The following is a 72089-nucleotide window of genomic DNA, read 5'->3' on the forward strand; positions in this document are numbered from 1 at the left end:
TGCCATATCCATCTCTGTATTCTCAATACTTACTACAGTGGCTGAAGGGTTCCTGGAGGTCTCAAATGCTTTGTCTGTGGTTAAAAGGTTAACTACCCATGGAGGTGTTACCAGTTCCCAGTTCCCCTAACTCCTGGTCTGGGACCATTTCAATTCTTTCTTTTATTTCAGGTTTCAGCTTAGACAATATTAATTTCTACAGATCCACTTCCCTAACCTTACAAAGAGTGGCAAGTTATGTGTTTCTTAGCATCATCTACTATTATCATACCATTTATATTCTTATCTTTATCTGATTCTTTGTCTTCCTACCACCAGTACTGTGATTTCCATAAAGAAAGAGGCCATCAAAAATTCCTCTCCATATCCTCATCATCTAGCACCTTACTTAACATTTGTTTGAACAAATGCTAGCAGAATTCAGTTTAATTAAATTAAGTCAACCTTTGAAATTAACTTATTTGAGTGACTTGTGACTATAATATAATATAATCAGATGTTTTGCTCTTATTGATCAAAGTTGCTGGACAGACATTAGAAACCTCCAACAGAAGGTTTTGACTTAAAAAGACAGTGAAATTCAAACAGATGGTCAGCAATAATTCCAAGCTCAATCTTAGTTTGAGACTTTTGATAATTATTATGATGAGCTTTGACATGGAAGTAGTTTGGCAGCCAAAATAATCATCATTCATGATATTTATATTTCTGAGACCCAAGAAATCAATGAATGCAATTTCAGTTTGTTTACACATAGAGTTTTATTTAGAGTGAAAATTGATTTGGTTGGAGAATTTTTAAATTATTAATTTTTCTAAGTCCTGAATTTTTTTTAGGAAGTTTATGATTTATTAGTTAAAATAAAATTTATTCTGTTTCTCCCTGAATACCATATGACACAGAAAGATTTTGGTTCAGGAGATCTGGCTATAAAAACCAGAAATAATCTTATGCTTGTTACTGAAAGGATTTCTCAATTATCTTTCAAGTGATTATACATAGTGTGTTCTTTGACCTGATTTTGTGCTTAAGGAAATATTAAGGAATGTTATAGAAAAAAATCGAAATATTAACAGTGTAATGCAATGGTTCTCAACCTTGGCTACTTGTTAGAGTTACCTGGGGAGCTTTTACAACTAAAATGCTCAGACTCCTCTCACAGGACTATTAAATCAGAGACCCTGGGGATAGATCAGAAAATAAATTTGCTATACTAACAATGGAGGCGAACAAACTCCACTATCATTTCAGCATTTTTTATTCTACTCTGTATTTTTTTTTAATTTTAAGTTTAAAGTTTTCCTAGTAGTTTCAAGATACCAGGTGTTTAATAAATTTCTCTTTCTTAAAGTTATTTTTAAAAACTTGTAGTTTAGGGTCATTCTATTTGATACATCTTCAGAGATCTTGTAGATTCCTACTGGCACTTGTCATTTTAGGTGCTCCTAACCTGAAAATTGTTTAGAACAAAGCAGTGGAAAGACTGTTGATAAGATGAAAACAGAGTCAAGCATTCCATTTTGTTATTGAATAGAGTTAGCTTTATTATTATAATAGAGTACATTGTGACATAAAATTAAGAGTTTTGCTAAACTCTGTAAAGCAATACATGCATCCGCCATAAACAACCTTGACTGATGTTAGTTTTTATTGCCACTTCACTGCACTAAGGTGCAATAAACATTCAGTGTCATCTTTAAATTAATTTTCCTGGGAGTAAAAAGGTGCTCTCCTTTACAAGAGTGTATCTTTATTTTCAAGGAAGACTTAACTAGTATTACATGGTTTAGCAAAGCACTGTAGAAAAGCTACATAGAATAATTTGTCTTTGATAAACTATGCAATCAATTTATATAATAGACTACTATCCACATGTACTAACAAATGAAGAGATGATGGAAATGCAGTCATTGCATAGCAGAAAGCAGACTAATAAGAAATAGTCACATCTAATGTGTAAAATACAGACCAAAAATTAGCCAAATTAGGAGCCTGGAGGATCAAATGTCCTCAATAAACACATTAGGTTAATGCCAAAAAATAACAAGATTAAGAGCAACACAGAAGTTAGAGCCATATTTTGTTTTATTTTCTATACATAGTATCTACACATGATACCAAAGGATGAAACAGCCTTTGTTCCGCCTTAATTAGCCTAGCTCATCAAATTTAGGCAGGACCAAATCAAACAATAAAGCACATATAAAAAGAAAACTAGAGTTTGTTTAAGAAAACACAAATGGTGCATTTTCCTACATCATTGAATAGCAGCTTTTTGAGGAAAAAAACAGTGCTCAAACCTTAGGTACGGATCCAACTGTCTCATTTGGCAATTATGTTAAGAGGTTTATGTCATAGTATACTAAACATGTTTTTACACCATGACGTGTGGATTCTTGATGCTAAATGTAAATATCTATGAAACTCTATCAGATGAAAGGAGACTTCAAAAATATCCTCTGCGTAAATATTTATCTCTAAAACTCCTGGGCATTAATGAAACAGACTAGAATTTTTCATAGGGAATATTAATGGACCTCTTGTATTTAAAGCCCTTACATAGTATGCCTACAAATATATTGCTACAGTATAAATGAATTGTAGTATTACTCAATAAAAGCTATTTCCTGTACATTCTTTCATGTGTTTTTTTATTTAATGCTACATATTATACAATACTTATTGAAACAGTTGGTATCAGCAAGTATAGCGGTAATATACAGTTGATTTTCTAGCTCCAACTAATGCTTTTCCATTTTCTTTCTATATTACAATAACCTAAAATAGAGAAACACAGAATGACTTGAGCAGAGAGCAACTGATCTACTATATTCTGGACAACAGTTGGAAATTACATTTTCTCTACCTAAATGGGCCTCATACCAATATATTTAAACTTCCATCTGATTCTTGTGGGCTGTTCTGTTCTTAAATGCAGGCTCTAAATGCATTGCCACAGCATTTACCAACATTCTAACAGCTAAGAACAGTGAGTCCTACACAATATTTTAAGAACACAACTTAAAAAAAGTAAAAAATGTACAATCTCATGCTGTATATTTACATACATAATTCATATATTCTTGTTTTGTTTTCTAGTCATAAATTTCAATCTAAAGCTTTTAAAGTAGTTATATAAAAGAATACATTCAACAATTCTAGAGCTTGCAAAATATTTCACCTCTCTGAAAACATCTTCAAAATGAGACTCAAGAAATTTTTGGACCCATGTGCTATCTGAAAACAGACAGGGTGGAAAAGGAATATATTTTTAAATTTTTATTTAGGTTTTTCTAAGTCTCTGTTTAGTGTACTTTTCTGTTAAAATGATTCCTCATCAAATCTAGTGGTAAAAGCTCAGATGACAGTGAAATAGCCTATTGAGAACATATTTCTCCATTTGAGTAAATGTGCTCTACAGTGATGAATTGCAGCTTTGCATATGAAGTTCCCATGAATTTTAAAATAGCATTTAGCAATAAAATAATGGCATTAGCCATTTTTAAAAAGTGGGGACTTTTACTTTGGGAATAAAACATTAAAGCTACATCATTTAAAACAACAAAACCAAAATGTAGGCACACCATAGTTTGTGCCATAAAGACATAGATATTTCTCTTTTTCTTCATTAAACACATATAATGTATTCTGTTCAACACCTTCACATAAAAATACTTTTGACATATACAGTATCTTTTTTAGAATATTTGGAAATATATATCTACAAATGAGCTGAGGGTGTGAGTAAGTTTTATCTTTCCTCTACTTTTCCTCATTTCCTTGGACCCTCTTTCCTCTCCTTTCCTCTTTCTTTCATCTGTCTCCTTCTGACGTGGTGCTGTTCTCTTGTTCCCTCTCCCAGAATCCTCTCTTCCAGCTGTATATCCTGCTCTGCTCTGGACTGCCAGAAAGGGGACTCTTGATCTTGCGTGAATTATGGGAATAAGGAAACCTTCAATTCTTTAAGATAGAGGCAATAAAGCAGATGGGAATTGCTGAGTTGAAAACAGAAAGCAATTCCCAATGCAGAGGACTGAACAACGGAATGTGGCTGCAAGGATCTATTGATGTGGTGTCGGAGCTTTTAGCTGAGGCTCTCTGTTTAAATATGTAGCCCAGTAGACTAAGTTAAAGATTCCAAATAGCAGCGGGAAGGCTATTCTTGAAAGTCGATCTATTTTGCTGACACTGTTAAAGGTTTTCTTGGGTTCTGGTGGTTTTGTTTCAGGCTTGACTTCTTTTGGTTCTATGGTTGCACTTTTAGCAATGGTGGCTAAGCCGGGGTCACCCCTGGCCAAATTAGGGGTGTAGCTGGTTGCTGTTGGAGCGTAAGTGTTGTTTTTCTTAATGAGAGGATCCTTTACTTTCTTTGGCTGTAGAAGGAAACGGTAAAACATTTTGTTTAATAATCTCTGAGAAGCAAGGTTGTAAGTTGCCGAGCACAGTGACTCGTAATTTGGAATTAAAATCTGTGCTTTATTCTAATTCCAAGAAATGCAACTTAAGGCTGTCATATGGGGTAAATTGAAAACACAGGCACCGTTTTTACAGTTCCTCCCATTCTTTGAATCTAGTCTGAATTGGGAACTTTGTCAGAGTAATGCTTTTCGAATTCAAGATCCTAATCCAAAAAGCTGTTATATCCTCAGCATCTACACTTCTGGAACATGTGAAGGAACCTGAAACAGAATCTGATTACCAGAAACCACGTGCAAGGAGAAGTCGCCCCCTGACAGCCAACATCACGCCCTAGGCATGTGAGATAGGCCATTTTGGACTCTCCACTTATTACAGCCTCTATGTGACTGCAGCCTACGAGCCAGGTCAGACTAACCAAAGCACAGCCAGGCTGTTCCCAGACCAAGATTCAGAACCACGAGCAAGTAATTGATTGTTTTAGGTCACTAAGTTTTAGGTGGTTTGTTTTGCATCAATAAACTGCTAAAACAATTATTATTGGTTTCTTCTCACCAGGTTTCAAGTGAACAAATAATAGAGTTATTCAGAGTATTCAGTCTTGTGGCTCAATATCTCAAAAGACTAGTATTCTGTGGAATAGAATTTGGGAAAGACTGCTGGAAAGTTATTCCTCCCCGATTACTTCTAGAAATCTTGAAATCTCAGTGTCTCTGATTTTGTCCCTCTGACCACCATCCCAATGCTCACTTGAATTTTAATGTTTTTCCTTCAATCCAAGAAATAGAAATATACTCCTGAAATGTGACTTAACATCCATCCTGTAAAATAGGTTCTAATGGAGGAAAGCAACACTATTCAGGACTTGATCATTTTCTGTCATGAGGTATTTCTCTGTGATTTCCGTGTGTTGTGATCCCTGAAGCCAATCTCTATTTCGAAAAGAGAAAATGTCAGTTTCCTTCTCTTGACTTCACTGAAAATTGAAGGGAGTGCATTTTACAAACACAATTCAATTGAGTTATTTCAGTAACAATATTTATAACCAAAGCAATTAGGCTCAGAGAACAACCAAAAGATTATGGTTTTCAAGTTATAAAAAATATAATGGATTTGGTAAATAATGGATGTGGTAAGCTTATTTGCTCCTCGTTTGTGAAAAACCCTCAAGTCAATGGAGACCACAGGAAAGCATGTTGGAGTAGAAAAATTTCCCCTAGTATCTCTCCCTTATCATCCTTTCTCTACTCTGCACATCTATTCACTCAAACAACCTCTCCTTTTAGCAGGAAGAAAATAATCATACTGCCCAGTCATTTATGACCTAAGAAGAAAAGAATCGTTATCAACCCCTCCTGCAGGCTTCCTGCAATCCTCTGGGCCCCAGGTATAAACAGACATGATGCTAATACAACACAGAGCCACTAAAGCATTTACCTTTTCTGGAACCACACTTTTGCCATCCCATGCATAGCCTCTCTTGGTGAAGTAGTTAACCGTGGCAAACTCGATCAGAGCTGAGAACACAAAGGCATAGCACACTGCAATGAACCAATCCATGGCCGTGGCATAAGCCACCTTAGGAAGGGAATTTCTGGCACTGATACTCAAAGTTGTCATGGTGAGCACAGTTGTTACTCCTGTAAGGAAAGAAATTGAGTGAGTACGTAGTTTTCATACTACAAAATTTCATGCTGGAGGTTGGCCTATTTGCCAAAAGGGAAACTGACAGTACAGAATACAGAATGTGGTTTCTATTTGATCCCATTTGGTTTGGATTGGATGAGTCTTAATTTAACCCAGTGTTACTGCTGGGTGACTCAGGAGCTATTAATAAGACAGTAGACCCCCTTTAAATGGGATGTTGAATGTGGTATCCTGGGTAGGAAAGGAAATAATATTCCTCACTGTCCCCAAATCTTTGAAATAGAAATTATAGGTATTCTCAGCCATGTATGCACAAGCAATTCCTATATCCTCAGGTCTGTTTAATATTCTATACCAGAATTGAATTATCTTAGGATAATAACTTGTCACTTTTTAACTTTTCTTCTACTATTTTTTCCCTGACTCTAAAATAACTACTCTTTTAAAGAAATTCTTGAAAAATACTACACACACATACACACACACACACACACACACACACAAAATACATATAATGAACATTAGTTTTGTGTAACTTGCTTGAGGCCACACCACTCAGAAGGGATAAAACCAAAATTTGAACACAAGTTTGTCAGATTCAAAATTTCATGACCTTTCCTTTTCTGCTTATCTTCCTTACTGTGCACGCCATTCGGTAATGATTAAAATTAGCTGTATTCAAAGCAGTTTTTCAAATCAGAGTTGCTTAGTTTAGATAATTACGAGTTGGTATGTGAATGATGATAACCATTAATGTGTTCGTTTAACCTACCATGTATAATTCACTGAACTAGATACAGAAATACAAGGCTGCAGGATTCCTTTTAAGCCATTTGAAAATGTATGAACAGTAATTCACAGCAGTAACCCATCAGCGGTGGATCAGGCTGCACAGTGTGGAAAGTGTCTCGACCTCTTCAAGTGACAAGTCCCAGCCTCGCCACTTATAAACTGTGAGGCTGTGGGTAAGTCAGTTGACTCCTGGGAAAACTCCGTCTCCGAATCTGTAAAAGGGATGCTTTGGACTTGGTTTTCTCTACTATCTAATACCATTGTTGAAATTCTAGGAAAGGGAAATTTCTGCCGAGTCATTCACAGGATTGTTGTTAGGATTAAATGATATAATATGTGAAAGCACTTTAAAAATGATAAAGAAATTATTTCCATGGAGTGTATTGCCATCCCATGTGTCTAAAACTCACAGCTATGGTTCCCTTGTTGATTCATATTAGAAAATCACTGGGAATCTATATGCAAGGAGCCAATGTCTCTAAACTTATTTAAATCCAGATTTCCACAGATTTTGAAGAAGACAGTCTTTGCAATTTCATTAGACAGTGATAGGATTAAGAGGACAAGGTGTGAGATTTTTATTAAATCAGATTTTGGAGACACGGTAACAGTTGTAGGAATGGACTCATTTTGAGCTTTTGGGATGTTACAGCAAGATCTGGGGCATATATTGCAAATCCTATAAATTATTTAAGGAATGCTGCCTGGACAACCAATGCCTCTCAAATTTGCATATCGATATTAACTTGAGCAAATAGCAAGATAGTTAAAAACGGGCATTTGGAGGACAGAGAAACCCAGCTTCAAACCCCAGTTCTACAGGATAAGTGCCCTTGGGAAAGTTGCCTCACAATCCCAAGCTTCTATTCCCTTTTTTTATTTTAATTCTTTCTTTTTAAAATAATTTTAATAAGTCTAACTCAGAGGCTACTGTAAAGGTTAAGTAAGATAATGGGAATTGTTTAGCACTTAGCCTGATATTTAGTAAGGGCACAATTAATGACTGTTATTATTGGCAACTTCAGTCCTTCTTTATAAACTCCTACTAAAGTGAATTCTATTGTTTGAACTTGGGTTTATGTAGGCAGCTGTTAGAAGTAATTTGCAAATAGGTATTCTTAACCCAAAGCTATCCACACATTAAGAGAAGTTAAGAAGAGCATAAAGAGGCCTGTGTGTGTGTGTGTATGTGTATGTATGTGTGCGTGTCTCTGTGCATGTTTTGCCTTACAATTTCTGCTATAGGGAAAGGGAAAGGCACAAACATTTGCTGAGCAGCTATTATGTTCCAAGCACTTCACTCTCACTGTACTCTCATTTTACACCCAACTGAAGCTCAAGATGAAGTAGGTTGGTCCAAACCATATGGCTAGTAGGTGGCAAGACTGAACCTAAAATCTCCATCTTTGTGGCTCCAAGTTGCACAAGCACATTGCCTCCAAATAACAGAGAGCATAGAAGATCCAGGATAAGATGTTTTTAGACTTTAAAACAGACATCAGTTTTGTTGCATTCTGGATATCTTTTAAACTCCTGTGATGTATAGCTTTAGGTGTTTTTATTTATTTATCTTTTAGTGTTTTTTTTTAAATGCCTGTGACCTTCCCAGGCATGTCTCACAGCTCAGAGGAATGTGCTGAGTTCAGGCTAGAAATAATGGAAACATGTGATAAATAAATGATAAAGGCTAAAGGTCTAAGAAAATGGTATTTGTGATTTCGTTGAACTCAAAATATTAAAAACACTTATCTTGATACATGGAAAAACTTGCCACAGCTGAGTTTACAGAAAAGTAGTTATGTTAACCAAAAGGGCATGAGTTGCCTGAGCTATAAGATCGTTGAGAATGTTAAGAGATTAAGAACAAGGTTTTTGACTTGTAGAACATTCTGTAAAGCTTCACACAATTTCAAAAAAGAAAGGGTAGGACTGTTTGGAGGAGGAAAGGAAAGTTAGCACTTAAAAATGGGCTCATTCTATAAAAATTAAACATAAAATAAAACCATAAAGTAAATACGTTCTGTGCTAATTTGTTTTTAATTCCTAGTGATCAAAGGGCTCAAACTGCATATGTATATATACAGAAGTGGGAGTCTTGAAAAGAGTTCAATCTTCAGTTCTAATAAGTGGCTTTAACATTAGTTAATGTTGACAAATGGTAATAAGGGGGGGCAGTTTGAAATGAAATGCTCTTTTACTTTGTAGCTGGAATCATTCAGTTTAGTTGTATGCATAGGCTATCGTCAGAGCAAAGTTTTGATAGTGGTTTCAACCAGAAGGCCAAGTTCAGAAGAGAAGGCAGCTTTCTTGGCACTTATAGTAGGATCTTGCTTTTTTCTGAGATATAACTGATTTTTTATACCATGCATATTACTGAAGGATGGTACTGTAGGGATACATGCACATACATTACCCCTTTTTTGAATCATAAGTTTCTTAAGACCTTTATCCTGTATAATTCACTGAACTAGTTGACCTTTGGCAGGTGACTTAGTATCTTTTTCCTAAGCTTTCCCTTCTGTAATTGGGGATGAGAGTGCATATTTTTTTTTCTCGTTTTTAGATTAATTGCATAGAACAGTGACTGGTATATAAGGACCCAACAAATAGTGTTTATGATTTTTATTAGTGTTAAGCTGCAGAATGAATCCTTTACAGGATAAGGTTACATTTATGTTTTGTTCCTGGCTGTATTCCTGTGCCCAGTATGTAATAGTAGCTCATAGTAGGTTTCAATAAAAATTTAGTGAATGAATGAATCAGTAAATTTACCACACTGGAATCTTTTGTTTTCATCAGCCTGAAAAGTTCAATTAAGATAGTGTAGAAGGACACAGGAAGGAAATACCCCTTTATATGAAATAAAACTTCTGTAACAATAGAAAATCATTAGAAAATTATTGCCTACTCCTTAAATAATTTACCATTAGATTATCTGCACATGAATGATCTAGGGCATTTAAAACATTTTAATAGAAAATAAAATATATATTTGTAACTCATCAGTAGCACATAAGGTTAGGTAAAGTGAGGTATTCCCGTGTTGACCTGATGGTTATTAACGAGTTCTCCCCATTTAAGGAAACTCTGATTTTTACATGTAAGAAAGTAGTTGTGTTGAAATTTTCTAATATTCTCAAAAAATGATTATGTATTCTAAATATATTATTTAAGTACTAAGGTTTCCATGTTTGTTTTTTTTACCTAGTATGAAGCATTTTATACCTGTTGCACTCCATTTTGAGGCCAAAATATCCAAATGAAATGTTTATGAATCTAATCAAGTTACATGCACTAAAATAGTTTGCTATTTAAAGAAAAGTAGGCAGCTAATCATTTTTAAAAAATCATACCATAATGAGAATGGTAATACCTTAAACCTTTTTATTGCACTGAATTCGGATTTGCATGTATAATCATTTTTCATTACATGTGTAATGTTACAGATATGATATAACTTGCCCCTCCAAACCCTGGCATGCATGTGTTGATGTGCACTTACCAAAGACAGTTCTTGCTGGTACAGACTCTCTGTTGAGCCAGAAAGAGACTTGGGAGAGAATAACTGTCATTATGCACGGCAGGTATGTTTGAATAACAAAATAGCCGATCTTTCTTTTCAAGTGGAAGTGAGTGGTCATTACAACATATTCTCCTGGAGGGTGAAATAGACAGAAAGGTTGAATAGGATGAACTTGAAAAGAAGTTATCTCTGAGGTTTTTCAGCAGCAGCAAAGGCCTGGGAGTTAGACAATCCTTTCCCCATGTGACATCTGTTTCCTAGAAAGAAAAGCTTTTATGTGGAAGAAAAAAGTGCTTTTTTTCATACTCCAATATGGATCCAAGGCCCAAGTTCTCAGAGATGTTCTTATGCCCTAAATCTTGTGCATCACAAATGTAAGGGACTCATCTGAGTTTATGTTTACAGATTGGCTTTAATGACAATTTAGTGCAATTTACAGATTGCACTAGATCCTGATGGCATACATCAATGGATCAGAAGCAGAGAAGATTCCCAGGGTGTCCATTGCAGGGCAGGTTCAGGATGTCTAATGAAGGAGATTTGATGTACAAGTCAGGACAGCTGGAATGCTAGACCGTCAGGTGAGTCACGTAGCTTGGCCTGATCTGCAAAAATGAAGAGTGTGGGCTAGAATCCAGTGTTTTCTCAATATTTATGTTGAGGAACACCTTCATCAGAATCACCCAGGACATTTTTGAAACCTGCAGCCCTTTGGGTTTCGTTCTTTGTGGCAGGGCCAGGGAAATCTCTATGTATAAATCAGCTTTTGAGCTTGTTCCAATGCCTTGCCTGGTCTGGGAACCAAGGGGCCAGCAAGGAGCACTCCAAGGTCAGTATGTCCTTTAAATTCTGACTTTAGAGGCACCAAGGAAATGAGACAAAACCTACATTGCAAGAAGGTTTTTAATTTGTTGTTGTGGATGTTACAATTCTTAAAAGTTTTAGCCTTTTTCACTCGGAGTATATGCTTTCCCATCTGTAGGTCATTTGGAGAGAAACAGAACAGTTCTGGCTGTGATAACTATATTCCTCTCTTTAGAACTTGCATTTTTCCACCTTTCTCCTTCCCTTTGCATCTTCTCCTTACTTGGCTGGCCATTTATTTCTTGTACATGAATGTCCAGCTTCAGCCACTATAATGTAACTAAAACTGGTCAAGATCTCTTCATCTCCTCAACAAAAGCCCTTTTCTCATTTTTCAAGCTAGTTGCTCACCTTCTAGGCAGCTTTAAATACAGAGAAATACTGACTTGTCCTCACCTTCCTGATTCAAGTTCTCCTTTTGTCTCTTGTTTTCAGTTTCTTGTGTAAACACATTAATTTGAAGCAGAAATTATTTACTGAGTTCTTTCTCTCTGTCAGGCACTTCTCTTCCTCTTTCCAAAGTAAATGTAGGTGTCCTTGGTGTAGTTTTGTCCTCTGTTCTCTTCCCTATGTTTTCTTGACTCTACCAAGGAGTTCTCATCCTCACCCCTGCTCCTAGTGGCATCTTTATCCAGATGCACAGAGGGCTGCCAAACCTGTATCTCTGAGTGATCTCGCTCTCGACATCAAGACCCATATTTCCTAACGCCTGCTAGGCCCATCTCACAGATACTGATTTTGCACTCACACCACCAACTGAATATGTTCAAAGTTGGCATTAGCTGATCTCTCCTACAAATTACTGACTGGCACACAGCTGTGTGTCTCTCTAGCTGTGGCACTAACATCTCTGTATTTGAGGAACGCTAGAATAGGTCACTCTGGGCAGGCCAGGGGTGTTGGTCAGTTCAGATAGATAATCAGCATCCAGCCATAGAAAGCTAGATGGAGAGCAAGGAGGAGGCACCGAGCAAAAGGAGGACCAAACCCTACTTCTCAAAACCAGCTGAGTTAGACAGGTGGAGGGAGAAAAGAAGGGCTGAGTGGAATTAAAACCAGATCCAATTCTCAGAATCAGTTAAGACAGCCAGATGGAGGAAAAGGAGGGGTTAAGCCAGGGTGGGGGAGAATGTGAATTTCCACCCCCAGCCCCTGTCCTAAAGCCTAGCAACAGGCTCACATACAAAACCTGGACATGGCTCCACCAGGTGCGGCCCCTCTCTTGGGACCTGCCTGCACTGAACTCTCCAGCGTGTATTTCTTCTTATCAACCGTTGCTATTTCCCCGTGTGTGCTGGCTTTTCAAATAAACTTGACTGCTTGCTACGCTACTATTCTTCTTGTCCCTGAATTCTTTCTTGAGACAAAAAAAATGAGCCTGCACTGGAGCCCACCTTGGGTGCCAACCAGGCTCTGACAACATATTCACTCAGGTTAAAAACCTGGAATGCATCCTCGGGTGGTGCTTTTGAGAGAGGAAGGATTCACCTGATTAACCTGATTTCAGTTTCAACCATGCGGCATCTCTCGGTCCATCTGTCTTTATCTCAGGGTCACTGCCTTTATCTCCTTAGTAGATTTCTTATAATAATCTATTAACTGTCTTGTGGCCTCCAATCACTTCATAACCCTAATTTTCCCTCAATTTGATGGCAGAATGATCTTTCTAAAGTGTACATGTGATCATGCTACTCATTTTCCTACTTAAAAATGCCTTACTGGATCCCCATTATCTACATAGTTTTTCTCAACTCAGCACTATTGACATTTGGGATCAGATAATTATTTGTGTGTGTGTGTGTTGGGGGGCTGTGCATTTGTGGCATGTTTAGCAGGACCCCTGGTTGCTATTCACTAGATGTCAATAGCAAACACTCCTCCATCCCCAGTTATGACAACCAAAAATGTCTGTGTTCTACACAATAACAAGCAAACTCCCTGACCTGTACTCAAGTCTTCCTGGCTCTAGTACACATTCTAATTTCATGTCTCATATCTCACCATACATTTTTACATCTCAGTATCTTGGTCTACAAAATTCTCTACCTGACGTCTTTAATTGCTGAATATTTTGCTTAATTATGAATGGCAACAGGCATGTAGTGGAACAGGAAGGAGCAGTAGCTTTGGAAGCAAATGAAATTGGGTCCACTACACAGATCTACTGCTTTCTTGCTGTGTAGCACTGGACAACTTACTTAAACTCTCTGTTCTTCACTTTCCTCATCTAAACTCTGTTATTCAGTTTCCTCATCTATAAAATAGTGAGTATAAGATGGAGAGAATAAATAATAAGGCTCTAATTAAGATCATGTTAAACACATAACAGTTTTCAAATTAATTGTAGGCCCTTTCTCTATTTTCTTCACTATTCTCCCTAATCAGGCTTGGCACAAATATCAGTAGAAATGCCTTCACTCAATATAGCAGAAAATCATCCATGGAGCCATGCATGCTTGCCTTCCTTATGATTCATCACCAAAACCTGCCATTTATTGAGCACTTACTGAGTACCTTTTATTTATAGATCCTGTTTATCTCTCTGATAATATCTCATACTCTGTATTTTGTAGTTATTTGTATGCATGTATCCCTCCTACTAAACTGAAAAATAATTGAGGAGAAGGGTGGTCCTTTGGATAGCGCATGACCTTACAAACCTTCAGTATTCAATCCATGCCTGAACCTTCAGGGCCCCCAACCAGATTAAATCCGTGAACACTTCCCTTTTGAAGGGCCAATAACATGTTTAATTGATTTATTTTTAAAGTTTCTGGATGTGCCTTTGGCGATGGCAATATATACATATATCCTTCACCTTGTCTTCAAGGGCTTTTGAAAGAGAAAGCAGTGAAAGAAATTTGAGGAAAATACAGACCACCAGTGTCCCCAGGACTCTGCTACTCTTGTCACATTTCACCCTCCCGAGTGTGCAACTCATCATTCCCGACAACGCATCATTTGTAGCCTGCAAATGTCACCAGCTCAAAGGAAAAAAAAAGCCACCTTTCATATAATGTCAGAAAGATGAGTGTCTGTATATCTTCTATTATCATCTTTTGTTGTTTGCAATGTGACATTTTGGGAAGTTTCTGGAAAGAATATGATTTCTGTAGATATGAAGAGCCATTATTTGGCATTATATTTTTTCTTTTGTAAACTCTTCCTCCCTAACAGATTAAGGAAAGAATAGGAGAACTTCAAACTTTTTTGAAGCTATCTTCTTAGATGAAATAAAATCTTAGAAGTTTTGAAGCAAAATTTTTAAATAAGAAAAGGAAAAGGCAGCAACATCATAGTCTGTGTTGTAATAATTTAAAAATTATAGCAAACCACAACAGAAAAAATCAGACTCAAATTGGAATGAAGGATATGTCTAGACACAAGTGCTTATGCACTAAGCAAGTGAAATGCTTTTTCTACAATTCAACAGTCTAGAAGAAGAATAATTCAAATATTCTTGTGCCTCATCTAACCCTCAGGGAAGCTTGTATATTAGATGTAACAATATTTCTGATATATTACAATATAAAATTAAGAAGAGAGGATGAACAAAAGCAGTATATAATTTTGCAAAGCAGCACTGAGGTTTTTTTTAGATCTAAACTCCTTGCTTTCTCAAATGGTAATTACTTGATTGAAATAAACATCTTATTAACTTCATTTAGCTTCTGTTTCTTTATTTGTTCAAATGAAATAATAGTACTTAACAAAACTATTTCCTGAGATAGCCTATTAATAAAATGCACTGATAGATGCGAAATGTTTTTTTTTTTTTTTAAATCATCAGAGTTCTGTGCAGACTTAGATTATAAATCAAGAAAAGATAGAATTGCATTCTCTCAAAAGGTCAGGAAATCATCCAGCCATTCATTCAATAATATCAAAATGAGTATTAATTCCAAGGAAAGCTGCCATTTTCCTTCCAAGTTTTCTAAAACATAGTGTTCTCAGTGGAAACCTTTTTACCAGGAACAATGCATTCAAAATATTCTTGAAGGAGGAGGTGATATTTTAATATCTGCTTCAAAGAACAGTGAAATAGTGAAACAAGAGTAAAGAGATGAAGGTGATAGTTCTAGGCCACATGGACTCTCTGGGCCTTTTGCCTTGCTTAAAACACGAACGAGTTGAACAGATCACGATGGAAGTCTTGTTTTGTCTCCAGCTTTAAAAGTCTATGGGTATAATTTTGTGTAATTGGGAGCCTGAAGCTCCTTTAATGAATGACTCCATGGTTCACGTAAGTGGGACAAAGTTGCTTTCCTCATTCATTTTGAACTCTAAGAAAGATGATCCCATAATTTCTCTTGGTCATTTGTTTTAAGGATCAGCAATAGCCATTCTTAAACATTCATAAAGAAAACAGACATTGCTAACAAACTGACTCTGGTAAATCTGAGACCTCCCAAGTTGTCATTGTGTTTTAAAAAACAGTAAATACTATATAGCTTTATTTTTGGCCCCTGATATTCTTATACCTGATGACTAATTGTAATTATTTTGCTTCTGTGTATGTCATATCTTCACGTCCTTTAATCGCTGTTGTCATTTTTGCATGCGCCCTCCTTAAAGAGCTACATAGGAAGTATGATGTGGTGTGGTGAAAAGAGACAGAGTATCAGGCCTGGAGGACAGTTCCAAACTGTCTTCCCTGATACCCCAAGCAGAAGTGGCCTCTTCCTCCCTTAAACCATCATGTAGCTCTTTGTACCATCACCACTGCTATTATTAATAATATTTTCTAACATTTGTGGCATAGATTTTAACTGCCAGCCATTTGGCTGGACAGTTTACATGAATTTTCTTATTTCAATCTCAGTAGCTTATGAAGTAGGTATTCTTAGTATCTAATAGCACATGAGAAAAGATCAACAGAGAGGTTTAAAGACTTCCCAAGGGTGATGTGGTTAATAAATGATAAAATCTGCATTCAAACCCTCACGGAGTGACTCCAGAGCCCACACTCTCAGCCTCTGTGTTGCCCGCATTCCATTGTTGCCTTTTCATCTGGGTCTGTCTTGCCTATTCCTAATATAATATGTTATGCACTTGAGAGAACAAACTCCACAGCAATGCTACCAAGATTTAAATCCCAGTTCTCCCACTTCCCTGCCACGTGACCTTGGAAAAATTGTTAAACTTCTTTGGGCCTCAATTATGTCCTACTGTAAAATGGGAATAATAATAATACCTATCACCGAGGATCATTGTGAAGATGAGATGTGGTGATTAGAACAGTGCCAACACATGCTCTCACTCACCCACGGGATTCCTGAGGGTTGGGGCTCAGTCTCCTCCATCTCTCTTCCCCAACCCCAAGCACAGTGATGGACATGGAAAATGAGCAAATTAGTGAAGGAATTAGGAATTAAATGAATGAATAAAAGGGAATTATATTGGATTTAAAAGCTGGATGAATTCATCCTTCCTGTGTGCCTTTTATGGATTTAGTTTTCCAGGTGAATAAAACAACTGCAAACCAAAGTCTCTTCTTATTTACTCCCCCAGATCTTATTGATGGCAGACTTCAAGGGGGAATTTCTACCTCTAGTGTGTTTGCACTGAATTCAGAAGTAGAAATATTGTGTTAGGATTCCCATCTTTCTCTCACTCTTGGTACAGAATTGATTTAGAGGTTTTTGATCTGAAAGAGGCCACTGGTTAGTGTCTGAAAGTGTGCACACACACATGTGTTGGTGGCAGGCAGGTGTGGGTAACACACCACCTCCTAAGAGGCGATCTGAATTGATTAACTCCCCAGGAAGAATTTTAAGGAGAAATAGGTTGCCTTTCCTCTGATCCCTCGCAACGTGTGTGCTCTCTCCTGCTATCATTCTCTCATCTTCTGGCAGAAACAGGGAGGTAATAGCACTCAATCTCCTTTCTCTTAATGTTTCATGACTCCACAAAGAGATGTGAAATATGCTGTAGGGAACCATACACAGAGATCTTTGTTTCTTCCCACTGAAATCTATAAAGGTGGACTCCTGATGAGTTAAAGTGGGCCCAAAGGAAGCGTAGTTCGGTCTCTCATTGTACCTAATGGAGTTAAAAAAGCACATCAAACTGAGTTCCTTTACTGGAGAATTCTCTCACTATTCTCCCCACCTCTAAGGTGCATGCCTGCATGCCTAATCGTTATGGGAATGTCAGGAGAAAGCTCTCATCTTACATGAGTAAACTTGCTGCTCTACCACTGGATGACTGCTAAATGCCCCATTCTATGAGATCCAGCCAGCCTGGTGGCAGTGGGATAGGCCACTGTTTTTCCACCCCTAATCCCCCTTTTGACTGTATAGCTCTTAAAGTAACTAGAGTCTAGATGGGCTGAATCCTTGGGAAGCCACCGGTGAGAGACGACTTCAAGTCTATCTGCCTAAGCCACTCGTTTTGCAGATGGGAACTGGAGCATAAAGAGTTTACAAGGACAAGGTCAAAGTCATTAGCACTTGACTATTGTATGTAAGTTACTGCCTTTGAATTATTTGTTTCCCTGGCATCCTCCCATGATAGTAAATGGAGAGTTCTTTGAGATTAAGGTCTATGTCTATTATTCTGAATGTCCTGGGCCTAGAGCAGTGCTTATTTCCACCACTCCTCCTACCCCAGAGAAAACAAAGCCAACCCCTGAAGTCTTCCTTCCTTGCCAATCCAATCCTACATTGGATTCATTTTTTTAAAATTAATCCTTAATTCCAAATATGCATTGAGTGACTCTTCTGTCTCAGCTACTACAATAAATGATAGGAATAGAGAATACAGACACTGCCTCTGTCCTCACAAAAAATATCAATCACAGCACTTATCACCCGTTTGTATAATTATAGTTTATGTGTTTGTCTTCACTTAAATTTCAATTACATGAAGGCAAGATCTGTGCCTTGTCCATCACTGAATCTCAAGTGCCTGCCACAATATCCAACTTATAATAGCTTTCAATTTTTAAAATGTAAAGTCTGCTTATTTTAGTATGTTTCTCTTTTTGACATGTTATGATAAAGGAACATCCTCGCCATTTTCCATTTTCTGGGATATTTTCAGGATGACAGCACCAGCTACTAGAAACCATTTTGAGCACCTACTATATAAAACTCTAATTGGGGTTTTCCATTATCTCATCTTTAATGCAAAATTACTATTTCCATTTCTTAGAAAAGACTGAGGTTTACGAATGTATAAGTAAATTTCCCAAAGTCAAAAACTTCTGAGTTGTACAGCACCAGGACTGGAGACTGTACCTTTCTGTTTGCAAAGCTTATGCCCTTTCTACTGTGCCACATGTACTTCTAGTAAGGGCAAATCTGAGAAACAGCCATCTCCATTTTCAAAAGAAGAAACATATAAATTTAAGCTTCTAGGATAGCTCTGAATTCCTTTAAGCCTTTTGCAAATAAAGACAGATCCTATTAAGCCAAGCTTACCCACTAATCACAGTAAGAAATATTGTCCGTTACTTGAAAGTGTTGGGGTCCTAATGTAAAGTTTGAAATCTGAGGAAGAGATGTTTCTGAGAACAATAGCAATCCTTCTCTTCTTTATTACTAATTTGTCTTTCTTTATAAATCCCAGATAAAAGTGAATGAGAACCACTGAAATGTTTAAAGACTTCCTTAACAATAATAGTTGACCCTTATTAAAGCATTCATATATTAAAATATTGGGATTTGGGGGCACATTTTCCTAACTGTTAGAGGCTAAATTTTATTTATAATTATCTGGCCCTCTGAACATATTTCAGATAGTCACTAAGGGATACCTGCATAACCAAATTCTTATTCTGTTGCCTGAAGCAACTTCACAAACTTTGAATTGTGGACCCATCTATTTAATAGTATGTGATCTAGTTCTGGGTATATCATTAGAGAATCAGTTACAGCACTAAAAAGGGTCACACACCCTCTACTTTTAATTCCAAAATGGAGTGACCATTTTGGTCATGTTTCTGTAGGCTTTAACTGTGGAAGATTTGTGGCTACAGATTTGAAGGGGTTTGTACAAGGAATTGGCTTTTTGGCATCCTCTGTGTAATGATGACTGTTACAATTCACTAAGATTCATTGATTCATGACAATAAATGGGACCTAGAAGATATTAGTAGCTCACATTAATAAGAGCTTTCTATTGACAGCAATTGTGGTATGTATTCTAATTTCTATTGCCAGCAATTGTAATGGACTTAATTTATTCCTTCCAGTAACCCTCTGAGGTTACTACAAGCAGCTTGCAAGGTAGAAGAGCAAGGGCTTAACACAGTTTTCCCCAAGAATTCAGTCTTAATCACTAGGCTACATTGTCCACATAGTTCTTTATTTTGCAAAGACACTGAGGCCAAGAGGTATTAACTGACCTCCCAAGTTCACAGGTCTACAGTTTACTCTAGTTCCAGCTCACCTGATTGCAGTTCAGTTTTCAGTGCACTTTTCTCTCTCTTTCTCCTTGTGTTACCAAAGGACTGACTCACTGATTTTTCTCATTCTCGCAAAAGCTTTTTCTGCTGCTTCTTCCATATCCAGTAACCGAATGGCACTCACCTGTACTGGACTGAACAATTCCGGAGTCTACTGTTTGTCCAAGAAGATCATACTGGTTTAGGCGTGACCCATCTTCTGCGACAACCACTGAGCGTGCCGGCTCTCTGGTCCACTCATAAACCACTTCTGCTCTGGTATAAGCATCTAAAAGAATGCAAAGTGTTGGATGTGCTTTGTCTTTTCACGTCTACTCATATTTTTCATTGCATGGTTCAAGGGGTAGACTAGGAAAGGAAAGCCCATATCTCTTTGATGAGGAAAACTAAAGTGTATTTTCATAATACATTCAATCTTCTATTCACTCTTCCAACAAATGGATATTAATCATCTACAAAGTACGAAGTACTAGGCTAGGGACATAGCAGTGAACATAACAAACACGGTTCCCTGCCCTTATGGAGCATACATTGTAGTGGCAGGGACATGCAATAGGTAAGCAAATACTTCTATGATTTCAAGTAGTGATAAGTGCAATAAAGCCACATTCAAGAGGGTAAGGAGGTAGAGAATCAAGGGGTGGGGTCCTATTTTATGTAAGGATGTCAAAGTGGGTCTCTGAGGAAGTGACATTTATAAAGAGGCAAGAAGGAAACAAGGGAATGAGCCATCTGACAGTCTTTGGGAAGAGTTTGCTGGGCAGAGGAACTAACAAATTACTTTCTCTAAGGCAGTTCAAAGCTTGAAGTGTTTGATGAAAATCAGGAAGACCAATGTGACTAGAGTGAAGCAAGTGAGAGATGAAATGAGAGAGGTAGCAGCTTGGGTCCAGTTTATGTCAAGCCAGGGGAAGATCATGATAAGTGTGAAAAGTAACACTGGAAATTTTGCTGCACATCCATTTTCAAGGGAAACTTTATTTTACTTCCTTTTTATTAATTATCTTTTTTCTTCATATTCTCTATCATGATGATGATGATGATGTTACACCCTAGAACTCTTTACTTATCAAACATTTTTATTTGCCATGCCCCTTTATAACCTTGCCAACCTCCTACATGAGAGTTTAGGTTATAATCCTGATATTTGTTTCATGTAGGTTTGGGAAGGAGGGTATATAAGGTGAAAGAGGAGGAGAAAGAATTTCATAGCTTTTCTGATTTCTAGCCATAGAACACCCACATCATATAGGTTGCAGTGATGGTACATACTCACTTTTAGAAGCAAAGTGATGATAAACATTTAAGGAATGTCATGTTAGCAAAGACAAGCTGTTTCAAGGGTTTTTGAGAGAAAGATACGATAGCAAAGTTGGCCTTATTGCAAAAACTTGACCCTTTGGCAGACTTCTCCATTTGGTATGGTGGATGAAGAACCCAGGGCCCATAATACTTTTAGAACCCAAAAAAGTGTTTTAATTCTTTTAAAATCTTAAGAAAACAGGAATATAATCAAATCTGGATTATATTCATCTTTATTCCAACATAACAATATGATATAATTTTAACATATTTTGGAGGAAGGGACCAAGGGCTGTATACAGTTGGTGGATTGTATTGGCAAAGGGGGTCTACAATTTGAATTTTTTAACAAGTTTCTTAGAGGAGGGCAGAGCACACTCTAGTTTGAGCAAGACCATGTTGCTTATGAATAATAATTACCTCTGTTCTGTGAAAGGCTTTACCCATGGTAATTTGGAATCATGGAACATTCAATTTGGAACAGCCTAAAGGTCATATAGTTTAATTTCATTTTATGGATGGTTCACTGAGACAGAGAGGCAATAAATGATTTGTTGAAGGGTGCATAGCTACAGAGTGAGAAAATGGAGATAAGAACTCCTAATGTCATTCATTCTACCCCATTATTATTTATATGATTTTTCTAGGGAAAAACTGTATGCTATATATTCTCGAAAGCAAAACAAGAATATCTGGTGACCATGTAATTAGTGATGAAGCCATTTCTAGTCCTTGTCATTTCTTAACAAAGCAAAACTCTTGTTACTCTAACACACTGCCATGAGCAAAAGTACTTGGGCTCTACCTTTTCAGACCTTGTCATGTGTTGCCCATGGGCTGATAATATAGTTGAGCAGGAGAAAATTGTGTTACAAGTGACTGGTAATCTTGCAAGAAATGAGACACTAAAATTATTATAATAACCCAGTTATCCCCCATTATGATATTAATTAACCCCATTGTGTGAAGGCATCTAGACCATCAACTATGAACAGTACATCAATTGTAGAGATTGGGCATTGCTCATATCTCTCAATGCAAATCTCACATAATGAAGAATAAATTCACATGACGAAAACTGGTGTTTTAAAACAGGGAAGATAAATACATTCCAGTTCTCACAATACAGGGTGTATTTTATTGTTTCTTCATTTCAGTTTCTGGAAAGTAGTTCCTATGAAAACTTAGTTGATTTGGGACTAATCGCCATAAATAAAACGTTAAAAAGAGCCTTAACTACTTAGTTAATTTAAGGTCAGCTTTCAAATAAATTGGCAGATTACATAAAACAGACTTAAAAATAAGACTAGAAGGTTTGGGTTGGTGTTACAAAAGAACTTTGTGGTGAGAAAACAGTGGGAGCAGGGACTCAGTATTAAGATAGCAGCCAGTGATTGACACTATCATTTCACTTTCACGGAGCTCTGTTTTTCCATCTTTATATAATTAGACAGGTGGACTCTAAACAATTCCTAAATTTAATTTTTGCTCAAAAAATCATTTACATTTTTACTTATCGCTCTCTCCTTCCTTGCAAGGCTCACTGCTTGATAATCACTCAGTCAGCAAATGATCATTTATTAAGCACTTACTAGATCTAGTAATTGCCTAGATCTTTATGTCAGGCTCCATGATCTGTTTATTTGCTTTAAGAACCAAAGCTTTATTTTGTATCTTTCTAAAAAAACAATTAAAATATGTCAAAAGTTATGCACTTTGTCTTCAGCTTATCTGGCTTTATGCTTAACAAGAAGAAAGGGCAGTTCAGCACTAACAATCAGCATCTAATGGATAGTGGTAAGGAAAGCATCTGTGTTTTGGAGTTTGATTCTCATCAACATATGGATCATGATGTTTTAGAAGCCTCATAAACATTTATTACTTAGTGTTCTACTAAATTGGTGCCTCCTCTTGCTTATCTCTTGCTTATTCTATTCTCTGACATTCTGGCAAGAAGTTTGCTCTAAAAATTGGGTCAATGATCTGTCTTCGTTTTCCTGGGCTGCCGTAACAAATTCCACAGATTGGTTGGCATGAACAACTGGAATTTATTGTCTCACAGATGTGGAGGCTAGAGATCCAAAATCAAGTTGTTGTCAGGGTTGACCTTTTTCCAAAGTCTGTAGTGTTCTGGTGGTGGCTCACTGGCAATCTGTAACTCAATCTCTGCCTTGGTCTTACGCCTTTCTCTTTTCTTATCTTTCTCCTACTGTGTCCAGATTTCCTCCGCTTATATGGGCCCCAGTCATACTGAATAAAGGCCCACCCTGATTCTGTTTGGCCTTATCTTAATAGGCTCTTCAAAGAAACTATTAACACATGAGTTCACACCCATAGGACTGGGGACATGATTCCATCCACAAAAGTATTTGTAGCCCACTTTTTAGCTCAGTTTCTTCACCTTTGAAATGTGCAGATTAGGTCAGGTCAGAGAAATGAATAAACACCAGGTGGACCACCACCACCCCAGCTTCCGTGCCAATGACAAATATTGTTAGCTAGTCGTGGTGCTCTCTCCCGTGGAGCTCATACCATCTGAGATTGCCTTTCACTGTCAAGTTTTCTCTGTTTAAGTTTAATCCCCCAGGTCTTAAACCGTTTTCTGAGATCATCTTTTCTGTTGCTTAAACATTAATGGGCATTTAAAATCTGATTATTATAAACATTATCCATTTAATAAGTATTTAATCTGGCTTTCTGCCAGGAAACAGTGAACAACTAGATTTGGCTCTCATGGAGATTAGAATAGAAATGTTAGCCAAGAAACAAAAGAAATAAGTATAGCTGTGATAAATACTATAAAAGAAATGGGTAATGCAGTCAATAAGAATGGTAGAGCTGTTTGCAAATTTAGCTAAGAGCATCTGAAACTCTAGGACATGGCATTTATGCTGAGATGGGGAGAGACAGAAGAAACTAGCCTGACTAAGAACCAAGGGAAAAATAATTCAAGCAAAGAAAAGAGCACGTGCAAAGGCTTTGAGGTGGAAAACAACGTGTGCTATTCTAGATCAGAAGGTTAGCAGGACGGGAGCCCAGTGATTACAGGGCATAGAGAGAGGAAGTAAGCCACGGTAGTCAGGGACCTGGTCATGCCATTGATCATCCAGGATAAAGTGTTTAGGTTTTATTGAATACTGTTTGGTCGTGGAAGCGAAGCCACTGAAGAATTTTTAGCCGATGAGTGTCATGATAGCACTTACAATGAAAAAGGGATTACTCTTTCAGGTGGAAAAGAGCTTGGGGGAGTGGGAAAGAATAGAACAGGGAAGTGGGCTAGCAATTACTTTTAGTAATGTAAGTGAGAAATGACTGTACTTTGGACTATGGGATGGAGGGTTATTTGGCTAAGAGTCAGCGTACTTGAATTCAGAAATTAATTTTGTCTCTGAAGTACATTAACCCTTGGGATAATACCCATGAAATGGAGAATGAAAATGTCCTTACATTTCCTTAGATTTTCTAAGCTTCCTGGTTTTTAAATAAAGAGATCTCAAAGAGTTTTGAGACCTTAGAAGAAGTCCTGTGATGTCCTAAAGCAGTTAGATTAGATTAAATATCTCAGATCATTATGTCACAGCAAGGATGATTTTGCATTATTTAACTTTTATAATCAAGTTTGGATATCAAGTTTGTAGGTTTTAGAATTTTATTTTTCAAACTCTTATTAGTTTCATAGTTTCTGTAGTGTCTTTTTAAATTCAATTTCACAAGTAAAAATCAATGAAAAAATAACAAATCTTATGACTTACAGGCAAAATATTTTTAAATTAAAACCTCGATATAAATTCTTTCTTTTCTTTACATTTCCTTTTATAAAATTGGAAAATTCATAGTGGTTAATTTGTAAACATCCTTCCTTGCACTTTCCGTCTGATTTTAATTTTTGACTTATACTAAGGCCAAGTCTTCCATCTGTTTCTATTACATTATTTCTGAAAGGAGTTGGTGGATACTATCAAGGTCTGAGATTAATTTAATCATCAATGACTTTTCCAGAATAAGACATCTTAGAGGGAAGTCAATTTATAAAAGCAGAAGAAGATTTTTTGCAGAAGGTAACAGTATAAAACACTCTTGCATACTGCTTCTTTAGAAGATCTGCAAGAGGACATCCCTGGGACACTGCATATTTTATATGATAGGAATCAATATGGTTTTTTGAAATGACTGATCAAATATATGTGCTTCTGCATAGACTGCCTAAAGATATGATTTGGTGGCATTTAAAAGCATAACTATTCTGGAGCAATATGTTTGTTTTTAATTTTCTTGATTCATTTAAAGCTATGCCAAAGAGCAAAAGTACTATTAAAATGTAAATGTGTTATCTAGGGTGGACAACCCATTTCCAGATTTATCGAAAAGAAAGCAAGGCACTTGTGGAAGATGGGGATCAGGAGGTGAAGAAACATTTTTGGAGGAATGGAAGAAAATTGACAAGTCTAGAATCTGAACTGTTTACAAATGGGGCTACGATAGGTGCAATTTCTGGAGTTGGATCCTAGCCCTAATAATTTTTAGTTGCATGGAAATGGAAAACTTACTCAGTATTCTTTAACTTTAGTTTTCTTATATGAATCAGGCACTATTTGTTTTCTACTCACTATCCATTACCTTCTTCCTAAAATAGCTCAAATTTTCTTCTGGTTGACAATGTGCCCAGTTAAAAAATACTTTCCCAGTCTCCCTTGGAGTTAGCACTGGCTATGGGACTCACCTTTGGTGAAGGAGAAATCCATTAGGATTCCAGAGAAAGCTTTAATTTTCTTGATACAGGCACTATCCCTTTCTTCTCAACCCACTATTCCCTTTATCTTGAAAGAAGATGCAATGCCTGGGGTTACACAATCACTTACCTTCAGACACCTTGTATGAACATACAAGCTCCTCATTTTATTTTTAATCTATAGATACTGCTGACAGCATTCCTGACTGATAGATACTTAAAATGCAATCCATTGCACAAACCATGACACTTTTGAAGGCTAACGGGGGCATTATTAATAATTATGTCAGGGATAGTGGGCATAAATCAGTACAGTCCCAGGCAAACCAAGATGTATGGTCACCCTAAACATAAGGTTATTTTGTGGATCATATGAGCTTAGCCACATAAAAATATTTAACATACTTCCTGTCATTTGAATAACAAATAATCCGTGTTGTTATTATTAAAAATGGAACTGGTAATCAGGAAAGAACATAGCAGTCCATGACATAGGAGGGACTTACTAAAATGGGAAAATATGGGGAGGAGGGAGTTATCGCCAAAGGCCTGCATAGTTTCTGTGTGTGTGTGTGTGTGTGTGTGTGTGTGTGTGTGTGTGTGTGTGTGTGTTTGAAAAGAAGAAAACAGACAAAAAGGGATTTAGAAATATTGGATGAGGAGTTTCAGTACCTTTTTAAAAACTTTTTACTTTGAAATACTTTCAAACTTACAGGACAGTTACACCAATAATACACAGCTGGTGGTTTTTGAAGTAGGATATCCTTGGGTTTCAGTATAGAAAGAGATTTATAAATAGAGGAAGTGGTCTCTTCATGACTAGTGCTGCTGGGAGCCTGACGGCCCTTTGCTATTTTTTTTTTGCTTGCTGTCTTCCTACACTACAGATATTTTTCTTCTGTGAATCATATCCTTACCAAAATAGTTGCTCAGACTGCGTGTCTAGTGAGAACAGAAAGCTGATTAGGTAGTCTAGAAGTTGACTCAGCCCATGTACGTAACTCCCTTGCAGGAAACAAGGAAAGCATTTTTCCCACTTGCTTCCATGCATGCGAGTCAAAAGCGTAAGGGTAGTGAGAACGCCAGGGAAGCAAACCTTGGGCACCACCCAATTAGAGCACTCCTCTCAGGTGTGCTTGTTTAGTTCCAAAAGGCAGAAACCCAGAAAGTTATAATAAAAGAGTTGCATCTAGGATACCTTCAAGAGCATTAATATATACATGAATTTCATGGGATATCCAAACAGATCTAGAACTTCTGTAAGTGTATGATTAGGGCGTATTGTTCGTTGGCTTCATCATTAAAAAATGCCTACTTGTTTCCCTTTGGCACCTACCAAATTTCCACTGGCAAACAAGTTAGATTATTCTTAAAGTCAAACAAGTGTTACTAATGATATAAAATAAAAAGAATAATCTCCATTTATTGGGAGGAAAAATTGTCCTTGTGGTTTAAGCGTCCTTTCTTTGCTCCTTTTACCATGAATACAACTTCAATAAAAATGTAATTCTTCCTTCCATTAAATGGTTTAATCCAACCTATGCTTTCTAGTCCAGGAGATAAGGAATAACCCATTCCCGCAGTAACACTGACATTTAAAAATGAAGTCAAATATCATTACTTACAGAAAGTACTCATAGAATATTGCTCCTTAAACTTCACTTTGATGCCCTTTATCTATCTGTCACTCTAACAGACATAACTGATGGGAGGGCTTTTGCCAAAATGCTTTTAGTCTCTCGTAAGAATAAAGAAAATTTAAAATAAATTTACTCACAGCTTCCAAATTTTAGTGGGCAGGCGTGGGCATCCATAGGGAAGTCTTCCAAATGCATCGGACATTCAGCTCTCACCGTCAGCCTTGTCAATTAAGAGAAGGAAAGGGCAAAAACATATGAATTAATTCCTTCCTTATAAATCTGATTGGGATGTTACTTATTGTAGTAAATGTATTAATGAAGCTGGAGATATAAGCACAAACTGCAGAGCTATGTTGAGCTGTTAATAATCAAATGATCAAGAAAGAATTATTTACAACAATGACTGGATTCTATCCATTTTTGTTTGTTTTGAGAAAATACATGACACCTGATTTTGTGCAATCGACATGCATTGCTAATGTATTCCAACACAAGCATCACTAATTAATCCACCTAGCTACAGCATATCCCTTGAGAACAAAACGAGATGTAAGCAAATAAATACCTGTATAAATGCTAATTCATCTTTGGTTGAAAGGAAGACATGGACAGTAAAGAAGACAGAATTTTTCCTTTCCAAAGTGCAACTCTCCTACCTCCTTCCCTAAAAAAGCACCAAATGCATAAAACAATGAGGCAGTTGGAGAAGGAGAGAGAGAGGAACCGTTGTCAGGTGTCATGAGTTTGGGATTAACCTAAAGTCTCCTTGAGAGTTTACATGTGATCTCTGTTTTCTCTCATGGCTGCTCTCACTCTTTTCTTAAAATATTCCAACCATTTAGTTTTATTTTACAAATCCATTACCTAAGTGAAGCCAGGACTCCGTTGTGTTTCTCTTTAGTCCCCATTTTCTGGGAACGTGAGTTCTGTTGATGTTTAAAGATAGGGTGGTTAAAAAGAAATGCACTGAAATGTATTTGATGTCATTTTGTGGAATTCTGAGGGAATTTATACCTATTTCTCTCATATGCTTTTTAGAAAAATATATTTACTCTGGTTATTAAATATCTCAGTAAATGTGCTAAGATGGCTCATAGTAAAATCATTGCGATTACAATATTGACTAATGCAAATATGAAATGTGTAAATTAACAATTAGACATACAGTCTTAAGTCAAATCACTAAGGAAAGAGGGTGCATTAACAAAGGCGATGAGACATTTAGAAGACAGGGGAAATAGGCCAGTTGATAAAAACCGATTCAGACTCCAGAAGGCATATTAATAGATAAACTACTCAGGATTTGTAAATCCCTCCCTAAAAAATTGCCAGTGGGGAGGAATGAACACTGAATTTAGGCTCAAATAGAAAGCATAGGGAGCTTAGAAGGAGAGAGTAATTTAAATTTCAAATATAAACAGGTCCTGCTTGATATGACATGTGTTGCTAATGTATTCTTTCTCTCACCACAGGAATTTCATTCCGTAATTCTTGTCATGCTTGGATCAATACTCTCTACTTGGATCGCACATCTAATGTGGTTCTTCAAGCTTTTTTTTTTTTATTTTGGTTTGGATACCTGTGTAGGAAAAGCCAGGCATTCTGGAAGCTTTATAAAGGCAAAATAGCACTCTATTCCCATGCAAATCCAACCCACCAAGTAAAAGATTTTGCCTGTTACCCTTTTATCCCAAAGGAATAATTGCATGATCTGAATTGCCAAGCATTGGCCAGATGCAATGTTCCTACCAGTTATCATGGGATGAAATAACTGCATCCCTCAGGCGACGAGTGCTGGGCAAAGTCTAAATTCTCATATATTAGAGATATTCTTAACATACCTCTTTCTTCTTTAAAAAATATTCAAACTTTATTTTATTCATGTTTCCTTCATTCAACCAAAAAATAATGAGGCTTCATTATATGCAGGGTTTTCTAGTAATCTCAGTAAGGGGGAAATGTTTATAAACAATAAAACTAGGCATAGTCTTCAGTTTAAGCAAAATTGAGATAATATTTATTCTCAATTTAGTTAAAGATATCAATATGAGTTTACATATTTCTTCAATATATATATATTCGGCTAGAGCCTGTGTTTCCTTTTAAGAATATTATAGTTCTTATTTTCTATCCCCTCATCCTTCCTTTTTAGTAGAAACATTTTCAGATATACCCTTTAGTTAGCTTCTAGAAATTAAGTCTAGGTCTTACAGGAATACAGGAATATTTGAGGTTTACAACAAGGAGGGAAAGTTTCTCAAAATGAATCAGAGCAGCTTAGAGAAATATATTGTGCTATTGCATTACTTGAAATATGGGTTAATATTTTTTCCATTTTTTTCCTAATCATTCTAATTAACATTCCAGTACTTGCAGACTATTTCAGAAAGTTTACTTCTCATAGTAGAGTAATTATGATTGTTGAAAAACAAGAAACCAAATGCCCCAACAGGGTTTATTAGTCCATAGATCATCAGCTTGACGATTGCCTAGAGGTGAAAGAAAACCAAGCGCAGAAAGCATAACTAGAAAAAACTAGCATTTTTTTCAGAAACTTAAATTCACGAGAGTGTTTTTATGCCAGACAAGTCCAAAAACCAAGAGGCAACAGCCTCTTTAAGAACATCAACCAGATGCAGCCCCCTTCCCCATAAGGGTGACACCCCTTTAAAATATGAACAAGTTAGGGTGGTCACTGCCTAGACACCCCTAAAGATCTAGAAAGTGATTAAACTAAAGGGAGGGGTAACAACAGACAATACAGGATTTAACAAAGGATTATGAATACTGAATCTTTCTATAAATATATACACATATTTTTAGATGGTAGGGTATTAGAATAACTAGAAGGAAATAACTGAAATGGTAGAACTGCAACCCATAACATCCTTTGAAATTTGTTCTATAGCTACTCATTAAATTGTACTTTGAAAGTTATCACTTTCTGTATAGATGTTATATATCACAACGAGGAAATAAGTGAAATTGTGGAACTGTAACCAGAACATTCTTTGAAATGTGCTTTCTAACTACTTGTTTGAAAGTTATCACTGTTCTGTATATTTGTCAAATTTCACAATAAAAATGTATTTTTTCAAAAAAAGATAACAACTAGAAACACAGCCGTGCTCACCTCATGGTGTAGAGCAAGGTGCCATCCTCCGTGATCCGCAGGAGTTTGTTGGGCATGGTCATGTTATGGGCCACCGACTTCTTTCCGTTGTGAAAAAAGGTATCCGGAGTCCAGATTTTACTTGCCATTAAGTTATTTAACCGCAGAACTGTCATGGGTCCTTTAAATTTTAACCTTTCGTCCTTCCAACTTTGACGGAAAAATACATCTATTGTATATTCCTAGGTAATTTTGGAAAATGGCAAAGAAGTTCACTGTGCTGTATTTTGCAATGCAAATATCTTACACAAACAATGCATAATTTTCACAACTTTGGAAGCAAAATATGAGCTGCATGACGTTTTTACAAGTTAACTTGTATAGCCTGTGCATATTGGTATCAGAAGAATCTTTGGTTGGCAGAATAATGTTTTTTTAAATATCTAAAATGCCCAAAATAATTTTTGACCAGAAAAATGCTACCAGTGATCTCCTCAGATACGTGAAAGGAAAGCAACACACTCAACCATCCTGGCACTTAAAGACATAGAATATATTACAAATGGAAAACACACACATGTTAAAATGTTAAAATTATATTATTCCAGCCATAAAGTTAGACCATAGTATTTTCTTGTGGACCCTCCCATGGTCTCTGATATGCTAACAGCCAAACCTAAGTCAAACATGGTTCTAAAGTGGATGTGCTTCTTTTGGCTAAGTAAAATTATTTTCATAGATAATCATGCAACTTTCGATTCTCCTACATGATGGAGAAGATTACGAAAATTCGGAATCCGTTTCAACTGGAAACTTGGATCTTTTCCAATAAAACAAGAATGCACAGTGTGCGGGTATGTGTGAGTGTACGTTTGTGAGTGTGTGTGTATAAGACACATGAGAAATGTGTGAAGCTCATCATCATTCACAGCCAGGGAATCTATTTATTTGAATAAACATGGCATTTCTCGTGGCCATACCCAGAGACAAACCTCTGCTAATCTGAAAACAAGCAATGTGACTTACCAGCTCCTAAAATTGAAAAGGGAATCCATTTTCCTTTCAGCGCTTGCAACACTAACACTAAATTTGGTATTCAATGGTTTGAAATGAAGATGACCACTTCTCCATTAATCTTAGCATGTTCCAAACTGAAAGGAAGACTAATTTGGAAACTACATGCCACATTTTCTTAATCCTTAAAAGCCCTGGCACATCAAGAAAGCAAGTATTTTTAATCTTATGCATATTGTCTTTATGACACACAAAATAAATCTTATCTGTGTCTAGACCTTTTGAACATGAATATGACTACCTGGTTTAAGCCAGATTGAGTAAAGATTTATTGAAGGTACATTCTTCTGGCACACATTTGGCATTGCTGATTCCTTACTGATCAAGTGATTAACAAGTTCTATTAGATGGCGTTAATAAATGTGCCAGGTATAGTGCTAACTGCAGACTGAGGTAGAAACAATGAACTGTTACATGATGCCAGTCTCTCTTTGGAAGCAAGACAAGGTACCTTGTTTTTTCTGTTAAGTTTTTCTGAGACTGAAACTGTTAGATGAAAGGCATTATGTTACATGACAAAGGAATTCACTCACCAACAAACATTTGTTAAGCATCTCTCAAATTTATCAGAGTGAGAGATCATTTAGGCTTGCATGCAGTAAGAAAAACCCATGGAGGAGTAGGATGGACATAAGATGTTATTTTCCATGAGGAAAGAAAAGGGGAAGGGGCCTGTGAGTTACAGGAGGTGATGTGGAGAGGCACCGCTTTCCAGGAAAACAAGACAGACTATGGGGGGGAACTTGGTTAAGGGGATAGTGGAAGCCAAGAATTCAAAAGGTAGAGTTGAAGCTGGTTACAGAGGTTCCTCAAAACTTTGGCTAAGGAGTTTTGACTTGACCATTTTGACCAGTTTTGGAGAGAAGCTTATGCTATTTGAGAACGTCTTCTCTCTCCCTTCCCCCACTCCAGTGGTGTGGATGAATCTACTCAAGACTGTGCATGTTCAGCACAATGGAAAAACCTGTGAGGTAGGTATATGACATACCATGAAATGTCTGTTCTTCAGGTCTTAACCACATAAACTCTATTCTCTATCTGACTGAACTTTAAATTGGTCAACAGTAGCGGAAATCCCACCTGTGAATTAAGGTTCCAAGGATGTCTAAGCTGACCATTTGTCCATGAATCTAAGAATTTTGCTCCTTTGTTGCTTGCTCCAGGATACTTTTGAAACTAAATTTTAAATATAAAATGAGTTTAAAATAGATTTAAGGTCATATATTTGAAAAGATATATCCCAAAGGCAAGGATGACAAAAGTTAAATCAAAATTTGCCAGAGTTGTAATGTCTACATGTATGTCATGTTTACAGCCAACTGTATTTACCTGTGCTAATGACAATGAAATCCCCATTTTCGTTTAAGACATTAAGACATTCTCCCTCCAAACATCTTACCACTCAAACAGACATTCATACATGTACACACCCACTCACACATACACACATACACGAAGTAAAACTGACCAGGTAGGAAAGCTGTCATTTTCCATTTTCCCCTATGTAAGTAGTAGAAATGAAACTTGAAATAAAAGTAGTTGATGATTGTTCTAGTTTGCTAATGCTGCAGAATGCCAAACACCAGAGATGGATTGGCTTTTATAAAAAGGGGGTTTATTTGGCTGCACAGTTACAGTCTTAAGGCCATAAAGTGTCCAAGGTAACACATCAGCAATCAGGTACCTTCACTGGAGGATGGCCAATGGTGTCCAGAAAACCTCTGTTAGCTGGGAAGGCACATGGCTGGTGTCGGCTCCAAAGTTCTGGTTTCAAAATGGCTTTCTCCCAGGACGTTCCTCTCTAGCAAGCTTGCTCCTCTTCAAAACGTCACTCACAGCTTCACTGAGTTCCTTCTCTTTGAGTTAGCTCATTTATATGGCTCCACTGATCAAGGCCCACCCTGAATGGGTGGGGCCACGCCTCCATGGGAATATCTCATCAGAGTCATCACCCACAGCTGGGTGGGGCACATTCCAAGCAAATCTAATCAGCACCAAAACGTCTGCCCCACAAGACTACATCAAAGATAATGGCATTTGGGGGACACAATATATTCAAACTGGCACAATGATGAGCAGCCCCTGACTAATCAAGAATATCAGTACTTGGTCTACCATTTTCAGAGACCTGCCTCTCTGCATGGTTGCCATGGCAGCAGTGGGTGGCTACAGTAGCTATGTGTACGGTCCTTGTTCGTGAGACCCAGACTGGGCCCTGGACCAATATAAGCCAGAGTCTTCTTCTTCCAGAAGTCGGAACAAGAGGGAGGAGGGAGGTAGAGTCAAAGTGTTGTGGTTATCACTGTATGCTCAAAACCTAATAACCAGAGCTGAATTGTCAATCTGCCAGCTGAGAGGCCATGGGAAGTTTCTCACTCTCTCCAAATCCAAGTTTCCTCATCTATAAAATGGGATAATCACAGCCACTTACTTCATAATGAGAAGTCAGCAAGATAACATGAACATCTTGGAAGCTTGTCTGGCACTTAGGAAGCTTTCAGTAGATGTTAGAAATTATTATTATTTGTCTCCCGCTTCATGTTATTTTTTTAAATAAATGCAAATTTATAATGGATTCCTTATATAGCTGGAAATGAAAAAGTACTACTTCTCTGGAAATTTAGTAGGGCAGAGAACCTGGAGAAATTGAGAAAGTGGTACGTTAACCAAGCACAGATGGCAAAAGAGGGTTCTCCACAGACAGGGTCTGAGCAAAGAGGAAGCTCTGCTGAAGAATTTGCTCCAGCTTCAGTGTATCAGCCCTTCCTCTCAGGTGAAGTCTGAGTTACCTGTTCAACGGGGTAGGTCCCTGGAGAATGAGGGCTTGACTCTGAAGACCTACAAAAATATCCCTTAAGTTCCTAAATAAATATCGTATTGACGTGCTCCTGCTTGCACCATTTAATACAGCTGGGTGTGCTTTCATGTAATACATTTTAAGTTCTATGGAACACAGGGCTCTTTGATTGTGCTGCCTGCCTGGATATTTCTGTCATAAACTAGTGCCCTGGGAATGTGCAGTTTGATTGCCAATTAATGGTTTTAAAATAAAGTTAAAGAGTTGTCCTAATTTTGTTTTCTATTCCAGATGCAGTCAGATGCCTTGGGAGCTATGAGTCTCTAGGGTTGGAGGGCTGGGGTTCAAATCACTGCACTTAGCTAGTTGGGTCACTTTCCTTCTTTGGAAAATGTGACTAATAATAGTACTTAGCTAAAAGGTTTGGCATGAGGATTAGATGAAATATCTATAAAGTGCCTGACATAGCATAAGCCTTCAAAAATGTTCAAAAATGTTCAGAAAGTGTTGTTGCAGTTATTACTATTAATTAGACTTTTATTAGTCCTCACCTTAAAAACTACCTTGAAAAAAAATAGCCTTGTAATTCTGCCTTCTAATTTGATTGCCTCTAAATCACTTGCCCTTCCTTAAGCATAAGTCTCCTATACTGTGATTTAAATGATTGCTCCTCTAAAACAGGGTGGTCAGGTACAATTTTCACTAGCTACTTAGCAAATAACTTGCAGTCCTATGGCTAATTTGATACATTGACAGAACAATTTAAGCATTGTCTGGCTTAGAAGTTTTAAGCAATAAGGAGTATTCCAACTCGGTACCCTCTTTCAACCTCTTCCTAGGTCATATATGAAAAGTAATTTGTAATAATTCCAGAGTTAATGCTGTGACAAAAGTCTGGATGCCCACCTTCAGTTAAAGACAGACAACATCCTTAGTTCCTTAAATCACAATTAATCTGAACAGATAACTCAAAGGCATGTCTAATATCTTCTGAGAGAAGAGAAAAGTTTGTGATTACATATGGCTTCATTGGGCAACTGTCCTTTAACAGCCCCTATTGAACATCTCCTCTGTGTGAGGCATGGTATCAGGTACTGGGGACAGAGACAGAATTGCCAATTAGAAAGAAAAAAGAAGTATATTGATCGTTATAACTAGTATGTGGTGTTTGTAATGGTCCGTGCTTCCTCATGATGTTTTCACCCATAATCAGGGCACTTCAACAGAGTAAAACTCCTAAATGATCTCCATTCTCTCATTCTGTTCTGCTGGGTGGTGGTGGTGGGAATAAATTTAATCAGTTGAGTCACTGCGGAACTAGAAACGAATTTGGCTGTCTCAGCCCCTTCCCTCGTATCTTTACCTGTTTGGATGCTGGCTGTCCATAAGACACAAATTCTCTGTGCTCCTCCATGTCAGAAGATTTACATGGGCAGTTTCCCCCCAAGGTGAGAGAGGCCAACAGTTCCTGTGCCTGGTGGGTAAATCTGCCCCATGTTCACACTCTGCAGCCCACTTGTCTGTAGAACACACTCTGGAACCCACTTCTCCACATTCCACAATATCATCATTGTGAGTAATAAAGACGATAGCCTCATTTCCTGTATCATCGATTTTATTGTCTTATTTCTCAAAGTGCTCAGAATTTGGATGGGGAAGAGGGATGTAATTTATTGGGTCCCATAAGACCCCAGCTTTTTAAAGACACTATAAGTCCCTAAACTATCATCATGTAAGTAGCAATTCAGCACTTATTCTAAGCCAGTAATTATTGCTACAGTGTGGGATGTGAAACAATTTTGTCTTTATTCTTGTAGCCATCACTTTAGGAAAACAAGACATTTATATAAGGTCAATAATCTTACCAAGCAGTACTGCATATGTGGCAAAATGTTAAATTGTATGTGATAGTCAATAAATGTGATTTGAATGCATAAAGGAGAAGTTGATTTTGTTATTAGCAAAATTAAAAAATCTTTTCATCAAGCATCTGGGTCAAGAAGCACTGGATCCTGGCAGAGAATACAGGATTTAGATGGGTGGAGAGAAAAGGAAATTTCCAGGGGAACATGGCATGATAAGGGCTAAAATGATAATACCTATTATATTGTATTAGATATTGAGACATATTTTATTTTTCCTTAACTCATTAAACATTCATAAAAATCTTACAAGTTTAGGTAACTACAATATTACACCCATTTCAGAGACTTCGAGAGCCTCAGAAGCTTAAATGATTTTCCCATAGTCACCCGGCTGGTAGTGATGAGATTTGAACTCAGCCAGGCTGACTCCTAGAGATGGCCCTCTCAACTCCCAAGCTTTATTGCCTCACAGAGCAGGATCAGTGAAAATGACTGAAGATCTGGTCCTGCTCAGCCAATAATCAATGTTGGGAGTGAATGAGGGAAAGTTACATTTCTTTTTTTTTTTAATTTATGGGATACAGAAAAGGATGAATCGACCTTAAACCTCAGTGACACCTATTAAAGCTTCTTACATGTGGCATGATGAGAAAATAATATTACAGGAAGACTCACTTCCAACATGGGACAACCACAAAGAACCAGGTCCTCAGAAAATGATCATTTTAGTTAAAAATAGTGTATCTCACAGTATTCGAATAAATGTGGCATATGGCTTGATCATCATGCCTAAATGAGATGCACAGGACTAAATTCACAATAATAGTTTGACTTTTACATTTTTATATCTTGCATAGTAAGAATGGCTAACATTTATTAAGTGTTTATTATACGACAGGAATCATTTTAAGTGCTTTGACTGTACTAAGGGACATTTTTTGTAATAAACTGATGAGGTATTATTATTATTCTCATTTTGCACATGAAAAAATAAGGCAAAGAGTTATTAAGTAATTTTTCCAAGGGAAGTGGAGGAGCTAGGATTACAATCCCAAGCATTCTTACCTGCCTGTGTTCTCACCCAACCCTCTCTCATATGCTCTGCTAACTCCTATTTGTGTGTTTAGTACATTTCATAAACTGATTTAGGATGTAAGATATTTTATCATCCCCTCTGCCTGAATTTCCCTATGGTTAATTCACAGAACATTGCTTCTATAAAATTTTAACAGGTATTACATGAAAAAGTAAAGAATTTTGGTCAAATATGATTGGAAAACACTAAATTAAATCTAGTTAAATAGGTTTCCTTACCTCAGGAATTGTCAAAATTTTACCCTGCCAAGGTGTGAATTTCCACACTGTGGAAAATGCCTGCCTAGGATGATGTGGTACATTGAATTATGTACCCCAAGAGAACAAACAAATACGTTCTTAATTCTAATTGCATTCCTGTGGGTGTGAACCCATTGTAAATAAGATATTATTTTTAGTTAAGTTCTGGCCAGCCAAATTGGGATGAGTCTAAATCCTATCACTGGAGGCTTTGAAAACAAATCCACATGGAGAAGCTAGAAGCAGGAAGCCAGCAGACCAAGTAACCAGGAAAACTAAAGAGAGGACATCTCAATGTGATTAAAAGCAGAGACGCAAGCCAAGGAACCCCAAGGATCACTGGCAGCCAGCACAGGGATGTTATAGATTTGGGGGAGAAAACATTGCCTTGCTGATGCCTTGATTTTGGATTTCTTCTTCTAGCCTCAAAACTATGAGCTAATATATTCCAATTGTTTAAGCCAACCCATTGTGTGGTATTTGCTATAGAAGACTGGGAAACTGAAATATGATTTTGCTTTTTAATTTTTATCCTGAATCATCCTGGACAACGATGAAATTGGAGGATATTTGCATTAAGATGATGCCACAAAAGGACATGTCAAAAACAGTGTTCAATTAGTGTGTTTTTGAAATATTTGTAATAGTATGTCTTCATGGCCTCTTTATGATGGCATCCTTATGTAGAAGCTTAGCTTTTATGAGTTCAGAAATAAAATCAATCTGTAGAGCTCAACTGACTTACCAAGTGCCACCAGATATAAAACAAATTCCTGGTAATTTTTTCAAGTTAAAAAAGAAATATCAGGTATTCATTCATCGCATTCTCACTCTGGATACTATCTTAGTAGGTTCTTTTTACTGTGAAGCCAGAAATTTCTCGATGGTGTATTTTATTTTAACTATTTTTCCTCTAATTATGGTCAAATATTCACTCAGCTTTTATACTAATTTTCCCATTTTGGCCAAAATATAATTCAGAAATTGTAATATTTATGGCTATTCTATAATGGTGCTGGCTGCCTGAAAACCCAGCATCCTTGAATCAACATGGCCTTCTACCTGAGAAGAAAAGTAAATCACACTATTTGGCTTGCAGAACATCAACCAGAGCAAAGTAATCATTTCAGGGATGGAAAAAAGAAGACTGCAAGGGCTGCAATGGTTGATAACTGTAGAAATAGATTTGGTCTGGGAAGTAAATGGGTGTTTTTATGTTGTATAAATAAATATATGTGTGTATATATATATTGTATTTTATACACATAGAGACACAAAGATACAGTCAAGCTATTTTAGATTGCTCCCTAGACATTTAGTGTATATTTTTCTTTTAAAAGTTAAATTAAAAAAAAAAAATCACAAGGAAACCAAAGATGCAGTGTCACTTACCATATCATGGTCTGAAACGGGTCCGAAACTGGTGACAAAGATGTCAGTCTTCACTTCGGTTACACGCTCTGATGAAGCAGGAAATTGGGACAGTGAGTGTCTATCAACATCCCTTATTAGATTGCACCAACACACACTCATAACCAAATGGGAAATTTATTGGCTTTGATTAGCTATTTCTAAAATTGGTCTACTGTGTAGTTCTGATAATTTACTGCTTACACATGAAATTTCACAGTTAATATTTTCAATGGAGAACGGAGCCTAAATATGCCACTTTGGGAGGTAGAGTCTTTATGAAGAATTCATCTTTGGCTTAATGGATTCCTCAAGTATGGATATGCTTTTCTAAATGATACTGAGCCATTTCATCTTATAATAAAAATGTAGCATACAAATATAGGTTTAAGCTTAAATATTCTTAAACAAGCTAGGAAGATCCTCAAGGTATTTATGCTACTCTTGGGAAGTATATGGTATTCTTTAGTAAGATTTATTAACTCTTGAAAGACTCAAGGGTATGTTTTATAAATGATTGCTTTCTTGTGCTAAGTAATAACTGAATTATTCAAATAACACCCTGGGAAAAATCTGAAAACCTCTATAAATTTCTTGAATTTTGGGGATGAGGAGAACATATGATGGCATAGAAAGAATTCATTTAATAGATTCCATTTCAGGTTCAACATGATTTCATTTTTATTGGCCTCTGATGGCATGCATGTTAACCAATAAAGCATATTTATTGTATGTTTGTGGCAACTCAATGCAGCCTTTTACATAGAAATACAGCCACTCACCAAGAAACAGAAAAATGTTACTTGCAAAAAAGGGAAACAATTTGTTGAGGGATAATAATGGAAAAGATAATTTTGTTGGTAATTTTAAACTTTAGCTCTGAGAAATAACAGTCCGGCATCTTAAGCAATTAGTTTCATTTACCAGGACATCCATATCCCTTGGCGTAGGGCATTAAAAAAGTGATCTCATATATGCAGAGTTGAATTCCTTTGAAAATCAAGAGTTCAGCTTTATACCTCAGAAAGTCACTTTTTTAAAATAAATTTTTTAAAGAAATTTAAATAAAGTTTCCTCGAGAAGGTCATGTTCTACATTACATATAATGTGTATATTGAAGACAGAAAAATTTGGAGATGTAAATATTCCCTTCTCTGACAAATCCAATGGATTTCCTTCAGAATCATTTATTTGCAATTTCATTTGCTCCAAAATGCCAAAGTGAGCTCTTTGACATAAAATTATGTGAAATATTAACCATTCTCCTCTAATATTATCCCCTTTCACACTCCTTCCGTTAGCCATTCTCCAGACATGTATACCTCTATGTCTATCACACACTTTCTCTCCATGTATGTATTTTACAGGGCTAACTCTGTTTCTTAGTTATAACGTGTTGTTTCTTAAGTCTCCATTATCAGCTCACACTTCATTAGGAATTCAGGACTGCTCTTCAGCTACAAACAATAATAAAAAAGAAAAAAAACCATGTTCTATATTGACAAAAGTTAGAATTTGTCTTATTCTCTGAGCTCATTTTTGTCCTTTTTCTTTGATCATTTTCCTTTTTGGATCAAGTAAAGAGGCATCTTGACATGTCCAAACTCTCCTGCTGTTTTTGTTTCCCATTCCCCAACTGGTTGACTTAACTTGACTTTTTACCCTCAGGTTGAGTTTTAGTTCTCTCCAGATTATAAGTATCATATAGAACTGAGTGGTATCTGTAAAACCAAAATTATGTCAGTCTTTATCATTTTTTATTACTGCAGTGGGAAACTAACATTAAAGACTGATATATGCTCATTTGGGAAATGTATACAAACCCCATCTGCACACTTGCACGTGCTTGGCCATTTGAGACGGCACTGCTGTCCACTAACACTATCACCTATTTCTTGGGTGTAGGGAAGACATACTTTCTTTACTTTAAGATGACTCCTCAAGGGATAACTAGGAAATAGCTTCCTCTACAAACATTGGCTCCCTAGATGTTTTAGGAACAACCAGTGTGTATCACCTACCCTGAGAAAGTGTTCTAAAGAAGTGAGGTGTCAACTTTGCCAAGTACTTTTCCTCTGTTGTTTTTAGATTGTTAAAAGAGGACCATGCTATATAAGCAACAAATTATAAAGGCTAAAAACCCAAGTAAAATATTTCTGTACAAATAAATAACACACAATAAGGTTGAAATGTTAGACATCTATTTCCATGCATAGTTGTTACTGTGTTGTAAGTGATTAGGCATATATGGAAAGCAGTTCACATGAATAGCTACAACCAAATTGTTAAAGTTTATCTCTTTAATCTGATATCTATTCTTGCCCCTAAGTTTATTTACCAGCTCATCATCTTTGATTACTTCATCTTATTTTCTACTAACCACCTGCCTCTGAGACTCACTCAAACTCTCCATTGTAATATTTCAGGTATATTTCCTTGTATCCCTATCCCATGAGTTTTTTAAATGCCCTTATTCACATGCAATCTATACATATGCATATCCTTAAACAGTTTCTGATTTTTGCTTTTTATACTCTTTTTCTTCCAAACATATGCACAAACCCTTAGCAAAATTTCTAAGCCCACAAACTGAAGATTGTCCGTGAAGAATTACAGTGACCACCCAATGACTAAATAGAAAGTGTGGTGGCATAAGAAGAGGGGAGAGCACAGTGAATTGAAATTCTGGATACCATATGGAATTTGGAGGGGTGGGGGTGAACATAATTAATTAGAAAAGGAGAACAATCTCTTTCCATCCTTTCCTTTCTGATATATTTTCCTTGCTATATAACCAAACAATTTTCCATGAACTGTCATCATCTGTTAGTGAGTGTCCATTGGAACAAAAAGTTTCAATGGCTGGAAAACTCTGCTTATCATGTTTTCCCTCTGGAAGATTCACCAAGAATGTTAGTATGCTAATATCTCTAAGAAATCATGTTTTAAATAAATCTAGTCAACCTTATTTAAACCTGCATTTCCCAAACTTAATTGAGAATGCAACATCACAAAAGGTTTAGACAAGCTTAAGACCAACATAATACAATATGCTATTTATTTTTAAAAAAACACAGCTTCATTGTATAAGCTTGGAAAAAGCAGAAAAATATGAAAATAAAAATTCCCTGGAATCCCACCATCCATATAAATTCACTGTTAAAATCTTGAAGAATGCCTTTATATATTTTTTCTATTCAAACATACATTTAATAATTATCCCCAAATCACATCCTCACTCAGTCAAGTGCAATTTCAATGACAAGGGACAGAATCCTCTGACCAAAAGTCTATCTTTCACTATAGCTCACCAGGAATTTCCTAAGTGGTATGTGGAGTCATTCTTTAAGGCAGAAGGCTTATAATCCTGAGTGCAAAGGCTCAAAATGGTCAGAGTATTTTTGTGAATGAACTTCATCCAATTGTAAATAATTACATCGTTAACTCTCTTTGGTGGCAAAGAAATGACGGTGAGAAATAAAGATCTCTTTGGACCCAGGACTAGGTTAAAATGGACAATTCATTCATACATATGCACTTTGACTGAGATCTAGAGAAACTGTTGAGGAACTTTCCTTTTACCAAGTGATTGGAAGTGTTAGTAATTTCTGCCCTCTCTACCACTTGAAATGCACCACATAATTATATGTTCATATATGTAATATGTTTTATTATATATATACACATATATTTGGATCATTATATATATATGATATATAGAATCCAAATCATATGTTTTACCATCAGAATTTATTCAATCTCTAAAGGGCTGTTAGAAATGCCTCAAATCTACTGAAGGCCTTTCTCTGTATCATATGAGAAAAATGTCAAGATATTTCTATACTAAATACATTCTATTTAAATGCATACAACATTTAAATAGTCAGGAACTTCTAATGAAGTTTAGCAAAAACAATTATATACCTAGCCAAAGCTAAACATGAATGAACCCCTTATGTAACCAGGGACTTGTTTGGAAATGGAAATCAATTAAAATAATTCACTTGGAAGAAATGTTCGAAGAGCAGATTAATCACTGAGATTGTTCAGTCAAATATTTTCTTCATTATAATACTCCCATGTACAGTGTAAAAAAATGTTGACAGATTTGTTAAAATAATATAAATGTATGTGTTTGGATCATTATATATATACGGTTTGGATGTATTATGTCCCCCAAAACGCCGTGTTCTTTGATGCAATCTTGTGGGGGCAGATGTATTTAGTGTTGATTAGATTGGAATCCTTTGATTGAGTGTTTCCAAGGAGATGTGACTGAATCAACTGCAGGTGTTAACTGATAGATAATTTCCATGGAGGTGTGGCCCCGCCCATTCAGCATGAGCCTTGATTAGTTTATTAGAGCACTACATAAGCTCAGATAGAAGAAGCAATCTTGCTACAGCCAAGAGGGACACTTTGAAGAATGCACAGGAGCTGAGAAGAGAGAAGCTGCAGATGAGAGACCATTTGAAGATGGTCACTGAAAGCAGACTTTTGCTCCAGAGAAGCTAAGAGAGGAAAAACACCCCAAGAGCAACTAAAAGTGACATTTTTGAGGAACTGCAGCCTAGAGAGGAACGTCCTGGGAGAAAGCCATTTTGAAACCAGAACTCTGGAGCAGACGCCAGCCACATGCCTTCCCAGCTAACAGAGGTTTTCCGGACACCATTGGCCATCCTCCAGTGAAGGTACCTGATTGTTGATGACTTATCTTGGACACTTTATGGCCTCAAGACTATAACTGTGTAACCAAATAAACCCCCTTTTATAAAAGCCAATCCATTTCTGGTGTTTTGCATTCCAGCAGCATCAGCAAACCAGAACACATATGTTTAAGTTTTCAAGAGAAAAGTTTGGAATAGAATTATATAAAATGAGATGATGATAATGATGATTATTATTACAGTGGTTGCAGATATATCTAAATAGTACGTCAGTGTAAATGAAGTTTTTGATGATAAATAGATTAAAATCCATGTTTAAACAAGCATACCTTTCAGTAGTATACACACATGCAGATACTTGCACATATTCCTATATACTACATCATATACTACACATACCACTCAACTGCTAGACAATGGTAGATCTTATTTTTACTGGGAATTTCCTACGAAAGTTGATATCAAGCTAAATAAATGCTTTGATGAAATAACAGATGTTTTGAAGTGACAATTCAAAAAGATAAATTGCATTTGAGGCAGAAATGAGAAAAGTAGTATAGCATAGTAAGTTACTAAGTGCTTTGGATTCAGAATCAGATTTTTACTGTGATTTTCATCAAGAACAAGTTGAATGATTTCAGGCACAATCTTTTCATTTGGGCATTTTCTCACTTTCTGAATGAAGAAATGATACCTGCACAGCTGACCACAGAGCACTGAAGTGAGGATCACATAAGAGAGTGAAGCCAAAAACATTTCAAGGAGCATTTGTAGGATTCATTCATTTAACCACCAAATGTGTATTGAGCATTTTCTATGTTCCCAGCAGGCACAGTTCTAAATAATAGTAATAATAAGAGTAAACAAAAGTGAAAATGTCCTTGTTCTTTTCCACCTTACTTCATAGACTTAGAGTAAAAGATTAGCTAGCTAGCTAGATGGTAGACAGATATATAGACACATAGATAGATAGATGCATAGATACATAGATGGATAGATTAGACAGATAAACAGGCAGAAAATATAGGTGTGTAGTTGTGCACAAACACATACACACAAATAATTTCACTACTTATTTTAAGATCATTATAAATGCTTTGAAAGGATGTTTTTTGTTTTTTTTTTTTTCTGACAGGTGACATTTCAACTGAAACCTGAAAAATGAGAAAAAAAATCAGCCATGGTAAATCTAAGGAAAGACATTTCAAGGAGAGGAAAGGACAAGATAAAAAATCTGCAGTGAAAATAATTGTATTATGTTTAAGAAACAGAAATTCCAGTATATCTGGAACCTGATGATGCTGATGGGCATGGCACAAGACAAAGCACAGGAGCACACAAGGGCTGCTGAGGAAGAGCCAGTGAGCAAGTGAACTTTCATTCTAATGCAATATGAAGCATTTGGATAATGGAGTGAGGTGATGTTACTTGCAGCTTAAGAAGATAGTTGATGTGGATTGTAAGGATGACTATAATAAATAATATGGAAGAGGGAATGGATAGCAAAGTATTGTAGGTAGTGCTTTATTAGGAATGCCTACTATGCAATTTATTTACAATGCATTGGCCCTATTTTTAAAGAATGCTGTCTACTGAGAAACTCAGTAATGTTCATTAGACCCAGTTCCATGAACTCATAACTTATAATGCAAGTGTACTGGTGTATTGCACCCTTTAAGCTACTTTGTTTCCATTAATTCACAGAGGCACTCAGTACATGGACACTAAATAGACTGGTATCAGTTATCGTAATAAAGTGTATTTCAAAACCCCAATTTGAAATGATTCTGTTTGGAAACTGAAAACATCCTGTGCTCCCCACTTAAACATCAGTGGACTGGACAGGGTTTCAGCTCCCTGCCATTCAGCCTGGAGAAACATTTTTGCTTCTTGTCTTTAATTTCCTATTAACAGGCCTGCCTATGGTCTCTTTACGCCTTACAGTAGCTGCCAAAGTTCTCCTAGTTGATATGTATTGCTACTTAATTTGGGCTACGTTCAGCTGCTAAATGTGGAGGTAGGTTAGAGAACCAAGTCTCAAGGTGTCTACCCAATCCCTAATCTTTTTATGGTTTTGGACTCCAAGAATGCACATGATAGAAGCAATTCCCACAGCAAAAGGTACATTTGATTGCCCTGGACATTAATCTCATCTCCAGTGAGAAACCTCCTCTTGTCTCCTTACGTTATAATAAAGGCAGTTTCTATCTGGAGGTGATTAACCTTTAGAGAAGACTGTTCATTGGTGGAATAGATTTCTTATGTTCTACATAAGTCTTGATCAAAATTGCACAGCCTTGAGGTAAGTTTGAGGCATCATATTACCTGTTCTTCTCCTTGTAGTACATCTTTTAGTTATATGAAAATAATCATATAAAAATCTTGGAAAGATATGCTATTTCCACTTAGGTTTTCACTTTCTTAAGATTACCGAAAGTGGAGGAGCCTATGACTATTAAATTTGATATTCTGTTCTCAGGGAAACTACATGATTTTTTTTAAATATAGAATTCAGTTTCTGCCTGACAAAAGCAGTCATCTATAGAAAATATTTTTTAATGCTTCCACATAGATAATAGAATCAAGTTGGGGAATGGAAACTATGTATAAAGGTCAAGGGTAACTTCTCACACAACTCATATACATGCACACACACATGCAAATAAACTATGCTGTTTACTAATAATAAGACCTCTACAACTTGAGTATCGCTTCAGTAGCTACATTTTATCTTGGAGTTTTCTTGGCATTGATCAGGTAGATGTTTTATATACAAAAGGAAAAGATGAGAGTAGAAAGTTTTCTAAACATGTAAGAATATTTCTTTTGGTGTGTAGGCTGGATTTATTACATGAGGCAATTTCATGAACTTTCTGGTAATCTGTCAGTAAAAGTTAAAAGGTTTTTTCATTTATTTTAACAATTCCTCCTGGGTTTCCATTAACTGCTTTTTCCACAAAATTCAATTGAATTTTGGAATGTCTAGTCATAATATTTCTGCAGTATGCCTAAGTCTGTGCTTTTGCTAAACACCTTGCATTAAAAGCACAAGACAAAAGTAGACCAAATTCAAAAGGAAGGGTTCCAGAATAGAATTTCAAATAATACTAAAAACCATTTCTCTTTTAAGGGACATGTGACAAAAAGAAGGGATTGGATAAACCTAACCTTATTTTGATTTCTTTGTATATTGTCAGTAATTTAGAAATCTTTTCATTTTATCTAAAGCCATCATTTTCTCACTAAGATATCTTTCTTTCTTAATTTTTGAAAGCCCAGCTTTTTGAAACAAACACAACTATGTACATTAGCTTTAGTTGAATGTGAATAAAATCGTTCCCTTAGATTTCAATGTCATGCTGGAAACAAAATAAATACATAAATAAATAACCATGTGACTATCAGATGTCTTATACTGTTGATATAGAACAAAGGTGATTTTTTATAAAAGCATTAATCATACTGTTTTCCCTATGCTTTTGTCACCTCAACTTTAAAAAGTTGCACAAAATAGCATAAAAGTTAACCTGTTTTTATTTTCAGAGAACTCTGTTTTCTACCTTTACTTATTTTGACATGAGGAAACAGAACTCTATATCCCAAACTAATTCCCTGAGTAGCCAATACCATTTTGCCAGCTATAAGTCATATCCGACCAACTTGCTTGCTTTACAAGTTGGGGATGCTTGTAAAGTTGAGATATCTTGGAATGATTGGGCTTAGGGGAGTCACAAAGGTCTCATATAGGCTTAAGTAATCCAAAGGTAGAAATAAATAATCCAAGATTAATTAATTAATTAAGAAATTAATAATCCAAGATTAGTTAGAGAGAAAGTCTGCTTTGAGGCATAGATTGTTTTTTTTTTTAAATAACATATAGTGCTAAAATGCCTTGAGAGAAAACTCCAATTACAAATATTCATCTAACTGATACTTTCAATTAAGTAAAAATTTAAAAACTACAACACTTAACAGGAGAAAGAATAAAATCATAACAGGTAACATCTGTTAGGTTTGTAGTAGGACTAAATAAAATCCATTCTCTACCTACTGACCATCTCTGTATGTCCTTCTCCACCCATCCGCCTGGGTTTGTCCTCTGATGAGCACACATTCATGTTTCAGGTTTCCTTTATCTAACATACTCATGTGGTTGGTGCTAGAATCTTCAAGAGGCATCTATCATTCTATACATTTGTTTTCAAGATTAAGTTTAAGGCTCAATTTAGAAATCATAAAAATATTTCTGGGAACAACCATCACAGAGGAGGAAGAAGGGGAAAGTTTTTCTGCAATTCCTTCAAAATATGACCCAATCAAGATCTCATTCCTTTAAAGCTATCCTGTTTCAGTTTCAGGAAATATGGTTGTGTCCTAGTCTGTTTTTAGAGTAATTAACTCAATTAGTCAATAGATAAAATATCTATTGTAAGATAAACGAGTGGCAATGAGTCTGTGGACAAGAGGAAAGGGAAGCTCTCAGCCTGTCCCAGACTACAAGCAGGACAACATCCACCTGGCTAACCCAGGGACTTTGTCATGTCCCACATAAAGTGTGGTCTGTATATAGGGTGGGACAAAGGGGAAGTGGAAGATGTCACTGGAAGGACGTTAATCATCCATCAAACCTGAAATCATCTTTAGAGATTAAAGTCTGGATTTATTTTCAGGGGCGATTTTTGCCCCACTCCCAGAGTGTAGGAGGAGCTGCTACGGTAGTGGTTGAAATTGTACCTAGATGGGTGCAGTTCAGGAGAAGCATCATCTATTTTTTTTTAGGAATGGAGGGAATCCATGCTTCTTTATTTTATTATAGTCACTGGCAATAAGAAGAAGCCTTGGAAGATGAATTCTCCTAGGAAAGTTTGGTTTGGTCCCGAGGTGAAACCAACAAAGAGCCCTTGATTAATGAAGGGACAGTTCAACTCACCATCCCAATATAGCCATTACCTCTCCTTTACTATTTCCTCCCTGCTTTTCTCCTTCCCTTCCTTCACCTCTCACTCTCCACTCCGTTTTCTCTCCTTATTCTCTACCTCTCTATTTTGCTCTTTCTTCTCTCTGCCCCCCCCCCTTTTCCTTCTTACCTTCCCATTCTTTCTGTCTTTTACCTTTTTTTTCCATCAACCATTTTATCCTTTCATACTAACCAGGCTTCAGGCAAGAGCCTTAACAAAGCTTTGCGAGGTCCCTGGGTACAGAAGGAAACAAACTTCCACACCTTGGCCCCAAAGAAAGAGATTATAAATGAGAATAATTCAACAATTACTGACAACTTTGACTTGTGTTCTCTGACTACTATTTTAATTCAACTTTATTTAAATTTTTCTTCATTGACATTATACTTAATATATGAAAATAACTAACTTACTTTTTCCTACTTATGTTTCTGAATGAAGTATAATCAATTCTTAGAATTTTATAATCCAAATTCTTTTTATCTCTCCTATCTTAAAAAAAAAAAAAAATCCCTTCCAAGATAGCTTTCTTTATGTCATCCTATTATTTTCACTTTCTCAAGATTGCTTATGACCTGAAAAGGTAACCTTTCAAAAAGCATTATATAATACCTGTAAACTGATTTCTATACTCTGGGCCAATCAGGTTATGTATTTTGCGTATTTCAATTATTGGACTTCATTATCCTCTAAAGAATAAGGCTATATACATTCATATGTAGTGTGTCTTTCTGAGAAACAGGTCATAATGAATTTGCACATACAAGTTTCTTATATTAGTGTCTAGTCTCGGCTTATCACATTTCTATATTTTCTGAAGACATTCAGAACAAAATATTCCTGCCTCTGCACAGTGCTGTTATTTTTATAAAACCAGACATTTGTAATAATAATAAAGAAAACACAGACCCCTTTCTCTTGCAAAAGGGGATTATTCCAGCTGTAGCCATAAACTGATTAAGAGGAAGCTTTTACTCCTTTATAAGCTAATGATTATCTTTCAAGTATTTCCTCTACATAGTATTTTCATCTTAAAGCAAATGAGCCATGTAAAAAGAAGGGGCATTTTTCAATGGGGTTGTACTGAAAAGCACACCATACTTAAATTATCAGAAATCCATAGCAAAGATGTGAAATTAAATAATTTAATTTTTCAGAAGAAATACTTAGATAATTCAGCCTATCGAAGAAAGAAACCATGTTAATGTTTTTCTCCAATTCTATAGCAAATGACTTCTTTTTTAAAAAGTCTAAAATTTATATTTAGTTTTATAAATGAAACGAAGTTTTCTAATGACAAAGAAACAGTCTCATACTGTACTTAAAAAGTGTCAATGACTATTTAGATATACAAAACAAGCATATGTTACTGTACCCCTTAAAGCTAAAAGTTGTTCTAAAGAAGAATATCAAAAACTTAAGTTTAGCCAGTATTAAAACTTTTTCATAGTTCTTAAATATATTTCATTTACTTGCAGGTCATTCTGGGGTAGTACATTTAAAATAGAAATAGGGGGAAATGGTTGGAATACATTTTCATTTGCTTTAATATCTATTATCAAACTGCCCTTAAAATTGGTGGTTCCAGGAATCAGAAATATTAGAAAACTAAGCTTTGGTAAAGATTAAAGCACATCCATTCTTTTAATTATCCAAGATATAATTACTTTAAATCTCCATTTCTATAGCATATTTTATCAATTTCAATTAAAAGAAGATACCTCATCTACATTTTGCAAACTTTTATTTCTGTTTTTAAACACGTCTGTTTTTTGTTATTTCTTGAGATTAAGTAGGTAATAAAAGTAGATTATACTAAAATAGTTATGCTTCAGTGTGAATTAATGTAGTTATTTCTATAAACAAATCTACCATTATCTTGAGACTTGAAAATTAACTTTCCAAACCATTCTTTTTCTACTTTATACATCTTCATGTTCCATGGCTCTCCGTGGTCTATGTGTGCCTGTGAGGGGTAGATAAAGTGCTTCCTGCTTAGGCTATGCATGATTAAAGACTTAATATACACATTTATTAAAGAGTTAATATGCACAGTGAAATAGAAATGAGCCATTATGACCATGTTCCTTGTATTCTGAGTAACAAAATAATCACACGGTTGATTATTAAAAATAAGGTGTGTGTGTGCAGGTAAATATTTTCACAAACTGAATACTCCATGCAGCTCTTTCAGAGAATACTCATATTCACGTGCTGACATATTAGATAGGATTTGTTAAACTAGGTTTTTGTATGATGTAGAATGCTCTTGATTCAGTAGGAATTGATATCGTGAAGTAAGAAGGAGAATTAATAAAGGATTCAGACATATTCCCATCAATACTTTTGAATATCGTACTTTAAAAAAATTATATCACTATCTTGACCATTTCTTCCCTTTGTAGATTCTTCCTTACCTGCAGTCTTTGAAATTTACTTAAAATTTTATGAATCAAGAACAATTTTCCTGAAGCATATCCAAGTGTTTAGTTATACATAGACATTGTATTGACATATCACATACAAAGTGATGTTCCCCATTTTGTGACCATAATATGTGAAAGCTGGGTGGAACCTAAATCAAAATGAATTGATATAGCATGCCCTAAAGTGAATGTTTGAAATTGATAAGAAAGGCCTATGACATATACATGAGTTGTAACTTTGAAAAGGCAGTTCCCTTTAAACCTTCTGAGACAATCATGGTACAGAGCAGTTCTGAAAACAGACCATTAATACACACCCATGTATTTATATCATTCAAATATTAAACGAGTCTATATTCAATCTACCTTTCAGATGGAAAATTAAAATGCGAATTCTTAAATTTCTTTCTCTTTACATATCTGAGCTGTTTAAGATAAAGAAGAGGTGATGTTCTTAATATTGCCATTTAAATATTGCTATTAAATCATTTCTACAAATGCTTTGGAAAAGGTGGGACACATATAGCTGTGAATCACAGATTCTAACCAGGGCTTCCTTTGTGACTTTAAACAGCAACTTACTGCATTACGTCACTTGTTTTACTCTGAGATCAATATTTTGTTTTGGCTTCATTGGTCTTGTTTAGCCAAATAAGATAGTTTGATTATTTCATTCAAAGTTTATTCAAATATGTGTGCACTGCTGAGGACTATTTACTCTTATTATTATAAATATTGTATTATTAAGTGCTATCTTCCTCCTAAGGAGAAATTCATCAGCATAAGCAATTAATTGATATACCAAGAAAAATTAAATTTTGCTACAGAACATTAGGGTATAAAGTCAAATACATGGTTTAAAACAAAAAACTGCCACTTCTGTCATTATTATTTCACCACAGGGTGGTAGTAATTAACAAAATTGTGGATCAATATGTAATGTTCCAAAATAAATGTTTAAATCAATAGTATCAGAGATAAAGTGTTTGAATTCAATGCAGACGTAGCCATGCTAAATGAAAAAGATGCAGTCTTGGGGTTGGAAAATGGAATATTTCTCCCATTGTTTTCCCTGTATAATCAAGTTTTTATGCAGAAAACATTGTGCTTGTCAAGTAAATGTAAGATTTCTTTCATGCCATTATGAGAAATTTGTGTCTGCTTTTTATGATATATACATATTCACATGAAACTATAATGGTAAATTAAATTAAGATTGGGCAATCTGCTAAAAAGTAATATTATCCATTAAACTACATGCTGCCATTCTTATTTTAACATTTAGAGGGAAAAAGACTGCATAGTAATAGAACAAAAATACAGTAATACGACACACCTCCCAATCCTGGTCTCAGGCGATTATCATAACCATCCAGGAGTCGGTCCAAAATCCTGGTGAAGACAGTGGTGTTGTCTTTAAGTTCATCTTGCAATGAAGGTTGTCCATAGCTGAGAAAAGCATAATGAGAGGCAATGGTTAAACAATATCTTTCCAATAAAAAACCTCTTTCCAAACAAAACCTTCCCCAGACTGTGCTAATGTTATATGCATACATATTGAAATCTTAATTTGAAAATTCCTCCTAGTAAAGTCAGAGAGGTCACATTTTAACTCTTACCATTTTCTCATATTTGTTCTTATACATTTCTAAATATGGAAGGAAAATTACAGTAAATGAGATTGGTGTCCTTCCTTTTTGAATTCTCAGTATGTCATGCTATAATTCATATCTTCTCTAGACAAGACAGAATGTCAGTTCATGTGAGGAAAATAACAATCCAGGGAAACTACTTTCCAAACAGATACATATTTGTATATATATATATATATATATATATATTCAAAATAAATAATAGTTTTGCTTTCATTTAATTTAACAAGTAGCAAAAGCCTAAATTCACACCTACCAACATCTCCGCTTTCATCCATTTCAAATATATCTGTGTTGTGTTTTGCTTTTTTTTAAAATATTCCATTAGGATATTTAGATGAACAAAATAGAAAAAAAAAACTGATTTCCTAGGGTAATTTAGGTTTTTATATCAGCGTGAAAATCTTCATTCCCCATAAGGTTTATGAATCAATTTTTATAATTTCTCTATACAGTCTCTAATTGAATTTTTGCCATTTCAAAGTCTTGAGGTGAAAAAGGCCTTTGAAAATACATAATCCAAAACAGTCAATTTATGATTTACTAAACTAACACAGTTCTAATGTTTTGTTCAAGAAGACACGTCTATTGTGAGCAGATTTCGAACTAGAATCCAGCTTTTTTCAACTCTTAATCTAAAACTCTATTTCCATTCTTCTATATTGGAATAATTTTTTATCTAAACTTTACTACTTAAAGTTACAGCTTGTATCCTCTATGATTTCTAGTCTGTAAACTTCAGCTAAATATTGACCACATTTCAAATATTTGCATTCCATATTTCTATCACATTGCCCTCTATGCTCCTTGAATCATATTTTATGTAATGATTATTACGGCATCTCCAAAATCCTTTTACAGAGGTGTTTCTATCTTAGAGTGGATCACACTCACTGAACTAATTCAAGGAAGCTCTGACCTTGAGTAAAAAAATGAATAGAGGGCGTAAACTAAGAAACTGCTACAAATATATCACTTCCTCTATTTAATATGCTTTTGTCTTTACTCTTGTGTGTTCATAAAACTGAAAAACCTAAGAAAAAGAGTAACATTTGCAACCAGAATTCATTTATTTGACAAGAGCAAGAAATGTGATGTCTCATTTCAAAAGCAAACAGTTTTTTAGGTAATTAATTTTGTGTCAGCAAAATGGAATGGTCATTTTTCTGATACAATTTTTATTCAATAAATTTATTATAACTCAAATTTAGTTATGATATTAAAAATATGAAATGTGCCTCTATGAACCAATTTTTCATTCTCCTCAGTTCAGCACTAAACCTGTAGTTTGAGAGTTTTCTCTCCTTTGGCAAAATTAAACATCTTGCTTGTTTGAAATCAAATGCTCAATGAGCTCTGTCTTCAAGGGTGTTTTGTTGGCAGATGACAGCAGTAAGGCAGAAATAGTTTTCTGAATGCAATTAGTTATACAAACTCATATCCATGAATCTTTCAAGGATATTGGAAGGTCACGTTGATAAAAGTAGAAAAAAAAACTGCTAGCACACCTTAAGCTGTGAAGAGGGCTTGAGCAAATACTTTAAGGATGTAAGCAATAAAATAGGAAGAGGGGATATTAGTTGGGGTGACATGACAAAGCACAATTAGGTTGCTAATGTTCTCTAGAATGTGGAGTTTTCTAAAACCCTCAACTGCATTCCTTATACTTTATATCTTATGCCAAAATCAGGCAACACTTTTTTTTTTCTGGATGAATCTTATAATTATTGCTAACACCAACTGTTTGCACTGAACACAAATGCCAAGAGGGACTTATTCCCTGCCCCCCCCCCCAGGAGACCAATTCTGCCATCCCAATTTGAATGGTGATCCATCTTTTATGTAATTTTCTAATCAGGCTCATCATCATTTCTTCTATTTTTACCATACCCAATTGTAATTGCCAGAGAAGTATCCTAGGATAAAGATTTAGTATATTTATTTGATATTAAGCACTCATGCCAATGCAGTATTTCCTGAACTGAATATATATTTGAAGAGAAATGTCAATTATAGTACCTTATTTTGATTCCATATAAACCACTATGTAATAAAACACTGTGCACTAACTCCATCTACAGGTCATTACAATAGTAACACTTCATATAATTTTTCAAAAGTAGTGAAGAACATTTAACTCCTCAGATTAAAAGCATCTGACAATAATATATTTCCTGTTAATCTGCAAGTCAATGTTTACCATATGCAATAGCAAAAAATAAAAATGGGCAATGCCTCAACTTAAAATGTCTTCCTAAATTTTGTATGACTTTCCATCCAATTCCATCTCTCTTTCTTAACTCACTTTCCATTATATTTTTAAAGAGTCTTAGGTTTTTAATACATGACTAAGACTTCCTTATAAACCACGGCAATATGCTACACTAGAAATATATATGCAGATAACAGAAGAATCTGAAATACATGGTCATTTTTACAGCTGTTACTGTAATATACTTACATGTTTAAATTGAACTGTTAGCAAATCTTTTGAATATGGTAAGGCATATTAAATTTTTCTTACAACTTGTCTCCATAGTCGTTACAGTTGAACAGAGCAGTGAAATTTTACCTAATGTTCTTACATATTACTCTATTATATTTCACTTCTATTTGGTTATATAAATAATGGTCTCAAAACATAATATGCATATGCATTTACAGAGACATATGACTTTGAATTCCAAATATTATTTTAAATGTACCACTTCCATATTGTTGCAAGTTAGTCTATGATCTTTACAATTGGCTAGACATTTCCTTTTTGGAAAATCAACTTGTACAGTAGTCAAAAATTCATTGGGATAACTTTTTCTAGGAATTAGGGAACAACATGTTTTATTCATTTACAATCAAACAGTGAAAAGTTAAATTGAAAACTCAAATGTTGAAGAAACACGCTCCTTAACAAAGATTTGTTAAGTGCATTTTAACAACACGCCATGTAAATAAGACCGTTACTCTTCCATACTACTCTTCTTTATTCTTAGCTGGAATTTTATTGCAGTTAAGTTTCTGAATTCCCTTAGTCATGAATTCATCCAAGGACAATTTTCTTCCCCCTAATGGAATAAATGAAAAGTTAAAGAAATTCTCATGCAGATGTAAAATAAAGTGTCCCCACCTTCTTCCAGTCAGTGTGCTCAGAAGGAGGGTCCAGGCCCAAAGATAGTCAGAGAGACCCGGACTTGTCTTCATCGTAGGCTTGTATGGCTGAAAAGTAGAACAAGTAGAGATCAATGTCTTTTGCAAGAAACATCAGGTTATAACCACTAGGGCTGACTGAGGCAGTTCAGATGAATGCTTTGAAGTCAGGAAATGACCTCACTGAGATGTGACACCTCATTGGAAGCAATGGAAACCTGGTCCATCCATTCTCCACTCTCCCTTCCATTCCTCCATTCAGAAATATACCAGTGGCTTAATTTCTCCTGTAAAAGAATACAAGTTGAAATGTTTTCAGGTGACAATATTGCTCAACATAAAAACTGTGAGTTGTTTTTCTCTAGGTTTTATATTTCCTATATAGTTTGAATTCCTCACTTCTTCTTGTTTATAATCTGAAAATTTTGACCTTTCTATTTGAGTTCCCTTGACTGAACTGTGCATGAAATTTTTTAAACTGGTGTCCATAACGGGAGAGCATGTTGGGGGTTTGGGGTGGGAAGGGATAAGTTAACAGGCTTTGATGGCTAAAATCTTGGATTTCTAGAAGTAATTTGATTTCAGAAACAATTCTGTTTCTCCTTTTAAAAACCAAGAAACACACTGTTGAATGTCGTAGTCATGCTCATGTTCACTGCCTGTGATTGCCTGTTAAAAATGCTCGCTAATGCTTCTGTGAGACTAAAGGACACACTTTATAGTCAAGCCATGTGCTGGTCTCTCTCTCATGCACAAACCACACATAAATGCACACAAACATGCCCATATGTATCTTTTAAGCCTTCTCAAATTCTGCCAGGTTGCTAATAGAAAATGTTTCATCTCAAACAGATGGAAGCTGGAGTGCTTTGCTTTGCATGAATAAGGCAATCTTTTTTCCCTCTTAGGTAAAGTGCAATCAATCACCAGCTGATTGTTGAATTTCGACTTGGTAGTGTGTTGCTGGAGGAATGAAGCAGTAGAGAGGGCTCAGAGATTTTTTTTTAAATAATTTTTAATCTATTGGTGGAGTCAATTTTTGAAATTCAATGCATTACCTGGGTAAGGAGCAGATCTGGCAACATTTTTTAATGTGCTATGATTTATTCCAGACATAATAAGATAAATGTTAAAGGGATTTGTTAGCACATCTCTGAATTTATATACCCCTTAGCAGGGTAAGTGATTAATGGATTGCAAGTCTTTTAAGGCATATTTTTCATTAAGCACTCTATAGTTCAATGTGGTATGCCCTTAAATACATCTACACAAATGCTTTCCACACTCTCTGGGATCATTTAAATCAGTAAAATCCATTACAAACAGGAATGTAAGCAATGAAATATAATTAATGTGTTCAGAGTAAAATGATCTAGTGATATTAACTATGAGCCTCATTATAGCTTTACTTATTTTAGTGACAGGTTTTGACACAGGTAAGTTGAATATGACAAGAAATCCTGGATAAATATCAGTATGTTAAAATATTGCATCTAAATCACACAATTCTAATCTACCCTTTTATTAATCTTAAACATCTGTTATGAAAGAAAAACAACTTCTCTTAGCCCTATTAATCTATGTTGGTCTTTATAAAAAGGGGGAAATTCTGAAGGGGTAAACAAAACAAAGCACAACAAAACCCCAAGGCAAAACACCATAGCTTTTTGCTCTCTACTGATATCTTAAAAAGGAAAAATATAAAAACAAAAACAAAAAACAAAAGCAAAGAAAGAAAAACCCAAAAAACTAAAAAACAAAAAGGCTATCATAGCACTCCAGTCATTAAGTAAGAAAGTTTCTTGTAAAAACAAACATAATAGTTTAAAAGAAACGGAAAGCTGCCGCGTTACCTTCACCCCCCACCCCACACACACACCCACATTCCAATCACCCATATCCCATGCCACCCATATCAAATGATAAGTTGAGTTTTTCATGCTCAGAAGAGGAAAGACCCCTACACCAGAGGGCATTTCAGCAGCGTCCACTGGAAAGGAGAAAAGAGGCATTTTGCAGCCAGCATGAGAGAGTGCCTTCACAAGGATCCAACAGAGACAGGTTTCCTGTCCCAGCGTCTTAACTTTAGATGATGGCCCCCGACGCCCCTCCCCATCTCGCCCCAGCTCCCCCTTGCAAAAAAAAAAAAGACCAAAATAATATGTCACTACCCACTCCACGGACTAATTCAATTCTTCTTAAGAAAGGGAGAAAGAAAAGAAGAAAGAAAGAGAGAGAAAGAAAAAAATAATGTTCCTATATCGCTGCGGTTTTCACCCTGAAAGAAAAACATTCGTTGTTTCTACCTGCTGTGGGATCAGGCTCTTGCCCTGCTCCCTCCTCTTTTTTGCCCTACAGCTTTCTCGTCTAGCCAGCTCGAAAAAGCCACGTTCAAAGCTCTGTGTGTCGCGGTCCGAAGCCGCACTTACCTTGAGCCCCCTCTGAGCACAGGATCGCTCAAGACCGGGTAAAAAGTCTGCAAGAGAAAACCGTGGAGAGCCTGGAGCCGGCGCGAGTCTGCGAGTCCGGGCGCGCGGGCAGCGGAGGGGCTTGCTCGCACCGCCTCTCACTCACTCGGTCTGAGCCATCATGGACTCTGCGTGCTCCTTTGCTGAAGATTTCACACCCAAATTTGCTTCCCAATATCCAATCTGCAGCTATACAACAAAAGATTTCTCTTTACCAAGACAGTAGTAATACGTCCCAGGGCAAACCGGATGTGAAATAGGCGGTGACTTCATGCCAGAGAGATTTTATTTTAGAAAGGAAGGTGGTACCAGTCTCTGGATGTGGAGACCAATCCGCCCATTTTTTTATATGCAGCACAATTTAACTTGCACCGCTCTGGCCCTAATCTCCTTCTCTCAGTAGCTGCAGACTCAAATCCTGCTACAATCTGCTGCAAGCTTTTTTGGGGGGTTTTGGGGTGGGGGTGGGAGGGTAGAAGGGTTTAGAGACGTAGGGGCTACACTCAGAATCTTTTCACACTTGCAGTTTATGAACACCCGATTTTAAGGTGTGTCCATTAAAAATACAGCCGATCAGGATGACTATTCCACCTTTGATCAGATATTTAACCACTGTTTACATGTGAATGAACGCAACCTTATGAAACCGGGAGATGCAGGATGATGCATGTGGAGAGCGCACGCTCCTCTCGCCTCTGGCTCACACACACTCCCACACGTATGTCGATGTCTCCGTGTCTTGCAGAGTCACGGGTGGTGAGGAGTGGTAGGGAGGAGTTCGTGCGGATAGAGAATTGGCCACCAGGATGAGAGAGCCCGTTCGCACTTTCACAGGTTGTGAGCGCTTTCTATCCCACCTTGGTCTGTAGCTTGGAGGACAGAACGAACACTCTCCGGAACCGGGCTTTTGTTTTTGTTTTTATGTTTGGAGGAAACTGTGTATTTATGATGGAGAAAGCACAGGTGCCTTTGAATCTCATTTATCCTGGGTTCCTAGGATGAAGATTATTTAAGTTTCCAAAAATCGCCCTCATCATTTCTAGATTTGAAAGCCCTATCTCCATTCCCGGCTGGAATCATTCTCTTGCCTCGAACTCTCGGGAATAGGAGGCGGGGTGGGGGTGCGGGGCGCAGGTTATTAAAAGATTTTGAGAAGTCAGGACAAAACCCTCTTTTACTTTTCTTTCTGCCCTCTTCTATTACCCTCCCTGTTGCCCTTCATCCACGAATAATTATGCGGTTAGGGAAGGCGGGTGTGTTTCAGCATCAACCTAACTAAATTCCTAAGGAATGAGCGCTAACTGGTTCCCTTGTCGGATTTTGTGAATGGGTGTTTGTAGCAAAGAGAGAGGCACAGGGTGCCCTCTTCTTGGGAGCGCTTACCAAACGACCTAAATCACTGGGAGCTGTCACTTCAGTACTGTCGCTCAGACTCGGCAGGAGGTGCTGAGAAGATAGAGTGCCCCAGTGTAACGTTTCTAGTGGATAAAGTCGGAGCTTTAGCAAGCTCCCTGGCCATTTTCTTTTAGAGGACTCTAGCAGACCAGACGCTTCGGATGGGGGCGGAGCTTGATCAAGCGAAGAAAATACCCAAATGACCTATGGGCTTCTGTTTCTACAAGTTTTCCTTGACCTTATTCTGCAGTGCAGTCAGGTTACACGATGAAACGTGACAGGTGATCGAAATGATAAGGAATGTAAAATTGAAGACCAGGTTCAGAATTGGACTTAGTTGCCTCTGAGTTGTGAGGTGTTATTGCAAAATAATTTTGCAGCTAAACATCTAGAAGGGAGATTAAAAGATATTCTCACTCTTACTCCTGCCTCTGGGCACTAGTTTCCTGCTTTATTCAGACCCAGCAAATGTCAGTTTATTCTTAAAGATATCTATTGAAGGAATATCACAACTTCCCCATGTGGTATTACAACATACTGTTCAAAAAATATTGTTGGTAAGAATTGATTCTTCTCCATCAATTCATTTAATTATTTGTTGAGCAGCTTAGTGAATAAGACTGTCTTTAATAAAGTTTTGAAAGCCTGGACTAGCGATTAAAACCCACTATTTTCTTACTTCCCCATATATAATGTGTAATATTTATTTTGTTCTTTTTTTTTTTTTATACTGAAGACCAATGTCATAAAAAAAAAGATCTTCTAGTCTTTTCTTCTGGATAAATTGTCACAGCTCCTTTTATCTTCCTCTATAAGTTGAGAATGTCTTTGTATCCTATACCCAATGATATGCTACCAAATCACTCTACTGATTATGTTTTTGCAAACAGTCACTTGAACTTTATCACTTGAATTAATAGCCTCCAACGAAAATGCCACTCATATTCTGATTCAGCCTAAAAAGTGCTATGTTACTACACAACAGGATACAATTGCACAGCATTTCCACACCTTTTAAATCAAGTAAATGTTTAGAAATAGATTTGGTTTATGTTGAAATAACAGGGTGTATATGGAAGTGCCCATGCTATGACTCTCTCTTTTTTTAAAATTCAATTTTATTGAGATATATTCACATATCATACAGTCATCCAAAGTGTACAATTGTTCACAGGACCATCATATAGTTGCACATTCATCATCCCAATCTATTTTTTGAACATTTTCCTTGTACCAGAAAAAGTAAATATAAGAATGAAAAAAAAAGTAAAAAAGAACACCAAAATCATCCCTCCCACCCTATTCATTTACTTTTTTGTCACCATTCTTGTACTCATCCATCCCTACACTGGATAAAGGAAGTGTGATCCACAAGGCTTTCACAATCACACTGTCACCCCTTGTAAGCTATATTGCTATACAATCATCTTCAAGAGTCAAGGGTACTGGGTTGCAGTTTGATAGTTCAGGTATTTACTTCTAGCTATTCCAATGCATTAAAACCTAGAAAGGGTCATCTGTATGGTGCATAAGAGTGCCCATCAGAATGACCTCTTGACTCCATTTGGAATCTCTCAGCCACTGAAACTTTATTTCATTTCATTTTGCATCCCCCTTTTGGTCAAGAAGATGTTCTTAATCCCATGATGTCAGATCCAGATTCATCCCTGGGAGTCATATCCAACATTGCCAGAGAGATTTACACCCCTGGGAGTCAGATCCCACATAGGGGGGAGGGCAGTGAGTTCACCTGCTGAGTTGGATTAGCTAGAGAGAGAGGGCCAAATCTGTGCAACAAAGTGGCACTCAAGGGGAGACTCTTAGGCACAATTATAATCAGGTTTAGCCTCTCCTTTGCAGTGACAAACTTCATAAGGGCAAGCCCTGTGATAGAGGGCTTGGCACGTCAAACCAACAGTCCTCAATGTTTGCGAGAACATCAGCAATAATCTAGGTGAGGAAGCCCAACACCCTTGCATTTTTCTCCAGCTCCTCAGGGAGGTTCTGCATATATATTTTTATTCTCTGTCCAAATTACTCTGGGATGTGTGGCTATTTCACACTAACCTATACAAAGCTACCAGGCCTCACTTCCTATTAGAAGTTCCATATAATTATAATATTTGAACAGACTGTATGAGTTAAATTGTTTAGGAAATATAGATCTTACACTAACTAAACATCTCTTCCCTTGGTCTCACATGGAATTTGAAATTTTTAAAACACAGTCAGTATCGTCCCTTATACTTTGGCCTGATTTGCCCTAGTCCTAACCACATCTGCTTCATTCATATCTCTAGTTGAGACTGGACTCTTTTTCAGCTTTTTAAACAGTTGCTATATGTGCTAATACTGACATTTATATCTGCCAAGTTCTAGCTCTGAGTGTCAGGTGTCACACAGATACCCAAAGTTCCAGGGATCGATCAAGTTATACACAAAGGTAGCAGCATCTCAGAATCTGGAGACAGCCATTACAATTCAGGAATAGATGAGACTGCTGTAAGAACTTACAATCTAGGGACCATTACGATAAGCGTTCCCCTGATAAGCTGTGCTCTAAGGTTCAATTCTAAGTTTACACATTATAGTTAGTCCATATTGCTGAGGCATTATAGTGTTTGCTTTTGTTTCTGGCATAGTTCACTCAAAATGCTGTCTGCAGGATCCATTCACCTCATTGCATGTCTCACAGCTTCATTCCTTCTTGCAGTTGCTCAATATTCCATTATATGCAACCACAACAGTTCACCATTCTGGTCCTCAGTATGACTCTCTTTTAAATGACTCAGAAAGTAGGTTTTGCTTGATGATTCTCTATGGATATCATTTTGGTAACATGTATATTTTTTGCTAATGTATTATATTAAAATATAATATTTTAATTTTAATAAAATTAAATTATTAATAAAAAATTAATAATATATATTTTATATATTTTATATATTTTTATATATTTTAATATATTTCATATATATATATATATTTTGGCTAATCCATGAGAATAATTGCAACTCTAAATTATGAATGCATTTATTATATCCCTAGAGGTGTCATTAACATATGCACATAATACCAGGAAGCAAAATACAAGAAATTAATAACAAGGATATAATTTGCTTTATATTGTTTGTTACATTGAATATTTTAGATAATTGTTGATATTCTCATTTTTCTTTTATCCAGGCAGTAAGTAACTTCAAAGTGTATGTGTAACTGGTTGAAGTAAGTTCTTGAAAGAATAATAATTAAGCATGATGTTTAATATTTATAAAGTGCTTACTTGTTGACAAGTAATGTGCTAACCTCTTTGTACAGATAATTCAATTTAATTCTCAAAACAAGTTTATGTGAGAGATAGTCTTAATATACCTGTGTTCCAGTTTGCTAATGCTGCCAGAATGCAAAATACCAGAGATGGATTGGCTTTTATAAAGGGGGTTTATTTCGTTACGCAGTTACAGTCTTAAGGCCATAAGGTGTCCAAGGTAACACATCAACAATCGGGTACGTTCACTGGAGGATGGCCAATGGTGTCCGGAAAACCTCTGTTGGCTGGGAAGGCACATGGCTGGCGTCTGCTCCAAGTTCTGGTTTCAAAATGGCTTTCTCCCAGGGCATTCCTCTCTAGGCCTCAGCTTCTCTTCAAAATGTCACTCTTGGTTGCTCTTGGGGCATTTGTCTTCTCTTACCTTCTCCAGAGCAAGAGTCTGCTTTCTGTCGCTGTCTTCAAATTGTCTTTCATCTGCAGCTCCTCTCTCAGCTTCCATGCATTCTTCAAAGTGTCCCTCTTGGCTGTAGCAAGCTTGCTCCTTCTGTCTGAGCTTATATAGTGCTCTAGTAAACTAATCAAGGCCCACGCTGAATGGGCGGGGCCACACCTCCATGGAAATGATCTAATCAGAGTCATCACCCACAGTTGGGTGGGGTGCATCTCCATGTCAACAACCTAATCCAAACATTCCAACTTAATCAACACTAATATGTCTGCCTGCACAAGATTACATCAAAGAACATGGCTTTTTCTGGGAGACATAATATATACAAACTGGTACAACCTGTTTTACAAATCAATGAATAAACCATGAATTTGAGAGATCAAAAGAATTGTTCCATATCACACAGTTAGTGAATGTTAGCACAAATCCAGATCTTCTGACCTCAAAGCTTATTCTCAACCACACACCTATGTTACTCTATTTCTTTAGTATGAATTTGTGAGCTCAGGCTAAAATCTGTTTTATTCATTTTATATCCATTTTATACCATTTATATCAGCCACATAAGCCTATCAATGAAGATTTTTTATTATTTTTCATGGGGAGATTCTTTCTTTAGATGATAGAGTGCATCTTGCCAAGACCCAGTGCCAAGCTTAGTTTTCTATATTAGATATTTCTGCTGTTTCCCATCTCTTTCATCAGGCCAGTGGCTAGGACCCTACTGACAATTGCTAGTTCTGGGCAACAGGGATTTGAGATTGAGCCTAACACCAGGTTTTCTGGGGAGGCCTAATGGTGCTATCACCAGGATGGCAGTCTGGTACATTTAGCTTTTCCTGTCAATTTTAAATGGCAGGAAGCCCTGACCTAATTGAAAAAGTGGTTCTGATTCTATTCTTCAAAAAAATGTTTTTCTTTTCTCTAACTAAATCTGAATCAAATGAGAAAAAATTAACAACAGTGTTCTCATTCAGTGTGGCTTTTCATATTTAATAAATTGTTTTGAGGTAAGGAAGAAGCAGAGACAAGAAAAAATGATAAAATATCAAATAAGCTTCAGCTGAAACCAAAAATAAAGTGGCCTTTTAAAATGTACTTGTATGGCTCAGATATATACACAAATTTTCAAATTAACATATATTTTCATATTAACATACTCATGAAACATGGTTATCCATCGGCAACAAAAAATTTACAGGTTGAGCTTAAACAATGTTCCACCTTAATTTATTTTTCTATAGATGAATACTTGCGTGGAATGCTTTCATTAAATGCATTCATTTAAATTCATTAAACTAGCCCCCCTTTTCTAATTTCCCTGTATGTAATACAGACCATCTTGTTTATTGATCTTTACTGCATATTCAGAGGCATATCCCTTCTTTGCTAGTTGGTATTGAAATGATAGTTCAAATGCGAAATGGAAAAGAAATGTGATTTATGTAATAGAGTAATTTTTGTTCCTTAATACAGACACCATTGTCATCTGGGTTACTAAGACAAATTCCTTTCCCCAGGCTGAGAGATTACTTTAGCATCTCAGCACACTGAGAGGCATTATAAGTACAGTAAAAATAAAAACCAAAGCCAAAAAGAAAAATCTCACACTTCAGGCATAGATCTCCGGCACACTGCAAAGGGATTAAGAGATTATGTGACCCAACCACCACTGACATATCACAATAATTATACAAATTTCCCCACAGTCTTTGAGGAAACAGAAGCCAGGGTAGCATGATACACTGAATGATCATGCATGGGTATATACATGAAGCCACTGAAATTTAATAGCTATGTGGCTTTGGATACATTACTGAACTTTTCTGAACCTCTTTTTCTGAAGTTTTAAAAGGAAGTAATGATGCCTTATAAGCTGGTTGTGGCATTACAGAAGAAAACAAAGGTGAACCATATAGCTCTCATGTTTGACAACTAATAGGTATCCATTGAATACCAATTCTCTTCTCTCTATTTTAACACACTACGAATTCATTATTTTTCCTGCATTTTAGTGCACTTTTAAAGAATTGTCACATACCTCTAATAGTGACGATATTATCCACATTTTGCCTGACATATGACTGAAACGTAAAATCCTCAGTTATCAGATGAGGTACTGAGACAAGCTAGTTCCTACAATCACCTTAAACCTAGGCTCATATTCCTATTTCTGTAGTATTATCAGAAAAAATAATGAATATTCCTATATTTGCCCTGGGTATAGACTAGTTTACACACATCCCAAACTAGGAAGATTTGAGGAGAGTATAATCCAGGATAAACCAACGAGGGCACATGATCCAACCACAGCTGCTGTCAACCAGAACCCTCCCACAAAAGGGAGACTACATAACACTATTTTCCCATAAGATTAAAGAGAACCCAATTAGTGCCCATCATGGAAAAATACATGCGTGAGAACCACACTCTTTAATAATCACGTAAGTAGGGCACTATCCAATTTTCTCTGTGGCAGTTTTCAATTTATCAGCAACTCACATGTAACCCAGATTTGCCCATTTTCTTTCAAAGTCTTTTCTTTCACAGACCTCAAACCCATCTACCTCGGCAGGAAAAATGCACATTTAGTCAGAGTTAGAAGCAGGATAATAATCTGACAGTTGAAAGCAATTATTTATTTTCAAAATTCAAATAAAATATTAGCAGTATTTGAAACTTTGAAGAAGAGTGTTTGGACTCTTTAGATTGCATTGCCAAATTGAAGACTACAATTTAAGACATGAGGGAGGTAAAAACAAAATACATATGGCTTCTAAATATGCTGTCACATTTCTAGATTACGTGTTTTAAAATGTTATAGCCTATATGACTTGATTGAGGAAACATGCATTCAGTATATTTGTTGACAAAATTAAGGCATTCAAGGAATATATGTACTTCCTTTGGTAAACGTGAACTGTGTATGTGTGTGTGTGTGCACATAGTCTATATGTAAACTCCTTTAAACTATAATCATGCATATTTATTCCAGTTTTCCTTTGTTAGTGATAATAGAATGAATAAATGTTAAATCAGGAGCATTTTTTAAACATCTAGTCTTCATAAAGAAGAAAAATATCTGAGCTGGGGAGTCAATTTAGAGAAATTACTTATCAGAAATAATTTTAAAAATAGGCAATTTATACCAAGAAACTGCATTTACTTTATGCAGGATCTTCTGGGATGATTGGTATATGTCTAGTTTAGAATATTTGAAGATTTTAATGTGCCTCATTATCCTGTTGGACAGCTGCATTTACGTATTTGTTTGAAACCATCAACACACAAAAAATGACACAAACATTAAAGCAGCATTTAAAAAATCATTCATCATGCCCTGAATGGCCATAGGATTTGTGGAAAGGATAGGAACCCGAGGGATTTACTGGAACAAAGATCAAGAATTAAGACACTAATGCCCCATCTGTTCAATAGCTAACAATTCTTGATGTTTACAATAATTGTGTTTGTGATGAAATGAAAAAGAGTTTGTGGATATGGCTGCATTTTTATTATGGTTTTTCATAAATATATCCAAATATAACTAATGCCCTTGTGATAAACGTAGGGAATGGAACTAATTAGAATTCTTTTTTACTATTATTTACAGCTACACAAAAGAATCTCTCTCAACCTAAACCATTTTCAGTTTTGCTTATAATAATCTACACCAAGATTTAATTGAGAGAAAACTTCCTAATTTATATTTTAACATACATATCTGCTTGGGACGGGCATCAAAGAGTTTTTAATAGGAGTGATAATCACTTTTGAGTCATTTTATTTATGAAACAATGATCAGCCCATGTAAGTCTCAGAAATGTAGACTGTTGTCCATGAGATCTTGAGATTTGGCCCAGAAAGCTTTGCTCTACCTGAGTAAAAAGACACAGCATCAGAAACCATATAGCTCAAGGAAAACTTAGCAGAAAGAAGTGAGATGACAAATGAAGATATCTTTTATTATCCCATATGTCAACCACTTATAAAGATGACAGCAAATAATTGCCTTTGAAAGAAGTAAAGTGAGATTTCAAAATAAATTAAAGGGGCTTATTTATCACTTCTCACATTCATGTTACAATTTAAACATATAGTAGACCATTCTTAAATTTCATAAGGGGACAAGACAATGAACTCCAAAACAATGCAACCTATCCCCATAAAAGAAATTAACATTTATTGAGTAGCTATAATGTAGCAGAAACTGTACTAGTTTTTTTTCCATATAATCTTTACAACTGCATTTTTACAATAGAGTTATTTACATATAGAGAACTAAGATTCCGAAAGACTAAGCAATTTGCCCAGAGACACGTGGCTTATAAATCAGAGCTCATATTTGAACCCAGACATAGGATTTGTAGCTTCCAAAAACTAATGATTATGACAGTGAAGATAATCTCCTACCATGTAACCTGGGAATAGACCTGTCATGAGAGATGGGTGAAAATATTCCTGATCACTGAAATTTTTGCAACAATGAAATGCAGTTATTATGAATTAATTTTTTTAAAAGAGCTGAGTATAAGGAAGCAGTAAAATGTAGCATTTAAGAAAATGGAATTTAGAGTCAGACATTTTATTTCTTTCTCTGTCAATTATGACCCATTGACCATTTGACATCTTTGAACTTCAATTTCTTTGTTTGCAATAGAGGATTAATATTTTCATTTTAAGTAGAATATTTATGAGCAGTTATGATATTAAAACATTCTCAACAATGGGTAGCTATGGGTGCTTTTAACATAATTTTGCAATATAACAGACTGTGATGACATGCAACATTTCCTAGGGTATTTGTCAGCTTTTCAAATATTGAAATTAGGTTTTAGTACATGGCTACCAATTCCATTGAGGCTTTGCAGTTGAACCAATTCAGACAGCCAACAGTTATGAAATACCAGGTTGCATTTGGTCTTTGTCATCGTATAGTAGCTACTTAAAGCAGGAAAACCCTGGCTTTGGCAAGGAAAGCGAATTCATTATTTCAGAGAAATTAGTCTCAGAAGGTGCTAGGATATTAGAAAAAATACTTAAGGATGAAGCAATTGCAGGACTCAACTATAACCCTGAACAGTAGGTGAAGAATTCTCTCTCCAATTAACATCTGCTCAACTATTTACCAACAAGATAATGTTGGTTTAAGGGAAATATAAGATGGCTTACTACTGAAAGCAGAGAAAATGGAATACAAAATAAATGGGGTAAAATTAATGAAGAAAAAGGAGATTAAGGAAAATAGCCTGTCTTTGCCATGCCTTATTCTTTCATTCACAATTGGAGTAGATGTTTCTGAAGCAGAAAGCAGTCGAGAGACTCCAAAGGGAGCACTGAAAGATAAGTCATTGCATGTGGATTCGGCAAACTCAGAAATCGAGAAGCGACTTTTACTAGATAGGAAAAGAATCACGGAGAACTCTTACAGAGATTCGCTCTAATACCATGTATTTTATTTTACTTAGTTGTGTGGCGATACTTTAGCAGGCAAGTTCATTGCAAGAGGAATCAAATGAATCATATCGATGTTCCAAAACCCAATCTAAACATAAATATGAATTATTTTGAATTGGAAATCAAAGGAAACATTTTGTGTTGTTATACAATTCTTTATATAGATCAATTTGAATAAAAACGGTGCTTATATTTCCTCTATCAAAGTAGAATTAAACTGGAATTTGGAAACCGTGTCTGAAAAGCAGCTTGCTTAGACTGATATTCTGTCCTTATCCTTCATCATTAACTCTGTGAACCATGTTAAAATACTATAGGTACTCTTCAGATGACCTTGAAAGACTTGATACCTCTAGGAAAACTAGCTATTTTCTGTATTGAACTGTCCTAAGTTAGTCTGACAGCCATACGTTTAAATGATGATTTCACTGCCTAGAGAAATTCCTGTCAGGCTCCCGAGCAAGTCAGTGAATTCAGTAGAATTGCCCCATGGCTTTGGAGAAACATGGTTGGGAAGGTCAGTCAAGGTTCAGAAAGCCTTTGTAAAAAGCTTGATGAGGACTCAAACATAAGCCTTGTTCTCAGAGCAGTATCTATCTCATATATATATATACACATATATACACACACATATTTATATTCAATTACACACACACAAACACATGCTCAAGAAAGGCCCCTTAAATTAGAAGAAAAAAAAACCATTATCAAATGTGGTCACTTCTCCTTGCATTTCCTAAAATCAATGTGCAATTTGACCCTAAGCAATTTTTAAGAGCAGAAGAAAATTAAAAATTTAAAATAGAAGATGGATTATCCTATTCTGTTGCCTATTCTGACAACAGCTTTGGGGCATCGGGAAAATATAAGAATTAAAAGAAGAACATTTTAGACCTAACTTTGCTTAAGCCTTGCATTAGGCCTCTCTACTCTAATGCACGGGCACAGGTACAGGCAATGTTGGTGGGATTTGAATCAGAGTCCCACATTTTCTTATCATTCTTCCCCTTCAAAATCTCATTTTTTCTCTAAAGTTGCTAAAATTCCTTTTCCTTGAAACAATTCAGACAAAGAGAAGCACCATCCCCAGAGTTCTGTACCTCAAATATCATGGAAACTTAAATATTATATAAAATTCACAAACATGACTCCTGGACAACATAAATGGTTATTTGTTCATGCCATTTTTTTTTATTTGAAGAGGACTTATTAACTGCCTTTTTTATAGATCATCATTTTAAATCTGGTTTCTAAATCCAAATCCACATTTGAGATTTCCTAGTTTAGCAGTGCACTAGATTAAATGCCACACCTCTCAGGCAAAATCGTTTCACTTTCTGATGGTCATCTTCAGAAATCATATCTGTTCAGAACTTATTTCATGCAGAATCTTTAAAAACATACTGAAACTATATTAAGATTATTTTTAGAACATGGTAAGATGATCCAAAAATTCCTATGAAGGAGAAACATGAACAAAACCATCAAAAATGCTTAGGAGGGTAGGGTGAATTGAGATGTGGTGATTCTTTGATCAGATGTAGAACATGAAGCTACGGTAAATAAAACTGAATGGTTTTGGCACAGAAATTAGGGATATAGAGCATGATGAAGAGTTCAAAAACAGATTCATGAATATATGAGGCATTTTATATGACAAAAGGGTATTCCAAACCAGTGTGTAGAACTGACTGTTTAATATATGAAGCAGAATTACATATAATACATTAAAAACAAAAACAAAACAAATCACATAAAATTCCATTCCTTCCTCCAACTTTAAATGGATTCCCAGTAAAGTAGTTAATCTACAAAAATCCTATAATCAGTTAAATCAATAATACAAATAAAGAACCCACAGAAAAATGGGTACAAGCAATGAAATGGCAAGTCAATAACAAATTTACGCTAATGAGTAATAAGCAGAGAAATAGTCAATTGCTTTTATTGACCAACTAAAATAATATGATCTCATTATTATCAGATTAACAAAAATGTTTAAATATTTGAAGGTATTCAGTGTTCTCTAGTATTATTGTTGGTAATGCTATCAGTAGTCAATCTGTTTGTGTATACCAAATTAAAGCTATATACAATATTTAAATCAGTAATTATATCTCTGGAAGTCTGTTCTATGGACTTTTTTCTATTTTTTATGCAAGTGAAGAAGGGTATATGTAGATGGAATCTTAGCATAAGATTATCTGTAAATGCTTCTAAAATTAGAGGCATCTTAAATGTCCAAAAATAGGGGAATGGATGCAATAATTTTGATATAGTCACATCATGAAATTATATGTAGCCTTTTAAACAGTGAAGTATATCTTTTCCCAATGGCATGCAAAGACGCCAGCAATGTATTGCTGAGTCAAAAAGCAAGCATAATAAATTGTATGATTTGTATTTTGCAAAATACATGTTATATATACAGGATAAAGTATAAACAAAACTGCCCACAGGGATTATCCCTTTGGAATGGACATGGGGAATTGGAAAGTCTTCCCTTTCTACTTTATCCTTCCCATATAGTACAATTTTTAAATAAGTATGTACATTTTTAAAAAAAGTTTTATAAAACAAAAAGAAAAGAGGAAGAGAAAAATGTGATTCAGATTTCCAGATGCAAAAGAAATGAATCATTGACACCAGGACTTCATTTAAAAAACCAGAAACATGAACTCTAGGTTTACAAGACAGATTTGTTATAATTACCACCCTGGAAGCTTTGGATTCTCAATTTTGCTGAGACTTCATTCACTTCTTTTAGAAGTTGATGAGGAAGTGGCAGCATGGTGCTAGATGTTTGCACTCACTTACTTTGTCTTTCTAATTATATAGTCATCCAGGAGTAACACTTCCTTTCAAAAATAAGATACTTATTTCAGAATCTTCGGCACATTTCCAAATAACATGCTTATAGGCCTACTGTAAATCCAACAACACATGGTTGAAAAATAGTGTCAATCATCAGAACAAACATGTTTGAGTAAGAAGGATACTCTGGTGGTATAAATTCTAGATCATTTGGCAGCATTACTGATTGGGAGACTTACAGCCACTACCTTTCTTGGTTTCAGGCAGAAGTCATTTGTGCCTCCTAAATCCCCTAGGGAGCCTCTGTTTAACCACATTAGCATCATGTTGTTGGCAACCAGAGTTCTTCCCCTAGCTCCCTGTCTATAGACTTTGGAGATCTTCACCAGTCATGTAATTCTCATAATATGATTATTAAATGAATCACATTTTCTCCCCTATGTTGAAGGATATATGAGTTTATCTCTGTGGTT

At 36.0% G+C, this 72089-nt stretch overlaps 1 protein-coding gene across 2 annotated transcripts; it reads right to left on the minus strand.

The window, feature by feature from the left end:
• Nucleotides 1–1518: 1518 nt before the first annotated feature.
• GABRA1 (gamma-aminobutyric acid type A receptor subunit alpha1) lies at nt 1519–58533 on the minus strand. Of its 2 annotated transcripts, XM_037799016.1 has the most exons (11): nt 58193–58533; nt 55744–55832; nt 52304–52416; nt 38899–38966; nt 32590–32685; nt 30457–30677; nt 27461–27543; nt 19777–19920; nt 10358–10510; nt 5854–6056; nt 1519–4373 (listed from the first exon to the last, which is right to left on the minus strand). In XM_037799016.1, exons 2-11 carry the CDS (start codon nt 55815–55817, stop codon nt 4062–4064), a joined length of 1467 nt encoding a protein of 488 aa, XP_037654944.1. In that variant the 5' UTR covers nt 55818–55832; nt 58193–58533; the 3' UTR covers nt 1519–4061. The 2 variants fall into 2 exon arrangements, with proteins under 2 accessions (XP_037654944.1, XP_037654945.1); XM_037799017.1 differs by lacking the exon at nt 32590–32685.
• Between the last annotated feature and the right edge of the window lie 13556 nt (nt 58534–72089).

The sequence above is a fragment of the Choloepus didactylus genome, chromosome 11 (assembly GCF_015220235.1).
Source record: "Choloepus didactylus isolate mChoDid1 chromosome 11, mChoDid1.pri, whole genome shotgun sequence".
Taxonomy (NCBI): Eukaryota; Metazoa; Chordata; class Mammalia; order Pilosa; family Megalonychidae; genus Choloepus; species Choloepus didactylus.

What these genes read in the sequence shown, in the direction of transcription:
- GABRA1 (XM_037799016.1), bottom strand. Translation starts at nt 55,817, where the DNA reads ATGAAGACAAGTCCGGGTCTCTCTGACTATCTTTGGGCCTGGACCCTC. An exon ending in CCGTTTCAGACCATGATATG is followed by an intron (nt 32,686 to 38,898) that starts GTAAGTGACACT and finishes TTTAAAATTTAG; the next exon opens with TTTCAAAAGTATCCTGGAGC. An exon ending in CTTGGAACCTTAATTCACAG is followed by an intron (nt 30,678 to 32,589) that starts GTGGGATTTCCG and finishes AAAATTACCTAG; the next exon opens with GAATATACAATAGATGTATT.